We start from the raw sequence: 72,089 nt of genomic DNA on the forward strand, positions 1-72,089 counted from the left end.
TGTCATGTAAACAAATAGACATCCTTTCTTAAGAACTAAAGGGCAGGTAAACAAGAATTAAAAATAATGTGTATGTGTTAATAAAACCATAATCAATTACAGGGCTAATAGTGTATTATGTTTGCCTTAAAGTTTTTAACTGAGGGGCTTGAAGAGATGGTTCAGTAGTTAAGAGTACTGCTGCTTTTCCAGAGGACCAGGGTTTAATTCCTAGTACCCACGTGACAGCTCTCAACTGTCTGTAGCTCCAGTTCCAGGGAATCTGACATACCTCACAGAAAAACATGAAGGTAAAACACCAATGTACATTAAAAAAAAAAGAAAAAGGTCTTTAAAAAACTGTACCTGAAGTTAGAGTTGAGCACTATGTTAGCCTGTGTAAAGCCCTGGAGTCAATCCCAGGCAATGGGAAAAAGAGGAACTTTAAAATAGGAAAATATTTGAGAATGTTGAATAACATTCTGATTGAACATTATGAACATCACATACTATAAAATTACTACACATTAGTATGGAAAAGCAAAGTGAATTATCTGCAAAATCAAGTAATTCTGAAATTTATGAAAGAGTCTAGCATGACATCTCAATCCAAACATATATAACTATAAGTTGGCTAATGACTACACAGGAGGCAAAGGAAATTTCTACTTTGGTCCTTTGTGAGTTATTAGGAGGAGACAGATCATTTGAAGCACCATGTAACTCTATCTTTAAATTTATTACAAAGGGGAGCAAGGAGGTCCTAAGATTAAGGACTGTTCAATGATGAAATTCTTCATATAGTTGAATTCTGAATTGAGTGGGGAAAAACTTCTGTTACTCAAGTACACTCTTGAACAAATAACTCATTGACCATTTCTTATTCACCCATCAAATGAACCAATACATTTTCATTAGGTTGAGTTTTTTCTTAAAAAATATGAAAAAGGCAATTAATCATTCAATTGTCGAAATAAGAATATAAATTTTTCCAGTCCCTAGATTTTTAGAAATCAAACCAATTTGATTATTTTTAAGGTAAAATCTTACTCCTCAAAATGATGAAGTACAAAATATCAACAAGATCTTTACATAAGCCACCAAATTTGTTTTTTAAAAAAATGTTCTTACTGTAATGAGGTCATTCCCTTTAACCATTCTTCCTTGGTAAAAAATCCCATGCTTTCAGCCTCCAACTTCCACGCTAAAACTAACATAATAATCTGGAAAGAACAGAACATAAGGGACAGGAAAAGTCATCAGAGATAATCATGGCTACATTCATCATGGAGAACGATTTCAAACAATTATTTCTAACCATCCACTATACATTAAATGTATTGTTAACTACAGAACAACTGTCTTAAGGTAGTGTTTATGAAGATAGACTCTTACTCTATTATAAACTGAATTTCTACCAAGAAATACCTTGACCAACTTAGGCTGATTTAAAAAAAAAAAACAGATGTGAAGAAAAAACTTCATATATTAAAGCCTCAATTTGTAGAATTAATGAAATATTATAATCCATTTATGTTTCATTCTACTTAGAAATAAAACATACATTTTCAGGTTCAACACCAATGTCTTCACAAAATTTTTCCATTCCTTCTGGCCCTACAACTTCATCAGGACCTTCAAAGACAAAAAATAATTTATATATTTTATTACAACTTATTATGAACATGAAATAAACTATTATACTAAAGGCATCCATGCAAATATCATACTTTTACAAATAAGTGAATTTAAATTTTAGGAAAGCTTTGAAAAGTATAACTACTTGCCAAAAATTTAAAAATTTTTACTCCTTAAATGGTACATTACAATATAATTTAATTTTTTTTCCTTTTTTAAATGTAAGGTCTTACTATATAGCCCTTGCTGGCCTGAAATTTACAGAAATTCATCTGCTTCTGTTTTTGAGTGCTTGGGTTAAAGGTGTGAGCTACCACAGCCACTATATTAAGGGAATTTTTTTAAAAGAATCACTAAAGAACTATCCCACTGGTATAATTCAGTAGTTTGCAAAAAGAACAAAACCAAGCCAACATGAACTTACTCATTAACAAAACATAACAGAAACCTACTAAGAACTTATTCTGAATAAAGTTTTTGACAATTAAGGCTATAAGCATATGATGGTTGAAATATCGTTCTTCTTTAAACCAGATCACTAAAAGTCAGTGCAATTCCTAAACTTTTGTTATCAGATTCCAAAATTAGAGTAATTGTACTGCTTCTAATTTTTCTGTGCTTAGAAATCACCTAAAACAAATGTTATAATTTGAAATATGACATAAATTTATCACTATAAAAATGTCTTGAAACAATGTTCCAATTCCAATATTGTCCAAAAGACAAAGATGTTTCTATTCTCCAAAAAAACCCACCCAACCTAACTTTATTATTATAACTTTACTTTAACTTTATTTTTTTTTTAAAAAAAAGGTTAAAAAACACCCTTGAAAATAAAAGACATCAGACACTGAAATTAACCAGACCCAATGTCCACACGCCTGAATGAACTTTTCAGTTGTAAAGGCACCTGAAGGCTTTGCTTTGAAAAGCCTTTCACTACTGGGTTTATTTTTATGTACTTACCCACCATTGAAAATGAAAAGCCCAGGACAAGCGTCAGAGTCAGGCAAACAACTAGCTTTGTTTCTATCCTCTATCAATAACTCAAGTCAGTTTCTTTCATTCCATCTTCCTCATCTTCCTGATAGTTTAGCCTTTCTTCTCCTTTTAAACATCTTTCACTGTCCCTACATGTACATTTGTTTACAAATACACATCATCTAGATTCTGAATGTGAGGGAGATCATGTAGTGTTCCTGAGACTGTGTCCTCCTTTAATGGTGTATATATTTTTTTTTTACTTTCCTTTCTTCAACAAGTAATATTCAAGTTTTAACTGTCAAGGTGACATGAGTTTATAATAGCAGCACTTGGGAAGTAAAGGCAGGAAGATCAGGTATTCAAGGACAGCCTAATCTATACAGGACCCTGGATCAAAACAAAACTAAACCCTACAGACTTAAACCATAGACTATGATCATAAACTAATATGATCAATACATTCTTACAGTCTGAAATGAATGTAAGGTGATGTTAACACATGTTTAGAAATCAAGTAGGTTTTATACAAAATACACATATGCTTTTAGTGAGACAAGATCTGTACATGTTAAGTGACTTTCCAAAGCAATGGAAATAATAGATATAAGTATAAAGTGAAGCCTATACCAAAAAAGTTCACTCCCTGATTGTCATTTATACTTTGAAACTGGAGCCTTCTCATAAAATTACAACCTTGGTAAGATGTGTGTAATTGAATTAATTCTTACAAGCTTTTAGATTTCCACTCAGTTTAGTCAGTCATGGAAATGATTTAGCTCACTTTATACTGCACTAAGACTAAGTAATTCTAATCTTATTTCTATTCTTTATACCAGATTTAAAATTGTTCTTTTCCACTTTCTATGTTTTCCCATCTATTCACAACAAGTAGCTCACTAAAAATATCTGGAAGATAATCAGGCATGGTGGCATATATCTTTAGTCACAGCAAAGTCAATGTGAGCTTTGTGGTGGGGTGGGGTATACACCTTTAATTCCAGTACTCTGGAGGCAGAGTCAGGAAGATTTCCGAGTTTGAGGCTAGCCTGGTCTACAGGAAAGCCAGGGCTGCACATGTTCAGGGTTTAATACAATGGCATAACAAATACTCAGAAAAACAGATAAACAAACAAAGTGCTTAGTGACAGTAGCTTCAAAATGAGCTATACAAGAGACTGATTTTGGAAAACATACACATGCACTTATAAGCAGTATATCTGAAGATATTCGAAGACTATTAATAGTAATACCGAACATTATTGAGTTCTAACCCCATCCCGTATCATGCATTATGCTAATTCTTTGCATGCATCATCCACTGAGTAGGCCTAGCTTTTTGTCTCCATTACAAAAGATATCCTCATTTGGTGAGAAAGAACATTTATTGTTCATTCAGCAATGACTGATCCCTTATCAAGGAGATTCCTGCTGAAATAGTCCCTGTAGATACTTCCTGTGTCTAAATTTCTAGCACTTCCACATCTTACCCATATGAACCTTCATAAGCTATAATTTCTATGCCTATACACATGCTGTTTACATTATAGTCTCCCTCACAGAAGCCACATTTGAAGGCAGGGATCATGTCCTGATTTTTGTTATTATATCCCATGTACTAGCACAGTGTTGGAGTCACAGAAAAGTATTCCATAAATATTCATCAAATGATTCACTGAATGACAGACGACAACTTCAAGTGTACTTTACTAGCATTTTTCAGTAGAAGTGACAATCAGTTAACATTTTCATAGTCAACTGCATCATTACTCTAGTGTTAATCTAAGCTTCAGTTTTCACTCATAAAATGAGGATGACATCTCTTGATAGATGGCTACAAGGATATACTTATCATAACCCATGGAACAATGATAGCAATTATCATGTTGACTGTTAAAAATGTCAAGAGTAGAAAAGAAATATTTAATTCAATCTTAAAATACCCAGGGAAGTTCTAATAAAAGCTAATAGAATCAAGCATTCAAGGAAAAATATTAAGTATATTTGTAAAGTGAAATAAGATGAAAACCTTTTGACTCTATATAGTGTATCTGTAAAACTGGCATTTTTAATAATGGGTCAACATTTTAAATAGAGGTCAGAAGAAAAAAAATTCTCTATATTTAATTTGGGTTAGTGGTTGTCTTGGGATACCAGTAATAGCATTTATTTCTCCTGATCTAGAAAGATCACTCTGCTAATCCCAATAGCAAAGTTGCTGCCCTCTTTTCAACCTAGTCTAGCCTTCCATACCAAGTTAGCTGAAACTTGACGAGTTAAGATGCCACCACTTCAAACCATACCAGGCTAGTACAAATATAAGGCAATAACGACTATGTGTCTTAGCTTTAAGCAAATACTTCTGAGAATAATAATGATAAAAGAAGAAACACACACACACACAATTAAAGTAGGAAAGCGGGTAAGAGATTAGCTTAAGTATCAAAAGACTAGAACTGTTCTAAGGAAGAAAAGTTGTCAGACATGTTCATGGCACTAAATTCTAACCCAATCCATAATCCTTTAGCCTTGACCCTAAAATCCCAGTACATATAACACGACAGCAATAAACAATAAAACACAGCTTTTAAACCCACACAACTGGTATCTTGTTCCATGAATTTCATTACCTGCATACTCATAAAACCAAGCCAGGCACTTCTTTCTTGAAAAATCTTCCTCTCCACTGATGAGTCTAGCAGGAGGCTGGGATCTGCAATAGCTTAGAAAACACACAAATGTCTGAGACTCACTAAGCCTAAACTCTTAGAGAAAAAGTAGCCTCAACAAGAATTGCTTCCATGTAAATGAAACAAAGTGGGTTTTAAGTTAGCATTATGGGGAAAGGAGTTATGTATTAGCAATAAGGACCTGTACTCTATGTGTAAGAATTTATAACTAATGAAATCCAAATGCTATTTTTCTTGCTACCGGATTCCAAAAATAGTAACTAACATTATTTCCTTAGATTTCCAGATAATAAAGAAGTGTAGTCTACGTCTCAACCCAAGACTAGACAAGAAAAGATATACCTTTCTCCCTAAACCACTCACGCTTGCTCTCCACCAAGCTATATACACACCTTATCGAATGCCTAGCCTTACTTCCATTCTGCTACTGATTCGTATGAAAATCCCTGTTATAATTTAGGCTGAATCACCTGAAGTCTAATGATACTGCCCAGTCAGATGTTTTAACTGGCTTCATTTAAATATCTCAGATATGATTCTCCAAGGGCTAATAAATAATAAAAGTCAAGCAAAATGTTAATCACCAAAGGGCAAAATGAAATACTAGCTAGACTCTTTGGCTAAAACACACGGGGGGGGGGGGGGGGGGGGGGGGGGGGAGAAAGAAAGTACTCGATTACAAAAAGATTAGGATGAAACAAGTCGCCTCCTTCACATTTTAGGCAGTGCATCTCTCCTTAAAGGGAGATCTCCTTTGTGTAGTGCTGGCTGTCTTGTTTTAATGGTAGCATCTTAATTTGTCACTTTAAGTATCAACCATTAACACAAAAACAACCCAAAGTGTATGGGAGGAAGCCCACTTCTCAAAGCTAAATTGCAATGATTTTCCGAGTAATAATGATTCTGTGATGATTGAATGTATGCCACAAAGGGAGTAAAGGGCTCTAACTACCGTTCTGCTTTGTTTTCTTTTCCCCTAAGAGAACACTAGAGCACAATAGCCTGCTAAAAGGGATTGCGAGCAACCCGAGTCTTAATGCTAGAAAACAAAAACCACAAGGACCTTTTCCAACTCTGTGTAAGGAATTGGTACAGGTGAAGTGGAGGCATAGTGCTTCTAGAAGCCAAGGCTCCAGCGATTTAAAAGGCCTCCTGCTGGGATCGTCCAGGTTGCTAACTCAGGAAACCAATTATAGCATAGGCTTCCTTTCTACCATTCCCAAGGCAGCTGTCAAAACTCTTCAAGCTCTGCTCCTTTCTTCACACTCTGACATTTAACAATGTGTGGGCCAAGCCAATTCTGCTTGATTTACTGAGACATAGGGACGCCGTGAATCTTGGCAAATCCGCACTCACTTCTCGGTTGGGAAATAGCATGGAGAAGGCATACGTATGGTCGTCAGTTTCCTACCCTCTGGGCACGCAGACAACAAAGTGGGACGAATCTCAGAGCTTGTCCAAGTACACCAGAGCACACAGGCGAACACGAGGGTCGGTCCCGCGCGGAGCGGAGACTGGGTGCCTCACCGACCGCCTCGCCCGAAAGGGTTCGCCCTTCTCGTCACGGCTAGCGGCCGGCGGCCTGTCCCGCACCGGGGGAAGGAGAGAGCCTGCGGGGTGGGGGCAAGCGGTACCTGGAGATTTTACACTTTTTGAGGCCCGCGTCTTCCGCGACTGCCGCTGCCACTCCGGGAGCTTTTCTCTTCTTCTTCACTGGCATCTTCCGCCTTCCCCGGCAAGGTGGACAGGGCGGCCGGGGAGGGGTATCGCGCTCCGCCGCAGGCCCCGCAGCGCCGGCTCCCGCCTGTCAGGGACCGCTGCGGAGTCCCGAGGCTCGACCCCGCCCCGGGTCTCCTCTTTAGCGGCGGTTCGGGGCAGCGCAGTGCTAAGCCCGGCGGTATCGCAGCTCGGGCTTTTCCAGGGGCAGCGAACGCCGACAGCGCGGCACCTACAGTACTCGAGAAGAGCAGGCGGCTCAGCCTGACCCGGAAGCGGATGGCTCTCGACCGGAAGTGACGCAGCAAGGAAGCTTGACGGGCCAGAGCGGGCTCCCTGCCTTCGGGACTTTAGGATTTGCTCTGCAGGTGGAGCCTGAGTCTCCCGAGTTTTTCGGGCGGGTTTCCAGCGGGAAGTCCTTTATAAAAATCATGAACACGCCACAGCTGGCTAGCGAAGTAATATGGTGAGCAGCCACGCGTGAGTGTGCCCACTCCTGACGTGAGCACACTCCAGGCCTTCGGGTGTTCTTGGTGGACCTGAGATCAGCTTCTCGTGCTCCTTGTCCTTTTCTCCCTCATGCTCAGTTCCAGCTTCCTCCTGTGCTGAGGCAAGGCCTCCATGAAAACTTCTGTGGAACTCTCCTCTTGGATAAGAGACTGGAAAACTGACTGACTTGCTGCAGAGGGTTTGGGGAACCGTTCTAATGGGCTGCTCTCAAGACACAGTAATCATGTGACTTCTAATGGACATATTGTTTATGAGAAGGGTATGGCATGTATAGTTATCTCCTAGAAGATTCTTAGTGAATGAAGTTCGTGTCTGTAAGCCAACTGTGACAGAAGACTAAGTTTCTTTAAATTCTGTCCCTGTAGTTCTGTGACACCATCGTGGGACCCTAATCTAGTCAGAGTCAAGACAGAAAAAACGGTTGTTGTAATGAGTCTCAGATACACAAGATGCCCTGGAATTCACAGGTTTTGTCAGTGAGGACATTCAGTGTTTGGTGCATATAGTTAATTTTTTTATCAGTGAAAATAATGTTCAAACCTATAATCCATTCAACTCTATTATAAACAATGCATTGAAGCATTGTTTTTATATGAAAATTACAAAATCTAAGATCTAAAACAACTCTCTACAGAAAGTAGACAACTGTAAGATGAAGGCTTTAAAATATATATATTGTGGGGGCACTTGTGTGCCAGTGCTGGGTGACAACTTGAAAGTTCGTTTTTTCCATATTTTCTGCTGCTTGTGATAGTTCTTGATTTTCACCGAACAGTATAATGAGAAGCCTTGACAGTGCTGCAGTTCTTTGTGATGTGGTCTAATTTTCTTTTATTAAGTAACAAGAAGGAAACGAAGTAGTATTAAAGTAGAAGGGTATTCTGGTTTAGATCCTAAGATACTCAGCAACTTTGTGAAAAAACTCAAAGATGCATTATAGTTAGTACAGTGGCATAACATATATACAGATTAAGCACAAAAGGCAGAAACAGGTCTGCCATTCATTTGACAGTTTGATGATTTGCTTATTTCTTAGGTTTAGGGATTGTAGAATGAAGAAATGGAAAAAAGAACTTTTAATATAGTTATATCTGAATTAATGTAGCCGGAAATAGTGCCAGAGATGTGCTAATTATATGTATATAGTATATATATTAAATATAACATATATTCAATAATATACATATTTTCCTTACAGCTTTAAAAATAGGACTTTTTCACACTTGTCAAAAACAAGTAAGCACTGCAGGCACAAAAAGATTTACGGGTTGCCCATGTGATTGTGGAACTGAATCCATACCTTTGTTCTCCTTTCCAAAAGTTACTGTTGTTTTTTCGAACACCATAAGTCAAAAATTTATGAGATATTTCCATAACCATAAACCCAGAGAATGAGATGTCAAATCAGGACTTTGTTTTTGACATTTCAAGGAAGCACTCAAGAACTAATGTTGAAGAGTGATGCAGAGATACACACTAGGTAGCACACGCTCCTTGCTCTACTCATCTTGTAGCAGTGTGCTGGACCACGTCCATTGGTGGCCTTGTGACTGGATTTTTGTGAGGCCCAGAATGACATTGATTATCATCATCACAGTGATACCTATGAAATGATAACATGAATCCCATGCTGGTGGTTAAAGGTTTTTTCCTGAATTGATATCATTCCTGTTCAAGTCCAAAAACTACCTGAGGTCCCTAGAGAGGAAATGTATTATATAGAACCAGGCAGAGAGGGGCACTGCTGCAATATCATATTTTACTGAATTTTACTCAAGGTGTTGAGAAATATTTGTTCATAGAACAGGTCTAGCTGGGCAGTGGTGGCGCATGCCTTTAGTCCCAGCACTTGGGAGGCAGAGGCAGGCAGATTTCTGAGTTCGAGGCCAGCCTGGTCTACAGAGTGAGTTTCAGGACAGCCAGGGCTACACAGAGAAACCCTAAACAAACAAACAAACAAACAAAATAAGAACAGGTCTAATGAGACAGTAAGGAAAAAACTCAGGAGTGGTGGTATGTGACTTCCTTGGAAGCCATAGGCAATCATCTTTTCACCCCAGATGGGACACAAATGACAGATCAAAGACACAATTCCACCCAAGTCTAGCTTAATGAGCTGAAGGGTTTATTGGAGTCACTTACAGAACATAGGTGACTGAAAGGCCTCTGCACCACAGCTGCTTTCCCTGCAGACAGCTCTGCAAGAGCCACTTCCCCCCAGCAGCTGTGGACTTCCTACCTAGCCTGGGAGAAGCTTGTGAGTCTGGTAACTTTCCTGGGCTTCCTGGGACTTGTAAGTCTCATTCTTCCTCAGTTGAGGAAGTGTTTCAATTCATAGGACATAGTAACTGCTTGCTTCTTAAACCGGCTCTCTGCCAGATAGAAATTTCCAAGGTCAGTTGTAGTTTCTCACAAGTCTTCATGTTAAAGAACCTCACCTTTTCCTCTCAATGGCTTCTAAAACAGCTGTGGTGGTCCACATCTATGATCCCGGTTCTTGGGAAATGGAGAAGGGAGACTGAAGCTTAAAGCCAGCCAGTGATACTTTGTGAGACCCTGTTGTATAAGCTGTTTTTTTTTCCCCAAGGAGGGAGGGGGGGAAAGCGAATGAGAAACTTAGAAGATCAGAAGACTTCCAGGGACTGTGCAAGTTGTTCAGGAGCTCCAAGGATACAGCTTTTGGAAGCCATCACCAATGCCATTGAGTCACCTTTGTTTCTGCAAGTGACTCATCATCCATTATTGGTTCACCAAGATGGATTTGGTTCTTCAGTCTGTTAATCAGTGCCTTACTCAGGTTTATGGACTTTTGTTCATATCTCCCCAGGAAAAGTCACCCATTAGACTGACTCAAATATCAAAACAAAACAGGAGTCTTTTTACCACTACCACTACTACCACCAAACCCATATTGGCTCACTAATTCCATGAATAAACTATACTAATGTAATGGAGTAATAATCAGAGAAATGGTTTGGGAATGATGATTTTAATTATTATAGTTTTTCTCAAAACATAAATTTTTACTTCATTTAAAAACTTATACATTATTTATTTGTGTGCCATGGCATGTGTGTGGAGATCAGAAGGCAGTGTGGGGGAGTTGGTTCTTTCCAGCTTTCCTACCATGTGAGTTCTAGGAATTTAACACAGGTTGGCAGTCTTGGTGGCAAGCACCTTTACCTGCTGAGCTATCTCACTGGCCAATGAAAAATCTAATGTCATTTTTAAAGATCTTGTGAACATTAGAAAAAATGAAATTTATAAAACAGTGAAGCACAGGAAGAAAGTGGCAAGAATTGTATATTTTTGGAAAGTTTATAGCTCCTAAGATTCTGAATTTGAGACCTTGGTTAGAAAGGTAGGTCTTGCACATCAGTCAACCATTGGGTCAGCACATTCAGCATGAAACCAAGAGGAGCAGAGCCAGATTGCTTACAGGAACGCTAAATGTGTTGCAGTAGGTTCAGTGAACATATTTCCTAACATTGTAAAATCTCAAATTTGCGACTAGATTAAGCATTTCAGTAATGAAAGATGCCAAGCTGATGGCTGAGAAGTGATGATTGAAATAGCCTCTTTTCCTTTAAATATATTCTTAGCTACCTGAATGAGTAAGTTGACACAGACAATATTTTGATGTTCTATTTTCATAGCAATAGGGTGTGATGTCAGACAGTTATTTTATCACATAATTTTCCCAAAAAAGATGCTAGCTATGAAGCAGAGTGCTCTAATTTGGTTGGGTGTTATTCAATGGTAATTATGCATAAATAAAAATGAAACTAGAAATACCCAAAATAACCACTTTGTGAATATTTTTATTAATATTTGGTACAGTATAAAGAAGATTTGGCACTTTACATTGATGACTATAAACTATACCATGCATGTAGTTAAAAGTAACTACTGTTGAGGTCTCCCAAAGTATATTTAGCAGCATCGGAGAAGGAAACTGACTTATATATTTTGAAATCTTCAGCTAAAAGCACAATATATGTTGTGGTTGTGTGTGTGTATGTAAAGGCATGGAAAAAAGAATGTGTAGGGGTTAATTCTCCCTTTCCACTGTGAGTTCCCGGGACTCTGGTAGGAGCACCAAAACATCTTACTAGCCCAACAGTATTTCCGCCAGCATACTTCATTATCTTAAAAAGCACAATTAAAATCAAGCCTTTATCTAGAAAAGTGTTTTGCAGAAAGTTGGTGTATGTTCAAGAATTCTTTAAGGCAGCACTGTGGAACTTTACACCCACGTCACTAGAGCCTGATAATTCACATGAGTTAGTGAAATGGTGTTGTGGTATTTAAAACGGCCTCAGGCTTAGCCTAGCTCAGCTGCCAAGTTTCCCGGCTGAAGGCCATGTGTGCGCAGTAGCTAGAACCAGCCCACCAAAAACACCAGCCCTGCCACCCATCAGACACCAGCGTGAGAGATGGCTCTGCCAATCTTCCACGCTGTCTCTGCAAGGCAGGGGAGTGCCCAGACCATTCCACCATCCATGCGGGCCCAGTAAGAGAATGAGACTCTAATTCTTATAGATTAATCAAAGGCTTTATATGTTTGGTAAAGCTCAATAACAATATGCCCATACAGAGAGTTGTTTCCCAATTAGCTAACCTAAATAAAAGTAGTTACCCGCACCGCTCTCCATACCTGTGTGGCTTTCTATCTGCCTACGTCTCTGCAGTCCCCAGCTCCTCCTCTTCCTTTTTCTCTTCCTCTCCTAACTCCTCCCATCTTAGCTCCTCCTACAAAATGGCTTTAGGCAAAAGGCATTGTGCTGGGTGGGTACTCTGGCTGAATAAGTGGCAGCAGTTTATACCAGAGCAGCAAAGCAGCTAAAAGTTGAGTAGCCTAAGAAAACACTTTTCTTGCTCCCAGTGACTGTCAGAGGACTTCTGGGGGCTCTTTCCTTTCAGAGAAGCTACTGTCTGGAATATCCGTGGTTCTGTGGCAGAAAAACAGAGGGCTTCATTTGCCCACTCCATGAAGACCTTTCCTCTTTAATCTGAAAGACATCAGAAGGTGTAGCAGTTATTAGGATGCCTCACATGAGCTATAGCTTTCCTCATTTCATAAACAAAGTGTGATTCCCTGTCCATTTACAAGTGGACATGGTCATGTGACATGCCTGATCAATAAAACATGGGAAAGGGGTATGCAGACCTGTGGGGAGAAGCATAGTCAGCTTTTTAAAAAAATCTTTTTTTGTTATTTTGTTTCTCATTTTGAGACATGGCCTCACTCTGTGCAAGTTGCTCTGGAACTTAATGTTTAACTTAGGCCAGCCTCAAACAAATTCAGTTATCCTAATTAAACCTCCTAAGTACTAAGATTACTGCGGTCAGCCACCACCACACCCAGCTCAGTAACAACATGGAGTCCTGTTTGGATCATCCTTAACCTAGTGGGCTGCCCATTCAATGGCCAGAACCCTGTCTAACATTTTCTGGATGCTTTGCAAGCATTTGCATTTATTTACTTTTATAATTGAGAACAGTTGAACTTCCTCTTTTCCTACTCTCAGATCTTAAGGTTCTCAGAGACAAAAGGGTTGTTTTTCCAATTCTGAAAGACTATAGTTTAGGAGACACTATGATTATTGAGTGAAAATGTAGAAACAACACATACAAAACCAAAAACAACAAAAAGCCCAAAACTATTATTTTAATGTATTTTAGAATGGCAGCTTAAATCAGTGCAGAGGCTAAACATGCTACTTGACTGTCGTTTGCACATGCAGAGGAAACACGAGCTCAGCATCAGAAGGAAAGCTGCACAATAGAAGCTCCCAGTACATCCAATCGATGAGCGCAGGAATCCTCAGCCTTGCTTCGGGCCAGGGTGGGTGGTGGGTGGGGAGGTAGGCAGATATCTTACTTCCGGTGTGCGCTCAGTCGGTGTGAAGTGGTCACCATTTTTTGCATGAGACTTACTGAGTTGATTCTTTGATGGATTTTGGGAGTAGCGATCAGTTTAGTAGTTTCCAATGAGGCAAACGATGAAGCCTGTTGTCCTCATCTTGGTTTTGCTCGGTGTCTTTACTTACTATTAAACGAATCCATCATATTGTTTATTTTGGCTTTTTAGAAATTTGCAGGGGCTAGAGAGTTGACTCAGCAGTTAAGACCACTGACTGCTCTTCTAGACAACCCAGATTTGATTCTCAGCACCTACATGGCAGCTCACAGCTCTCTGTACCTCCAGTTTCAGGGGCTCTGACAAACTTACATAGTCATGCACACAGGCAAAACACCAATGCACACGAAATATAAGTAAGTCATTAAAAATATTGCTGTGATAGGGTAGTTGAGGCAAACACAAGAAATAGTTTAGTATCCCTGCACTTGGAATGTATTATACATCTTCATCCCCTATTCTCCCCAATAACGAAGTTGACAGCTCAGTTCCTTTACCAGCATGTACCGTGCATGCCCATACCCCAGTCTCTAATAATGCTCCTAGCAACCTCAGACTTGCGCCTGCATCTGGCTACACATACACCCCTCCCTGGAAAAAGGTAAGTTTGTGCTCTTCTAAAATATCATACAGGCAGTTTCCATTCAAACAGACTCCCAATATATCCAGGTACAAAGAATAGAGGGCCTAACTAGCTTGAGCCGGTTTTGGTATGTCCAGTAATGTTTAGGAAGAATCTCCTATTTACATTCCTCTGCCTATGCAATTGGGCATGCATATGATTAGAATCTGATGCATTGTAGGAAGGGAGATGCCTTGGAAAATAACGATGACTGAATATACTAATCAAAATAGAAATCAAGCCAAAACATGTACCTTAATAAATAAACTCCTTCTATTAAACCCCATACAAAGAAGCCCTAAAGAACAATCTATGAGTGTCCTCAGAATTGTGGCCCAGTGGCAGTGTTAATAGTGTTATCAGTCTTATACTTTGCTGCTTTTGTGGATCTTTCTTTGGGCATTCTTATTTTAACTTCTTTGGATAAAAAAACCAAGAACCTAGAAACATCTGACAAATGGTAACATATGACTGTTAAAGTTTTACTAAAATTACTAAAACCAACAAAGACAAAACCCAACAGTGTAAATTAAGCTACTCTGGGAGGAGCAGATAGAGTTGGAAAGAGTAAAGTAATACAGAACTTTCTAACAAGTATTTGCCTGCTTGTTTTTGATTTATTTACTTTATATGTATTTATTTTATGTGTATGAGTGTTTTGCCTGCTTGTGTGTATGGACAGAGTTCAGAAGAGGGCGAAGCGTTCAGAGAGGAAACCATGTATATGCCAGAAACTAAAGAGAGCAAAAAGCACCCTTAATTGCTGATGTACCTCTCCAGCCCCATTGACTGTGAGACAAGGTGTCCTTATGTACCCAAGGTTGCCCTCCAACTCCCAGGATTCTTCTGTTTCGGTATCCTGGATACTCTGGCTACAGTCGTAGACCATCATGCATGGATAAATGATGATTTTTTAAAATAGTAATAATCTTTTTTTAAAGCCTCACTGCAACTTAGTTGTGAACTCTTAACTCCCCATTTCACAGATGTTGACCCTGCTACTTGATTGTGGTTTGCACATGCAGTGGAAACACTAGCTCAGCATTAGAAGGAAAGATGCACGGATAGAAGGAACTCGCAGCACATTCAATCGATGAGCGCAGGAATCCTCAGCCTTGCTAGCCGGCCCCAGGCGTCCTACTTCCGGTGCGCAATCAGTCAGCGTGAAGTGGTCGCCATAGCGACAAGCGGCTGCAACGGACCGAGTGCATTGGTGAGGCCACTGAGCCTCTCCAGGTCCCTCTCAGTCTCTGCGGCCATGGCGGGAAACCTCGGGGATGTCCGCAAACTCTTTCTTTTTACGACCACCCAGAATTACTTCGGGCTGAGACCGGAGCTCTGGGACCAGGCCCCGCTGAGCAACTGCCCGGAGGTGAACAACTTCTTGGACGACGGGAACCAGATGCTACTTCGGGTGCAGCGGTCCGACGCTGGGCTGGCCTTTTCCAACACGGTGAGGCGATGGCGGCGGCCTCCCCTGCCCCGCATGCCCAGATCCAGCCTTGTCTCCCTTCCCTCAGGCCCCAGGTCCTCATGTTAGGCTTAAAGACATCACAGCCTTGCTCAGGAAGCCCTTGGGCTCAACCTGTTCCTGACTTGGTGGTGGAGTGCCCACCAGATAGTAGGAGTTTCCCTGTCCACACATCTGAATAGGAAAGGTAGGCACCTCAGCTCTTTTCAGACAGTCTGGCTCTTCCAGGCTGGCCTTCAACTCTGAGCCTTTAGCGATTTGACTGCATAACTGTTTACTTTAAGGCATCTTTATTCTCCGCTTTCTTTGAACAGCTTGGCCAGTGTAGTGTGAACACAACTAATATGCTACATAACTGAGTATACTTGTGTTTTTAAACTTGATAAACCCTAGTCCTTGAATTCCACATAATTTTCATCCCCTTAAAAGTTGACAATTTAACAGTAAAATGTCTGCCTCTTTCTGGTGACAAATTATTTTAAAAATTAGGATAAAAGTGGCATAAAACATCTGTAAGGAGAGTAAAGTTCATAAGCCTTTATTGTCTTTCTGGAAAAAGGAAAAAATCTTTTGAACATTATACTTTTTGGCTAATAAATTGATTTCTATTAGTTGACATCCTTAGCTTTGATTTAGTAGTACGTTCCTGTGAGATCAGCTTATTTTACCTTTTGGTTAATTATTTATGTTTGGAACAGTTTAGCTTCTTAGTCCAGATTGTTGTTGACCATGTCATCCTTTGGTCTTATCCTCCCCAGTGCTGAGATAACAGGCATGTACAGCAAATCCAGGATGTGTACTATTTCAAATACTAAGTTGATGTTCAAACTCTACAAACAATTTTGGATACAGGAAAGGTAATCTTAGGAGATAGGCTCATTCATTTTGGCAGTTTTAAATACATGTGAAAATTTAAAGGCACGTTTAAAAATTTAAAATGCTTTTTTCCCCCCATAGGTGACAAGGTTTGTATGTATGTATGTATGTATACACACATACACACACACACCCCTTGGGGCAGTAGGGAAGTACATACCATCGTGTATGAGGGGAATTCAGCCTTGATCTGTAGTATTGACTCAGTAGAAAAGTTAGCATGGAGTGTCAACAATACATAGCCTTACTAGTGGAGCTTTATGATAATCACATGTTAAGCAGGAATTAGTTTTTAACCAGGCAGTCATTGAGAAGCAGAAGTGATTGGTTTGAATATGTTATCTTTAACTAGTTTTGTCCAAGCAGGTATGACTGTAGTAATACAACATGTCAATGCAACATTTCTTTCTTTCAAATTTTAAGTTTTATGAAGAAGACATAAGATCTTTTGTTTTATCACTTTAGATTGATTTTGATGACACAAAAGACAAAGTGCTGGTGTTTTTCAAGCTCCGACCAGAAGTAATTACAGATGGCAATTTGCATAACAACATTCTTGTTTCTTCTATGCTGGAATCGCCTATCAACTCCCTTTACCAAGCTGTACGGCATGTGTTTGCACCCATGTTGCTAAAGGTGAGTGCAATGCTTGTGGATTTATATGTGTATTTAGTCAATAAAGAAACAGATATACATATTATTGTATTTACTGTTTAATGTATTTTAGTTTATTTATTGAAAAAAATTATGATGTTGGTGGTAGTGTCAAGCTTCTAATGTTACTTTAAGCTTTGTTGAAGAATTATGGATAAAGCTATGAAATGCAACTTATATCAGCTCTCAAAGAGCTGTACTAAATGACTTCTAGAAAGTGTTAACTGTTGAAATGGAAGTTGAAGCAGACTTTCAATGAAGTAGAGATTTGTGGATTTAGTTTCTAGACTGAAGCAAGCTTGACTGGCAATGCTTTGACCAATGGCCACTCTTACCTGTTTCTTATTTAGGACCAGGAATGGAGTAGAAACTTTGATCCTAAACTTCAGAATCTTCTGAGTGAACTAGAAGCTGGATTGGGTGTAGTCCTACGAAAATCAGATACTAACTTACCGAAGCTGAAACTTAAGGAAGACGATACGAGAGGTACATGGCCATACATGATAGTTTACTTCCAGAGCTCAGCATGTGCGTGTGTGTGCATGCCATAGCACACTTGTAGAGGTCAAAGGACAATTTGTGAGAGTCATGATTCTCCTTGCAGCTTTTGAAATCCTGGGATCAAACTCAGGTTGTCAAAAATGACAAGCACCTTTTTACCATTGGACCCATATTTGTGGCTCTCAAAATAATTTTTTAATCAATCCGAGAGTAGGAACCCTCAATTGAGAAAATTCCTCCATAAGATTAGGCTGTAGCCAAGCCATTTTAGTTAGTAACTGATGGGGGAGGGGGAGGGCCCAGCCCATCATTGATAGTGCCATCCCTGAGGTGGTGGTCTTGGGTTCTTTAAGGAAGCAGGTTGAACACCCATGGGGAGTAGACCAGTAAAACAGCACTCCTCCATGGCCTCTGCATCAGCTCCTGTCCTGTTCCAGTTCCTATCCTGATTTCATAATGAACCAAAGAAACCCTTTCATTCTCAAGTTGCTTTGGTCATGGTGTTTCATTTACAGTAGTAGTAATCTTAACTAGGACACCTTCTGCAGTGAACTCAAAGCGATCATTTCACTAATACATTAGCAAATAGCTATATTTCTTTGCAAATTTTTTCTGTGTTTTTGGGTTTTCTATGAATATAAGCTTTTAAAGAATGAATAGATTTTATGGGTTTCGAGAAGAAAATTTTCCTTTTGGCACTGGATCATTTATAGAAATTGAAAGTACAGTAGTTATCCTCTAACCGGTGCCTTGAATGACTCACCTGACCAGCACTTTCTCTGTGACGAGCATCAAGCTGTCTTGTGCTTGTATTCTTGGCACTGTGCTTTAAAACTAGTTTAAAGTGTAAGCATGGAAAAACTATGGCACCAAACGGAGCACAGAAAGGATATTGTTTACAACACAAGAAAGGAAACTAGTGAGTAAAGAGTGGCTTTGACTTCACCTTGGAACACATGTTCAGATGTCTTGGATCTTAATGCCTTCCCACAGAATGTGGGAATAATGAAGATGGGTTGCCTGGAATAATAGCCTATGTATATCTTATAATTCATATGATGATAATAGGAAATATATTTTATTTGATACTATTTATAATTATATTGTGGGAATAGATAAATTCCTACTAAAATGAAATGTATAACATGCAAATAATATTTAAAAATCTTGGAAGTACAAATGGCATTTTGCTCAATCAAGTAGATGCTTTTTAAAACTTAACTCTAAGAAATAGTACTCAGTATATGACTAAGCACAGAAATTATCTAGTTCATTAGGATATTTAAAAGAGAATTTAACAATAAAACTCTTTTGCTTATACTTTCAAATTAAGTTGAAAACACTCATTGATTATAATTCTTTTCATTTGATGGAATTTACAAGCAAGGATGATATTAGTGTCAGATTTAGGGGTCATTGTGTTGGACCAAATTTACAGACTGAATGACAGTCCATTAAGAATGCTTTACAAAAGGAGGTAGGAATCACCCAACTTCAGACTCAGCAAGTTGGACCTGAACTGCAAATTAGGGGCAGTTAGTGTTTCTAACAGACTTAAGTGAGAATTTACTGCTCATAGGAGTTCTAAGGTCTTTTTCTGTCCATCTGCTGGAACAAACCCAACTCAAATGAACCAAGCAGTGTTACTCCCTTTCTCTTTCCATTATTAGCTGACTTTTTTTTTCTTAACTTTTTTTAGGTATTCTCACACCAAGTGATGAGTTCCAGTTTTGGATAGAACAAGCTCATCGTGGAAGCAAACAGATTAGTAAAGAGAGAGCCAGTTACTTTAAGGAATTATTTGAAACGATTGCAAGGGTATGTGACTCTCATAGTTTTGTATATTCAGCTTCTTGTAAATAGGCCTTAGAGTTCCCTTTCAGTGTATTTTTTAAAACCTACTTGACAATTGCAAGCAAGATACATAGTTTAATAAACTCTAGATTTCACCTAAGGTTTATGTTTAAAATATTTAAATATGAAAATGAAAACAGTAAATTCCAATCTTTAGGATATAACTTTCCTCAAAACCAAGTACAGTTTTCTGTAAATACTGGAAGAAAAGCAAAATCCACGGGCTGTCAGATGACCCCTGGGTAGAGTACTTTTTATGCGACTGAGGCTCTTGAGTTCAGATCTTTTTTGTCTCCATGACTCTAATGCTAGTGTTGGTGACAGGATTGTGTCCTTGCCAGCCAGCCACCTAGTCTAATGGAGAGCTGGAGATTCTTTGAGAGACCCAGTCTCAAAAGAAAGAAACCAAGATGGAGTGGAATAAAGAAATTTGCACAGCGTTGACCTTTGGTCTCCACACTTACACCACAAACAAGTGCTCCCTTCCACACATCCACAAACACACACATACAATACGTGCATTTACCACAGAACAGAAACCCAGTACACTAACAGATTAATTTATATAGAAATATACATTCTTTTGATGAAATGACTTAAATTAGTATTTTAAAATAATTTAAAATGTGATGTCTTACCTTCTGCTTGTTTGATTATCCCTTGATGTATGCTTAGGGGTTTAGTAAGTGATTATTTTAAGTATGATTGTATTCTATTCAGAATGAACCAATTTTCTATTTATTTCCACTATTACTTCATCAACAGTATTGTTTTTATTTTTTAATGTTATTTCAGTGTTTACTATTGTGGGATGTGTGTGCATGATGTGTGTATGTGTATGGGAAAGTGTGCTTTGGCATGCCTGGAGTCAGATGAGGACAACTTCTTGGGGCCAGCTCTTTCTGTGTACCTTTCTTGAGTCCTAGGGATCAAACTTGATCCAGGAAACTTGTGTGGCAGATCCCTTTACTACTGTACCTTCTTGATAGTCACAGTGTTATCATGGCAGTGGTGTGTTTGAAGTATATTAAAGCTTGTTTTGATGACATTGAATAAATACAGAATAACGAATTTGTGTTGCTCTTATTGTTAGTCAGCACATTACACAGCACACAACACGTGACTGCATAAAGGACATGTGAATTATAGTGGGCAGTGTGTATGTGGAGCTAAAGCGGCTTCTGCTGGGAAAGTAGATAAGCCCAACTTAAAGAAAACTCAGCTAAGGGCATGGATAAGTGAACTGTCTTTTTAGTATTCTTTGTCAGCCTTTTGTGATATTTATGTTTATGCAGGACATTTGCAAAAACAAGTCAGAAAAAGGGAGAGGAAAATAGATTTATAGCAGTTGAAGAAGTGGGAACATTTTGAGTGTTACATGAATGCCTTTTCCTTTCAGGAATTTTATAACTTGGACAGTCTGTCCTTGCTAGAAGTTGTTGACTTAGTGGAGACAACTCGGGATGTTGTGGATGATGTGTGGCGACAGACAGAGCATGATCATTACCCCGAGTCACGCATGCTGCATCTCCTGGATGTCATAGGTATAGGAGGAGTGAGCTCTGGGAACCGTGCAAACCTGCTTCTTTCCTTCCTTCTCTCTTCCCTCCCTCCTTCCCTCCCTCCCTCCCTCCCTCCCTCCCTCCCTCCCTCCCTCCCTTCTTCCCTTCCTCCCTTCTTCCCTTCCTTCCCTCTTCTTTCCCTCTTTTTCCCGAAGTTCTTTCTTAAAATACTTAATAATACAATACTTGCTATTTAAAGTAACTTTTTTTTTGTTTTGTTTTTGAGACAGGGTTTCTCTGTATAGCTCTGGCTGTCCTGGAACTCACGCTGTAGACCAGGCTGGCCTAGAATTCAGAAATCCACCTACCTCTGCCTCCCAAGTGCTGGGATTAAAGGCGTGCGCCACCACTGCCCGGCTTAAAGTAATTCTTAATAAATCACATAGATTTATCTACATGCTTTTTTGTTTGTAGTTGGTTTAGTTCATAGATATGAAATACCTTGATCACTAATAGAACCAAGTGTATATTTTTCACGCTTATGCATTAAAGATTTCCTTATGTGCATATGTAGTACCTTTGGAGACCAGAAGAAGGTTTCTGATCCCTTTGACTAGCATTACAGACACTTGGGAGTCACCTGACTTGGGTGCTGGGATCTGAACTTAGGTCCTTTGATAGAGTAGGGACCATTCTTAACTGCCAAGACATTTCTCCAGCCCACCTCATATGTTCATTTTACAATATTTTCAGATGAACTAAAGAATTTTGAAAAGCACACTGGTTAATATCACAGTGTTAATATATTTGACTCAAAGTATCCTTTTTATGATTCTCCTTAGAACATGAGATAAGCTCTTAGAACATGAGACAAGCTCATGACAGGTGTGTATTGCAGTACTTTTTGTTGTAAGTCCAGTCAGATAGCAATTTGGAACTGCTTCTGTTTGCTTCTTCCATGCAGTAGGCTCTGTGGCCATCAAAGAAGTATGTGTTTTGGTGCAATATGTTGACTAAAGAAGAATGCAAGCTAGTGTCTGTATGTACATATGTATTTGTAAAGACAATTACTGATAATGGTAATCTAAGGGTGGGTAGGTGGTATTTTGTGATTGTTAATGTACATGTTAAATTTTTCCTAAGAATATATTTTATAATTCTGTAAAAAACCATTCCATACAATCTTGCTTTATGTTTTATTAGGTGGTTCGTTTGGAAGGTTTGTTCAGAAAAAGCTTGGAAGCTTGAAACTGTGGGAAGATCCTTATTATCTTGTGAAAGAAAACCTTAAAGCTGGCATTTCAATTTGTGAACAGTGGGTGATAGTCTGCAGTCACCTCACAGGTCAGGTGTGGCAGCGCTATGTCCCTCATCCATGGAAAAGTGAAAAGTATTTCCCAGAAACTCTTGACAGACTGGGCAAACGGCTAGAGGAGGTACAAGTTTGATTGTCTATCTCTTTGTCTTTAAGTGGAAATGGGCTTTCACTGGTCTATGAAGGCATTTTACAATTGATGGCCATGTGTAAAAGAAATGATTTATGGTTTGGGTGAACATAGGAATTAATGTCATATGAGACAAGTCCTGGCGTGCTCTGGCGTAGTGCGAGGTGCATAGTGGGTGCTAAGTCCTAGTTCCTGTTTTACTTAGATATGTGAGTGCTTAACATGCCAGTTGTGAAATTCTGTTTTGTTCTTTGTTTTAAAGGGCATAACATAGTTTTCTCTGTGTGGGACCTCTCAGGCTTTCTCTTGGCTACTGACATTGCTTCAAAGCTTGGCTCTCCTTGAAAGTGTACTCAGTGGAAATATTTCAAAAAGTTTCTCATTTACTTGAGCTATGAGCTTTCTTAAGAATTACATAGTTAGCTTCAAAGGACAGACAAAGTCAGAGATGGCAGAGATAATCTCACCCCTTGCTTAGGAAAAAACCCAATTAAAATTTTTTTGGTATGAAATATTTCAAACATACATAAAAGAGTGAGATTCTTTCAGTTTTGTTCATTTTTCAGAAGCTACTGTAAAGAAATGTGTATAAACTCTTTAGACTTTAGTCCAACTTACAGAGTTATTTTAGCTTAATACGTTTTATGTTTTAATCTATTCCATTTTAGGTCTTGGCTATTCGAACGATTCATGAGAAGCTCTTGTATTTTTTACCTGCCAGTGAAGAGAGAATTGTATGCCTGTCTCGAGTCTTTGAGCCTTTTACTGGCATGAACCCCGTGCAGTACAATCCTTATACGGAGGTTGAGACGATATGTGTTTATGTCTTTAAGTTCCTTCTGTGTTCTTGACTTTTAAAGGTCACTTTGTAAAATTTTACAGTCTAACAGTATTATTACTTTGTTTAGCCTTTATGGAAAGCTGCAGTGTCTCAGTATGAAAAGATCATTGCACCCGCAGAACAGAAAATAGCAGGGAAATTAAAGAATTATATTTCAGAAATTCAAGATAGTCCACAGCAGGTAAAATATTGAAAGATTTTACTGTCAATTTTCTTTCATAAGCTATTTTAATGTATGTGGTTGAATTGAGAAAAACATGTACTTTGTCTTACGTTAGCTTCTCCAAGCATTTCTAAAATACAAAGAATTGGTGAAACGTCCCACTATAAGCAAAGAGCTGATATTAGAGAGAGAGACTTTACTAGCAAGACTTGGGGATTCAGCTAAAGGTAAAGTTCATCAGAAATAACAATGTTTTCTTGAGAAATGTTTTTATAGGTGGATATTTCTTTCATGCTATGGATTAAGATTAAAAACTTGATTAAAACATCTTTATGACAAGCAGATTTATTTATGATATAAATGATAGATTTAAAAAAATTTTATTTTATGTTTAAAAAATTATTTATGTTCATGTCTTCACTGCATGCATGTTTGTACATTATGCGTATCCTTGAAGACCAGAAGACGGTGTCACACCCCCTAGAAATGTAACATGCAGTTTTGTACTGCTGACAACTGAAATCAGCTAGTGCTTTTAATTGCTGACCCATCTTGCAAGCCCCTAGATATGTTTTAAATTGACAGATTACATAGTGAGTTGTATTAGTTTCTTTTCCTTTTTCTATGATCAAGTGACCTGACTAAAGCAAGTTAAGGAAGGAAAGAATTATTGTCACGGACAGTTCAAGTTAGTCCATCTCTGTGGGGCGGTCAGGAGCAGGCGTTTAAAGCGACTGCTCCTGTCCCCTCCACAGTCAGAAGGAGACTGATGTGTGCATGCTCATGCTCAGCCCACATTTCTAGCCTACACAGTTCAGCATCCTCTTCCCCTACAACATGGTCCTTCCCACCTCAGTTAGTGTAAGGCAGTCACCTGAGCCTGCATTCCTGTGGATTCTGACTTGTGTCATGGTGACAGCAGTGATCATCATATATATTCCAAGGTTCTGGTGGTGCAATGAGCACCAAGAGCCACAGCGTTTCCAATAAGGCTTGAAATACACTGCTTCTGTGTTATTTGATTTGAATGATACAGATTTTCGATTGGACTTTGAGAATCGGTGCCGAGGAATTCCTGGTGACGCATCTGGACCACTTTCTGGCAAAAATCTTTCAGAAGTTGTGAATAATATTGTTTGGGTTCGTCAGTTGGAATTGAAGGTACTTGTTTTAATATGGAAAAACAGTGAACATTCAAAATGTACTAAATTAAGGTATATGACAGGGATCCTAAAGCTATTGTGACAATACTGTTTTCCCTCCATGCAGTACAGTTAATTTCTCATTGTTGTGACCAGATGCTAGAGAAGCAACTGTAGGGAAGAGGCATTTACTTTGACTCACAGTGACTTTCATGATGAGCTGTCTGGTTGCTTGAGGCTCCATGTTTGGTGACTGGAACTTATGACATGATACCTTGGCAGATCAGGAATTAGAGAGCTGGGTGCAAAACCTTGCTAAGTTGTGACCTTTATTCCTACCCCATGGTTTTACACACTTGGCTAAGTTCCATGTCAAAAGGATACTATAGTTTCCAAAATCAGTGCCTTCAGCTGGGTATCATGTGCTTAAATACCTAATTCAGTAGGATGAAGTTTACCTTCATGCCATAACATTTCATTTTCACTGAAATGTAAAGAAGTCTAAGAACACATGCGTGGAGAAAGTTCTGGTTCTATTCATTTTTAATATAAAGGAGTTTCTTACAACGTGTCACTCGGAGCTTTTGAAAGCATCTGTGAGGACTGCATCTTTGATACTAGATTTAAACACATAGTTGGGATGTCACAGTGGTTTGAAAGTCTAACTGCAAGTTTTTTTATATCACTAAAATCACATCAGAAGTTAAAGGAAAAGTAAAAGGTAATTATATATAATGTTATTAACTTTGACAAAGTCAAAGTCTTTTAGACTTACTATTAATATGTATAGGTTTTGTATTGACTTGTATAATAAACATTAAAGGCCATGGGATATTTTAAAAGCTACTTCTCAAAGTTGTACCTTTGAATTATATTCTGAAATATTTTTGCCTTATATTTTCCATTGGTCATTTCTTGAGAGTACCAGAATTGGCAGCTATGGAGGAAGACAAATTTTTTGTCTTAGCTGATATTCACATCTGTCTATTTCTTGTTTGAACTATTACAAAAGTCTTTAGCAAATGATCAGTATTATTCTGAATATGTTAGGAGTAATGTGATGCTCTGAACAGGAGTGGAGTCCAGCTCTTGCTTGGTTTGCCTTCCCTTCCTTTAATTCTTTGTATGCAACTTTGGGCTGTCCTCTTGCGATTCGTTAGTCTGACTTTGTATGATTCAGAAGACAATTAGCAGATGATACGCTTATTCCTTATGGAAAAGCTGTTTTCCCTTGCTTATAAATGAAAGAAAAAGAATTTTTGAGTCTCACGTCAGAGAAAGGACCTCCTTATTTTAAAACTGAAGGTTTGCTCGCGTGAGTGCTTATCTTTGTCATTTGGCTTTTTCAAGGTAGACGATACTATCAAGATTGCAGAAGCTCTTTTGTCCGACCTGTCAGGATTTCGATCTTTTCATCGGAGTGCTGAAGATCTCTTGGACCAGTTCAAGCTCTATGAACAAGAACAGTTTGATGATTGGTCAAGAGAAGTCCAGTCAGGGTTGTCTGACTCCAGGTCAGGTTTGTGGTAAGTGCTAGTCCTCTGCAGTGTAAGCACAAACCCACGTGTTAGTAATCTGTGCAGGAAGATGGAAAGAGCCCTTCTCTATAGACATGCTGCTGCTTATTTATGAGTTGTTGCATTTAAAACGTTTTTACTCTTTTTATTTTAAAGATTGTTTTTATTAATTTTATGTGTGTATGTGGGAATATCACATGTATGTTCTGTTGCCCTCAGAGGCAAGAAGGGTACCAGATCACTACAGTTAGGGGAACCTGTGGGCTTTGACTTCATTGTGGGGAACTGAACTTGGATCTTCTAGGAGAGCAGGACCATCTATCTCATTGGCCCTGAGGATACTGTAAGGCCCTGAAGTTGGAAACTTTGACTCTATAACTGGAGTTGCCTGCCTGCCCCCTCTTAGTCACATGTCTAGTCCTGAGAACTGCAGATTCTTTTTTTGAGAATTAGATATTCCTTCTCTCATAATTTTTTATGAAAATATCTCATATATTTTTTCTACCTTTTTTACATTACAATTGAATGCATAAGCACTTTAAATTGCAATTATTTTTAAGCCCTTTAAGAGAGAGGTATTTTCTCGTGACACTCAAATCCTAAGTAAGCCTTTGGCAAGTATTTACTAAATTTTATTTAATATTTTATTAGTTATCATTGTTTTAGTAACAATTTATTCGATATAACTAGGAAAAAAAAATCCATATTCCTTTGTACCTGCAGTCAGTTTTCCACAGTATGTTGTTATCTGTACTCTAGACACTTTCATGTCTCCTCTCACTGGGACTCACTTGTGCATGCACTTCACATTTCAGCTATACCTTCAGCCCTCTTGTTTTCCTCCAACAGATAGGATATCCTTATGTTGCCCTGGGTGATTAATTTCAATTTCTTGTGTATGCAACCACAATGTCTTTTTAAAAAGAAACTGTTCATAGCATGAAGTTCTTTAACCCTCTCCTACTCTCAGTAGTAGGAGAGTCAGTCCAGCTTACTGGGTAAATAATGCAATTCCCTGAGTACAGTTATGGTTCACGAGGAAGATTAGAGGGACCCAGGAGTTCTGTGGTACAGTTACTGTACTTTTGTGCAATTTAACTCTTTTCTTCCTACATGGAGTAAAGAATAAAAGAGATGGTCTAGCCCCCATCTTCCAGAACTGTACCTAGCTAGATTTGAAACCCAGTCCACCTTGTCATGCAGAGCCTGCTGTGGTTTGCTCTGTAAGGTGGCGAGTGGGTCAGAGATCTGCTAATGAGCCTGCTGAACCTTTTCCAACCCTTATTGTCTCCTATCTTTTTTTTTTTTTGGGGGGGGGGGCTTTTCTAGTCTTTGCAATAACCAGAGTACCTCTGAAGATATCCTTTGAAATCCTGGTATATGCAAACGTTTTTAAAGAAGGTGAAAGAATTCCAGTTGTTGTTATGCTTAGGAGTGCGCACAGGGATGCTGGATCTTCTTTTTAAGCCATTTGGCATCTTCTTTTGTCATAGTTTATTGGAGGTGATAGTAAGTAAGCAGAATGTATTTGCTCCTAGCTTTCCTGATTACTTTTTAACACTTGTGAATTTTCTTAATTTTGAAAGTGATTTGAAAGAAAGAACATAATATAAACCATAATAAATCAAAATCATGTCGACTTTATGGTAAGTGTTTTTTATAGTCCATGCTGATTCGAAAACCCCAAAGCGGTTTTATTATTAAAGTCTTAACACGAGAAAGGGCAAATTGAAAGAGTAAAGGATTAAAACGTGTGAGTACTTTTGCTTTTACGATTTGATTTAGTTGTTGATTCTTTAACTAAAATTATGCAGAATGCAAGCAGCCCACAGCCATCCTGGGCCCCATTAGGAGTCAAGTCAGACCTTTCTGGTGTGTCAGTCTTGATTCTTAGCTAACAGTTCAAGGGTGGATTTTTCTGATTTATAAAGTGCTCATTTATGTAGTGACATTTTTGAATACTGCAGTTTGTTATCGATGTCTAGATGGTAAGAAAACATGGGAAGAACTTCCTTTTTTAACACTGTCCCAGCTTTAAAGCTGTCTTTTAAATTTAAAGACAGCTTCACAGTAGAATTTGTTAACTTCAGTTTCTAGGGAGAAGCTCTTGAGGCAGTTAGTACACTGCATCCACACCATCACACAAAGAACACCATAACAGGACCCTAAATCTCTGCAGGCTGTACAACCAGCCCTTACCTGTTTACACGAAAGCATCACTGCACAAAGTTAAATAAGTCTTACAAGTTCTCTGTAGGCTCTGTGTTTTCAAACCAAGTAACTCTCATTTGATTACACAAGAAATGATTGCTAGCAATACAAATGTATAATTTTCTTTTGAAGAAAGGAGGAGGAACAGAGTTAGAAAGCCTGGCTTAGTAAGCTTGTTTGTTTTAACTGTTAGGTTTGTGTAAAAGTTGAACAAAATGTATTTTTTATCAGTTTCATCACACCAAAGCATAAGAACAATGAAGCCTCAAAGATTCCTCCTCTCCTCCCCCCCCACCCCCACCCCCGTCTCAGTATTGAGGCTAACAGCCGAATAATGGAATTGGACCCTAATGACGGAGCGTTAAAAGTGCATTATTCTGATCGCCTGGTGATTCTTCTGAGAGAAGTCCGTCAGCTTTCTGCCCTGGGCTTTGTCATTCCTGCCAAAATACAACAGGTTGCAAATGTTGCTCAGAAGTTCTGCAAGCAAGCCATTATTCTTAAGCAAGTATGAGTGACACACCTTTGTTTTTGTTTTTTTTTTGTTTGTTTTGTTTTTCGAGACAGGGAGTGACACCTTTGAAGATGCTTTTGTTCTTGGTTATTATGCTAAATTAGATTATGTTAGGGCGTTAGTTTTTGCTTTTAATTTTTATGCTACTGTAAAAGGTTATTAACTTGTGAATTTACAGTTTGATAAATGACTAAACTAAAATCTGTTTTGAATCTATTGGATTTTTTAAACTTATTATTATTATTAATTTTCATTCTGAAATCATTAGGAAAAATAACTTACTACTCCTTCTCCTCTTCCTTTCCTAAGTCCTCCACTCTTTTCCTTTTCTTTTTCTTATTACATTGTAAAGGTCTCAAAAGCACTTTTAATGAGAGTCCTCTGCCTACCTCGCAGATATTTATAGAGGATTCCCGGGTTTGTTGGTGTCAGTTTATGTATTTGTACCATTGCTGTTGTTTGCCTGTTTTTACCTACTTGTCCACCTCCTGGATCAGGTTCCAGAGCAGTTAATGGCTTTGGCTTCCTTCTCTGCCGACACTCTTTGACATGCCTGACCACTGTTCTAAACACTTCAGAGAATCAACTTAGAAAGAGGAAGTCTATTTTAGCTCACAGATTTGGAAGTTTCAGCCCATGATCTTGCTTTTGGGCCAATACCAAGGCAGCACGTTGTGGGAACATGGGTGGTTAAAGCCACACACAGCTAGGAAGCAAACAGGAGGACAGGGTGTGAGAGGCTCTGCATTTAAGAGTATCTATTGCCATTGCTCTAAAGACCTTCCACTAAGCCCCACCTCTTTTTAATTAATTACTTGAGACAGGGTCTTACTGTGTAGCCCTGGCTGGCCTGGAACTAGCTATGTAGGCCAGGCTGGCTTCATATTAGCTTGCCTGTACCTCCTCAGTTAACAGTGTATGACACCACTTCCAGACCAACTTTGTTTTTGAAAAAATAATTTTTATTTTTTCTTTGACAGCTTTATCCATGTATATAGTGTATCTTGACCATACCTGCTACCGTTACCCTCTCCCTCTCCACCTGGATCCCCCAAAACATCCCCCTCCACCCTTCATTCCCTCTTAACTCATTGAATTCTATTAGTGCTGCTCATATGTGCATGGGCGTGGGGTCTTCCACTTAGTATGGGTGACTTACCAGAGGCCACAGCCCTAAAAAGTGACTCTCATTACCACAGAAGCCTTCAACTGCCAGCAATTTCTCTGGTTGGGTGAGGTCCTGTGAGCTCCTCTCCCATTAATGTTGGAACGATACCTTGATCTTGTATAGTAATACAGCTGCTGAGAGCCTATGAGGGCCACGTCCTGCCCTGTCCAGAAGGCAGCATTACACAGCATCCTCTACCTCCCTCAGTGTCTCTAGCTCTTCATCCACCAGGTCCCTTAGCCTTGGTTGAAAGAAACACTTCAATGAGGGTTGAGCACCCCATAGTCACTGTTCTCAGCTTTTTGAGTACTTATGACTTTTCACATGAACTGCTGCCTACTACAAAAGGAGGCTTTTCTGACCAAGGTTGAGAGCTACACTATATTGTGGTTATCAAGGTAAAGATTTAGAACGCAGTTGAAAATTAACATTTAGTTCATCATTAACTGTAGACTTTCTCTCACTGCTTGGGCCTATGGTTTTCCCAGCCATTTTTACAGGCTTATAGTATCAGACATGCATTCCTTTCTGTGGAGCAAGCCTTAACTCCAATCAGAAAGTGGTTGGTTACCCATAACAGTCATACAACTATTGTTCCAGTGGGTACATTTTGCCTGGCAGGTTGCTATTGTAGTTGGAAGGGTCTAGTGGACAGTAAGACCATGTCTTAGTTACAGTCCTATTGCTTGATAAGATACGATGACCAAATAAACTCTTACAAAAGAACACATTTTTAAAACTTTTTATTGAGTCTTTGTGAATTTCACATCATCTATCCCAATGCCAGTCATCTCCCTGTCCCTCCATATCCGCCTTGCAACAAAAGAGAGGATTTAATTGGGGCTTATAGTTTCAGAGGGTTAGTCCATGATCATCATGGCAGGAAGCAGACAGCCATGGCACTGGAGCAGTAGCTAAGAGCTCTCCTTCCTGATCCACAGGCTACAGGTAGAGCCAGAGACTGGGCCTGGTGGGGGCTTTCTAAGTCTTTAAAGCCCACCCCCAGTGACACAGTCCTCCAACAAAGCCACACCTACTCTAACAAGGCCACATCTCCTAATCCTTCCAAGTAGTTCATCAAGTGTGGAATAAGCATGCAACACGTGAGCCTATGGGGTCATTTCCTTCAAACCATCACAGACCATTAATGTTATTTCTTCCCCTCTAGCCTGTATATCACACACGGATATGTCATTGGGGCAGAGGATTCTTGGCCATTTCTATTTTGATTTCTGAGTGTACTGCAATCAAAATGTGTGTATCCTATGTTCTAATTAAGTTGGACAACCAGGAGTGTTCACAATAGCCTGTTGTGTCATAGAGGCCTTTGGGGCCTCTCTGGTCAGTATTCTGTAGGAGAGGTGTACCGTACTTGGTATTGAGATTTTCATATAATAACCATTTCTTTTGCATTGTCAAGTCATGCAGGATACCATTGTTTCAATTCCTTTTTTTAAAAAATCAGTTTTATTGCTTTCAAAGTAGTGTGTTTCCATAGGATTTAAAAAATTGTTTTATTTTTTGTATATGGGTATTTTTCCTACATGTATGTCTGTACCAGGTACCTGCAGAGGCCAGAAGAGGGCATTGTGTCCTGTAGAACTAGAATTACAAATGGGCTTGCCATGTAGGTGCTGGGGGTTGAACCCAGGTCCTCTGAAATAACTGCCTGTGCTCTTAACCACTGAACCATCATCCTAGCTCCTCCATAAGGATTTTTCATACATCTCTAGTTTTGGTCTTTTCATTCCCCACATCCTTCTCTCTTATTTGTCTACCATATATCTCTAGTTAAACCTTTAACCCCCTGTTCCCCTCTTCTACTACTATCTCCCTCTGCCAATAAGCCCTCAACCTCCACCTCAGTCTCCTTCTGCTTTCCTGACTTCTTTGCATATTCTCAAGTTAAACACATAGATCTAACACTTTAAAGTTAGGGTTTGTATATGAGAGAAAACATGTGATGTTTGTCTTTCTGGATCTAAGTTCTTCACTTGGTATGATATTTTTGGTTCCATCTATTTTTTATAGCTGAATAGAATCCCGTTGTATATACATAGCACATTTTCATTATCATTCATCAGTTGACGGACACCTAGGCTGATTGCAGTTCTAGCTCTTGTGGCTACAACAGCAATGAACACAGTGTATTTTTGTACTAAGGTGTGCAGATGTCTGGGTATATGCACAGAAGTGGTATATTTGGGTCTTATGGTAGGTCTATTTTCAGCCTTTTGAGGAACTTTCATACTCTAAAGTACTTCCTTTAAGAGGAAGCATGAAAGACGTCCAGGAAAGAATTACGTACTAAGGTTGGTAAGATGTGTCATGGTGAGAATGTGCCTTCTGAGTAGGAATTGTGCTAGTTTTGCTGTCAGTCAGAAAAGTACAAAAGAGACGGTATTGAATTACAACATCCAGGCTCCCCTTATTCACTGGGCATGTAGGAACGAACATCTGCTGCCCTGAGGAGCAAGAGGAACAGTGGTTTCAGTGAATCCTCCATTTCTCCAGAGTAACTAGGAGCATGTGTGTGGAGAGCATAGCCAATATAACGTGTATGATCACATAGCCAATAACGTAAGAAGCTAGGATTTGAAGCAGGGAGACTAGTTAGATCACAGACTGTTGCCCTGGTTTTACCAAGAAGTTATCACATGCATTAGAGGAGGGGCTAGAGCAGGAAAATGTGGTTGGAATGAAGGCATATTTTGAATGTATAGGTTTTAGTTGATGTGGAATTTGAGAGAAAAGATCAAGAGAAGTCCATTTTTTGATGTGAACCATGTACAGGGAATTGTGTTATGTACTGCAGAGGTGTTGAATGCTTTCTTGAGAGGTGCAGAAGAAGGAAATTTATTCCTTTAGCACTAAGCCTCTTCTTAGCACTGAGTTCCTTTTGTCCTGATGGGGTGAACTTGATCCCAGAGAATAAATTTTATTGTCTGTTTGACGAGTTTAGGACAATCCATGATAAATTGTAGGACCTCAAAATATGTGTTGATTGGGAATATTGATTTATAAATTCTGATATGGAGATGAAAAACTATTTCTGTTTGATTTTAAGGTTGAGAAAAAGTATTAGTACTTGAACAAAAATAAAGGAAATATGCTAAACGCACAATGTATTGTTGCTGGCTGCTAATTGGGCTTGTATGTTGTAGGTGGCACATTTTTACAATTCCATTGATCAACAGATGATTCAGAGTCAGAGGCCGATGATGCTGCAGTCTGCCTTAGCATTTGAGCAGATAATTAAAGTAAGTGGGAGCCCCATGCTTTATGACACACATGGAGAGGGTGTGGGCTGGTTCTTAGTTCATCCTTCAGTTTCACAGCCACAGTATGAGCACGGGCAACTTCATCTTGTCTCCCGTGATTCCCTTCGTTCTTGGCAAGTACGTCCTAACCATAGACAAGTAATTCAAGTGCTTCCTATTATTTTGGTTGTGGGTTTGATGAGCTGCATACCTGTGTCATGTACAGCTCACATGCTATTGCATTCTTTCTTCTGAGTTGGAGATCCTGGTACACAAAGTGCTTGAGGTGTGAGTGTTGTTTTTCTTTAAACCATCTCCAGATTTTGTAACTCATGACTTTGCTTTTTTGTTTGTTTAAACCTCTATAGGAAATTGGAAAAATTCACATTAGGTTTTAGACTACATGGTACTCTGTGACTGGAAATTTTTTGAAATGTATACTTTTAATCTTCATAGAGATTACTGTTAAGAATAATTGGGCTTTGAACATAAAATTAAGCCTTTTTGGAAAAAGGATTGTATCTGAATACTATTGTTTATTATTCTGTAGAATTCAAAGGCCGGTAGTGGAGGCAAGTCACAGATTACTTGGGACAACCCTAAAGAACTAGAAGGCTACATCCAGAAACTCCAAAATGCTGCTGAGCGACTTGCCACGGAGAATAGAAGGCTGAGAAAGTGGCACACTACATTTTGTGAAAAGGTATATTTTGTTTATAGAATTTATTATACTATGAATGGAACTGAACAAAAATAATTAGTATTAGTCTATAATTACAGCTTTTTTGCGAAGTAATTAGAGATTTGAAGTGGCGAAAATAAAATTTATGTTTTCCCTTTACCTAACTTCTCTGCTGTTTACAACTAACCTAGCTGGAATACAGATGTCAATAGCAGCAAACTGACAGGATTTGAGGCTTGTCCCTTGGCCAGCAGAGTCTCTGTTCTTACCCAGGACAGAGCCCTTCTTTTCTTTCTGCATTTTGTATTTGAGTGTGTGTGTGTGTGTGTATCCCTCCTTCCTTCCCTCCCAGTCCTTATCGGCTTAAAGCAGTGTTGGCTGAAATGGAGCTGATGTGAGGCTTTGCCCTTGTCAGTGCATGAGGGGATGACAGGTCGCATGGGATGAGTGGTCCGTTGTTCCTTGATTAAGGTGGCTGCAACACTGGAAAGCTGCCATGTTCCTAACAGGCTCTGAACAATTACAGGCTCTGTAGAATACAAAGTTAAGTTCAAACTGAAGTTTACTAATTGAACTGTTAAATTGAACAGGCTCTATTGCACATTATTTGAACAGGTGGTCACTCTTATGAATATTGACCTGCTTCGGCAGCAGCAGCGCTGGAAGGATGGGCTACAGGAACTGAGAACTGGCTTGGCGAGTGTGGCAGCGCAGGTGCGTGGGCTGCGCTGTGTGTCTTGGGAATCTGGATGCATGACTCAGTGAGAAGTTCATGCAAAGTCGTAAATACCTCTTGATATCCCTAATGAATATACAGTCCTCTGACTGACACACATACAAATGCTGTAAATTGCAGTGAATTCATGTGAACTACATAAAAATAAGCTGCTGTGTGCCTTACGGAGGCCCATGTCCCTGTTTAGTTTGTAGTTTTCCTGACTTGGCGCTTATGAATTTATCGTTTGCTCTTCTCTTACAAGAGACCGTAACCTCTGTAGAATACAAAGTTAAGTTCAAACTGAAGTTTACTAATTGAACTGTCAGGATTCTTTTTCTTCTTAGAGGCACATTTTCATATATATATAGGCTCTGAGTTGAATTTAAGTTAGCTGTTTTATATTTCTTCCAATTCTCAGAATTTGGGGGAAAAAAAAAGGAAAAGAAAAGTCCAAAGTACTAGAAAGGATGTCTTAATGCTTGTGTGGAAGCAAACAGCAATATTAAAATGCAACTGTTTTTAGCTATCTACTTTAAATTTCTTATTTTTAAAATATTCAGTGAATTATTTCAGAAGTAGGAAATGAAGAGTAGTACTTTTTTGAGAACATTGAAAAAATACAAAAGAATTCATGAAGTAGACTGTTATAAAACCAGCTTCAAATAAAAAATTTGAGTTTTTCATTTGGTGAGCCTTTTGTGTAATATTTTAGCTGTGATATTTTCATATCAAATATTTCATAAAGCTCTTTTACTACAAATGGCTGTTAGAGTTTTGTATTTTAAGATATTTAGTACGAGCCCTAAGTTGGTAAATGCACTTTACATAGCTTGAAAAGCAAAAGTAAAAAAGTCATTTAGCACTAGTTTTCAGATTGAAGAGGTGAATGATGTTTCAGGGCTTCCAGCCCAGCGACATGCGTCCGTGGCGGCAGCACTGGAACCACCAGCTTTACAAGGCCCTGGAGCATCAGTATCAGATGGGTCTGGAGGCGCTGAATGAGAACTTGCCAGAAATAAACGTAGACTTAACCTACAAGTAAGAGGCTCTGAAATCCCTAGTTCATTTTCAGTTAAACCTTTCTAATAATTTATGTTCTAAGTAATATAATTTAAGATGATTTAGAGTGCCGTTCACTCTGTTTTACAGACAAGGAAGGTTACAGTTTAGGCCCCCTTTCGAAGAAATCCGGGCTAAGTATTACCGAGAAATGAAGAGGTTCATCGCAATTCCCAATCAGTTTAAAGGCGTGGGTGAGGCTGGAGATGAATCAATATTTTCTGTCATGATTGATAGAAATGCAAGTGGATTTCTGACTATTTACAGCAAAGCAGAAGATCTGTTTAGAAGACTGTCAGCTGTTTTACATCAACATAAGGTACAGAGCCTGCAAATTTCTACTCTTGTCAGAAATGTACTCATTTAGTAAGTATAAAATGAGAATTTTCTCTATGATGAAATAAACTCAAAATGTAGCAAAACCAGGAGGCAGCTTGCTAGGCTCTTAGCCTATGGCTAGGCTTGCTAGGCTCATACTCTAGGTTCATGTTGCAAAGGGAGAGAGGTAATGGACAATTTTGCCTTTAGCTTATGAAGTTTGAAAAACTAGGTTTTTTTCTTTTAAATGCTTATATCAGCTTGGAATGTAATATGACATTTGCATCAATTGTAATTCTGAAGAAAATATATTTTGAGGGAGAATGCTCAAATGCTAATTTAATTCAGGTGATTTAAAGATGTGCTAAAACCTTGTATACATTCTGAGAAATCTGACACTAGGTAGTATAGTTTTTGTAGGAAGCTAGAGTGTGCTTGCACAGCCTAGGTGGAGTACACCTGTGCTGTATAGTTTAGACAGCACAGTGTATGCCACCCGTTCCTGTTTAAAACATCACTATGATATGATGTCTTATTGTGACTATTTCTGAGTAAACATCTAAAACTAAGCAGATTCAGGTACAGGCTTTCATCTTAGTGCTCATTTGTGCTGGATAAGGGTCATAGGCCAGGAATTTGCTCTGTTCCTCGGCTGTCCTTGCACCTCAGATGTCTGTAATTTTGATTGGCAAGTGGTCTGGACACTTGGAGGCTGTCCTTTGTAGAAATGCTTCTACACTTGAATTTGTATACATTGAATCTGAAAAGAGATTCTAAAATGGCTTATTTTCCTCACTTTGTTGATCTTAATCAGTAGAGCCTCTCTTTTCAATGTCAGCCTCTGAGGTAGTTCCCATTCCTTAATCCAATTTTTCTTCTTTAGGAATGGGTTGTGATTGGACAAGTTGACATGGAAGCTCTGGTCGAAAAGAACCTTTCTACTGTGCATGATTGGGAGAAAAATTTTAAAGCATTGAAAATAAAGGGGAAAGAAGTTGACCGGCTTCCCAGGTATGAGAGTTGGTGTGCTTGTGTATGTAGCACAGTAGTTTGGTATGGCTGGTAAGAATACCTCTTTAAAGCAGGGGGATCTCTGTGAGTTTGAGGACAGCCTATTTATATAGTGAGATCCAGGACAACCAGAGCTACATAGTGAGATACTATCTCAAAAACAAAACAAAAACAACAAATAAAATATTTAATACAGTCAAGCTGTACTTAGAGCTGCTGCTGAGAGCTTTCCAGAGAACATAAATAAAAGGTCACGCGCAACTTGGACAGATCACAGCAGACTAGATGGTTCCACGAGGGGAGGTTTATTAAGAGAGTGGGAGAGTGAGAGGAGAGAGAGAAGAGTAGAGAGGGTAGAGAAGAGGAGGCCGGCCATGACCACGTGGAGAGAGGGGGAAGGGAAGGGGAAAGGGTGAGGAGAAGCTAGAGGCAAGAGAGTAAGAGAGTAAGAGAGAGAGAGGAGGAGGCAAGGAGCCCCTTTTATAGTGGGCACGCCTACCTGGCTGTTGCCAGGTAACTGTGGGGAGGAGCATATCTGGGTGTTGTCAGATAACTGTGGAGGTGGAGTTTAGACAGAATACTAAAAATAAAGCTCATGGTATTTATCGCTATTCTTTGACTCTGCTGCTTCCCTTCAGAATGGCCTGAGACACATGTGGCATAGAGATACATCTAGGCACTGCTGTAAATGTGGACATAAGCCTCTGAGAGGAAGTTCCTAACCCAGCTTTGGGAAGGTAGACCCCTGCTACCTGAAGTTTCAACTGCCTGGAGCTCTCTTGACAATGAATTCCATGAGAATGAATGCGCACTTTATGGAAGACAGCATCCCCTTTTATTAACTTAGTCTTCCTTTTAGTAAGATGTGCTGAGCATTTATAACACAAAGAACTTTACATAAATACAAGCAAGATGAAGAGATAGCTGAGATCAAGGAGCTTCCTCTTGTAGTGCAGCAAGTGTGGTTGAGGAGAAAGCTCAGTCTACTGAGGGCTTAGTGAGTGAGTTCTGTAGTCTGCTGGCTCAACAGCTGCTCAACTGTGGCATAAATTTAAATTATGAACCTCAATTTCTTCTACTTTAAAGATATTTACAAAGAAATTAATACATTTAAGGATTATATGGAGTAATTTGCCTATACATTACTGGTACAGACTGTTTTCAAAAGTTGTTAATAGTTTTTCATTGTTGTTAATGCTGAATGGAATATATTCTGCACTATGCACTGAACTAAGTGTAGGGATTCAGAAAGTATTGACTCCTGTCCTGATTTGGGACAAAGTCAGGGGAAGTTTTATTAGGATGTAGCAAGCCTGAGATTTTGAGATATAGAAATAGTTATCATGTCTGTTTACCTGCTTACCTACCTGTTTATTCTTATTATACAGAGGACTAAACCCAGCACCTTATACATGCTAGGTAATTTGCTCTACCTCTGAGTTACTTCTCAGTCAGTTTTACTTTTTATTTTAAGACATGTTCTCATTAAACTATACAGTCTGCCTTGGAATTAGCTGTCTTCCTGTGTCATGCTCTTGAGTACCTGGGTCTCTACATGTGCCACCAGCACCAATGAGTTAATGTACTTGGCTTGTTTCCAAGTTTTTACAGTTAATACTTTGATTGTATTGGCATCTGGCTTAAATGTTTCCTTAGGACTGGGTGTAGTGGCATAGGTCTGTAATCTCAGCAGTTAGGAGGGAGAGGCAAAGGAGGATCAAGAATTCAGTGCTGTTCTTGGCTGTTAAGAGAATTTGAGGCCGGGCGATGGTGGCGCACACCTTTAATCCCAGCACTTGGGAGGCAGAGGCAGGCAGATTTCTGAGTTCGAGACCAGCCTGGTCTACAGAGTGAGTTCCAGGACAGCCAGAACTACACAGAGAAACCCTGTCTCGGGGCGGGGGCGGGGGGAAGAAAGAGATTTTGAAGCCAGTCTGGCTATATGAAACTAAAAAGAAATTTTGTTAAACTTTTATTTTCATTTTTAAAATTATTTTATGTTTTGAGATTATAAAATAATTACATAATTTCCCCCACTTTCTTTTCTCCTAACCTTCCCATATAACCCTTGTTGCTCTCCTTGAAATTCAAGTCTCTTTTCTTTAGTTATTGTTGGTGTTGTGATTGTTGTTGGTGGTGTGTGTGTATTCCTAAGTATGTAAGTACAACCTTCTCAGTCTGTATAATGTTACTTGTGTGTGTGCTTTCAGAGCTGAGCAATTGGTATCAGATGACAGTTTGACATGCTCTTCCCTGGACAAGACTATTTCTCCCACTCTCAGTGTTTCTTAGTTGCCTGTAGTTCTTTGTGTGGAGTTAAGGCCTCATGTGCTCTCCCTGTCCACTTTGTCATGTCTATTGCTGCTGTCCTTGTTCAGCTCATGTTAGGCACCCATGTTGGTGAATTTTTATAGGTGTAGTTTCTGACTTTGCTAGAAGACAAAATCTCATAGGAAACTCCCTAGACCTCTGGCTCTTACAATCTTGCCACCCACTTCTGCGATGATCCATGAACTTTGGCTGTGGGAGTTATATTGTAGATGCATCTATTGGGTTTTGCAACTCTGCATTTTGACTGGTTGTGTGTGGTTTTCTGTATTTCTCATTCTGTTGCAAAGAGAATGTTCCTTGATGAGGTGTGAAGGTTATGCTTACTGTGGGTATGAGGATAAATTCAGAAGATAGTTGAGGACTATGCTGGTTTAGTAAAGAGGTAGTTGTAGGTTCTTCTACAAGATCCACATTAGGATAAACTCAAAGGATAAGAAGTGATGGCCCCCCAGCACTTGGGAGGCAGAGGCAGAGGCAGGCGGATTTCTGCGTTTGAGGCTGGCCTGCTCTACAGAGTGGGTTCCAGGACAGCCAGGGCTACACAGAAAAACCCTTTCTCAAAAAAAGCAAACAAAACAAAACAAAAAAGAAGTGATGGCCCATACCCCTAATCCCTAATCCTAGCACAGGCAGTAGAGATGGGAGGGTCAGGGCCAGCACCACGGAAAGATCCCAAGGCCAGCAACAGATGAGGATACCGTGTCTCAAATCAAAACACCCAAATGAACAAAAATATCCAAACTGAAAAGATAATTTTTTTGAGACAAAATATGTCTATCTATTTTGTTTTGTTTTGTTTTGTTTTGTTTTTTGTTGAAGGTTTCTTTGGGAAGCTCTGGCTGTCCTGGAGTTGACTTTGGAAGCCAGGCTGGGGTCAGACTCGGATATCCCCCTGCCTCTGCCTTCTGAGTGCTGCAGTTGAAGATGTGCATCACCACTGCCCAGCAAATACATCTTTTCATAAAGACTAAATTGCTTTTCATAAAATTTGACTTTTGTTTTGAGATTGTATATGCTGGACTGCCCTTGAGTTCACTCTGTAGTAAGGATGATCGCAAACTCTTGTTCCTCACCCCTCCACTTTGCAAGGGCTGCTATGCCTCCTGTAGTGTGGGAGTCTATACTCTCACCAACATTTCTGAAATTTCTCTTTGCCTCAAATTGAAGGTTAATTTAAAATTAATTTCTATTTTTGTCAATTTTAAAGGTGTAAAATAACATTGTCTGGCTTTCTTGTTTAGTATCTCAATCTATATTCATTCTGTATTCAGTCTATGTTTGTTTTCTTACCCTCATATGTATGTTGGCTACACAATAATTAATTCATAAATGTGAAATAGATATATACTGAAACAATTAGAACTTATAAATATTTAAATATATTATATTGCTGATGTTTCAGTCATGCATAATTTTTAAAGATGAATATATTCCATGATTAAAAATTGTTGCTTTAAGCTAGGTGTGGGAATACATTCCTAGAATTCTAGCATTCAGAAGGATGAGGCAGAAGGATTATAAATTTGAGGCCAGACTGGGAGACCTTGTCAAAAAAGGAAGAAAAAAAAGAGAAAAGAAAAAAAGGCAGACAAAATCAGTGCTAAATGGACTTACTGGAAACTTAACTGGTGTATAGAAGGCTTTTTTTACTCTACTGTGTATGCTCTTAAAGATTATGGTGACACATTGATGCACTTGTTGAATCCTGTTCTACATTCATAAATAATCACAAGAGAATCCCTCCCATGTTCATTGGTGTGCTCAGTGTGGTCAAGGTGGACTGTCTCAACATCAACTGCAGCCCTGTGAAGACCGTGATCGATGACCTCATCCAGAAGTTATTCGATCTGCTTGTCCTTTCTCTGAAGAAGTCCATCCAGAGTAAAGCCCTTTCCAGTTTCACTCTTACTGTGTTTTGTTTGTAGAGCCATGGCTTCTATAGTTGCAAAATATAAATCTCAATTACAGCTTAAACTATCTTGAAAAATTTACTGAAAATAATAATTTTAAGAAAGTAGGAAAATTCATATTTATTTTTAAAAGTTTTAAAAATTTCAGATAGTTTTATTATTTGAAGTTGAGATAGTATTAGTTTGTTGCATATAATTGAGGACAATAATAATACTGACATCATATTTATCCTTATTTCCTCAAATGGTAAGCTGAGGTATTGCAACATTATTTAGAAGACTGGAAATATTTCTGATTCTTAATAACAATAGCTAGGAATGAACTCATTTTAGTTTGTCTATTTTTCCTTAAAGTTTTACTAGTTTTTTTAGATGTGTAGAGTGCTTTGCCTGTATGTGTATCGTATGTGTGCCTATTGCTCACAGAGATCAGAAAAGTGAGTTGCTCCTTGGAACTGGAGTTATGGATAGTTGGGACCCTCCATGTGGGTACTAGGACCTGAAACCTGATCTTCTGTAAGAGCAGTCAGTGCTTTTAACTGATGAGCTATTTCTTCTGTTCCCTTTCAAAAAATTTTAAGTACAATATAAAACAACTATACTCTCTTGGGAAAATTTTTGTGTTATTCTGCATTTTAAATGTTTGTTACCTGAAGGCAAGTAATAGACTGTAACATACTTTACATCATAATTTTACTTCTGAGGCTGCTTAGTCATCATGTAACAGTATTTTTTTGGTAATGTAATAATAACAATAATAATAATGTATCATTTCTTTCAGCGCATATACATGAAATTGATACATTTGTTACTGAGGCTTTGAAGGTCTTAACAGTTATACCTCAGTCTGTGGAAGAAATAGGTGATACAAATTTACAGTATAGTAACCTGCAGGATCGGAGGCCGGAGGTGAGAATGCAAAATAAAGCAATTATTTTCACCTTCACTTTGTAGAGATGTATAAATTAGGTATTTTGTGTGATTATTTAGACCATGTAATCTCAACATTATGAAGAAGTTCTTATAATGTAGTCTAACTGGGCAGCTATGATTGGACTCATGGTGTAGTAGTAAAGTAGGCCTAATAGTACTTTGTCTTCCTTTTAGAGGTATTTGTAGCCTTTGAAAGATCTCAGAAATCCATACCTGTCTTCAGAATTGGAACCTTAGTGTGAAATGCAAAGTTAGAGCAGAGTTAGGAGAGACATACAGTGGGAGAGTTCAGTTAGGGATGGGAGGCGGGCAAAGGCAGAAGGAGCCAGGCAGCATTTGCAGGACATTTCAGGGCTAAAGCTTTGTTTAGAGCAAGAAGGAAGAAGACTCAGTCAGTTTGTAAAATTCTCAGAAAAGGTGAAAAAGTCACCTTAGTGAGTGTTTACATTTCCCTTTTAGTATAGTGTGCATTATTTCCCATATCTATGGGACCACTGTTCTGAAGACCTTCTTTCTGTCCTGCCTTCAGGGCTTTGATCATGTAGGATGCTGAATTTTGCCAAAGGCTTCTCCTGCATCCATGGAACTGTCCACTGACCATGTGATTTCTATCCCTGAGTCTGTTTATGTCCTCGCTTGGCTGGCCTTGGTGTCAGCTTGACACACCTGGGGAGAGGGAAACCTGAGTATTTTCATGTGTACGTTCAACAGAAGAATTAGTCTGTATGTTTTCTGTCTGTACCTGGTTTGGTGTGAGACACATCTTTATTTAAAGACATGAGTGATCTATTGCCCACAGTGGTCTTGAGTTCACTATTAGTGGAGTATGACCTTAAACTTCTGATTCTCTTGCCTTTACCTCACAGTTGCAATTTTTTCATTAATTTCTTTTTTTCCTTTTTTTTTTTTTTTTGTTTTGTTTTTTCGAGACAGGGTTTCTCTGTGTAGCCCTGGCTGTCCTGGAACTCACTCTGTAGACCAGGCTGGCCTCGAACTCAGAAATCCGCCTGCCTCTGCCTCCCAAGTGCTGGGATTAAAGGCATACGCCACCACCGCCTGGCCTTAATTTCTGAGATTATAGTGCGTTAATAGTAAGCACCAGGAACGTTATAGCTAGAACTTTAACAAATTATTTCAGAACAATTTTTTTAAATTTGATTTCATTTTGAAATAAAAATATGTAATACACATTTTATAACAATAAGTTATATATTATATATAAATAATGTAATATTTTATGTATTTATAGTACATATATAAAATAAGCAAATAATAAAATCATGAGAGACTGATAAAATGATTGTTTCATTTGACCCTCAGATTTTGCCCTTGTTTCAAGAAGCCGAAGACAAGAACAGGCTTTTGCGGACCGTGGCAGGTGGAGGGGTAGAGACAGTTAGCAATCTGAGAGCCAAGTGGGACAAATTCGAGCTGATGATGGAAAGTCACCAACTCATGATTAAAGATCAGGTAAGATCCTTTCAGTTCTTGTTGCCCGCATAATTTCAATATAGCCCAGTGTTATGTGTTCATTATTGCTATTTAAATTGGTCTCCCCAGTTCCTTTTATAATGTTTTCGTGCTTTATGAAAGTGACAGTTTCACTTGGAACCTTCTCTTGATAGCATTTATCCACAAACTAGAATGATGTCTCTAGTGCTGTAATTATGTCTGAGCCCAAACTTGTTGAATTCAGTTCCTGCCATCTATGAGGTGTTGCCTAGACTGTTTTACTCTCTTCTCCACTTGCTCCTTTGTGGAAAAGAGGCCAAAGGAAAGGGCACCATCTGGCTTCTAAGGTGTGACCTGAGGTTGCACACATCTGCCTGGGGTTGCACACATATACCTGGGGTTGCACACATGTAACTGGGGTTGCACACATATACCTGGGGTTGCACACATATACCTGGGATTGCACACATGTAACTAGGGTTGCACACATATACCTAGGGTTGCACACATCTGCCTGGGATTGCACACATCTGCCTGTGGTTACACACGTCTACCTGGTGTTGCATACATTTGTCTGTGCTCCATATCTTATTGACTAATTAATAAGATTAATTGCTCACAGCTGCAAAAGATACTGAGAAATCGTTTCCTTAGTTAAAAATACAGTTAGGCAGAACAACAGCAGTCTTTGAAAACTTTTCAATTTCAATTTTAGTTTTTATTTTATGTGTATAGATGCTTTGCCTGTATGCATGTCTGTGCCTGCTGCTCCTAGAGGCCCAGAGAGGATGTTGGATCTAATGGAACTGAAGTTATAGACCATTGTGAGCTACCATGTCGGGGCTGGGATTCCCAAGTTCTCAGGAAGAGCAGCCATCCCTTCAGTTTTTAAAATGGCAAAACTTTTGTTGATAATTGTAGGTGTGCTGTGAACTACAAGAGTTGTTTAATGTTTACAGTTGACACTTATTCCTCATTATTGTAAAGTTCTATTATAATTTTTCATTACTAGATTAGATAAAAAAGTCTTTCGGTGTTGACATTTTTCTCACTTTTCAACAAAAATGCTGAAAATGTTGTGAAACCCATGAGCTTGCTCTGTGCTAAATGCTTTGTCCCTGGCTTACAGATCGAAGTGATGAAGGGAAATGTGAAGTCTCGCCTTCAGATCTATTACCAAGAGCTGGACAAGTTCAAGGCTCGCTGGGACCAGCTGAAACCTGGGGATGATATTATTGAAACTGGCCAACAAAATACCATGGACCAAAGTGCAAAGTCTATAAAGGAGAAAAAAATTGAGTTTGATGATCTGGAAGTCATAAGAAAAAAGCTAGTGTGAGTTTGCATTTCATGATGTTTATTTTGAAAAAACATTTAATGCCATTGTACTAGGTTTCTTAGCTATGATAATAACTGTTGTCTAATACCTGTCTTTATAAACTTTCAAAAAATGAAGACTACATGCAACCCATTATACCACTGCATTCTTAGGAGCTGTGGTGGAGCTATGTAAGGACATATAGATACACTCCAAAAAAGGACTCCAGAGAGATTAGAACATTAAATTAGTTTATAGGTTAAATTAAGAGGTTGTAGTATTTATTGTTTTTAATTCATCCTATTTAGAAATGGAATATTTAATTTTAAGAAAAATACTGTTAATGCCTCTTTCAAAAATGAATTTGGGTGTTGGGAAAATGAACACTTGTTGTGCAAGCATGGGAATATGTTTGAATCTTTAGCTTCTTCCACAGAGATGAGGTGTGACCTCTGCATTTGTAGCCTCAATGCTTGAATCACATAAATGGGATGATGCTTAGATTGGCTGACTGGCTAGCCTGTCCAAAAAACATCAGCTCCAGGTTCAGTGAGAAGCCCTTTCTCAGAAGAATAGAGAGTGGTAGAAGAGGATGTTTAGCATCCCATTCAGGGGCACGTGCACACATACACACATACATACACACACACACACACACACACCACACCATGCACATGTGTTTGCACAACACATTCATAACACAATGTAAACACACACATAACACACACACACACACACACACACAAACACACACACAGATACACGCACGTATAAACACATAAGCATCTAGTAAAACAAATAATAAGACATATAGGAAAAATGTTTCTGACTTATCTTAATGGTCACCACAAGTGTTAGATTTGTGCAGTGCTTTTATGTGGGGTCTGTGTGGGCTAGTGTAGCCTAAGGTGAATGAGTAGACCTTTTCTATCAACCCTTTAAGTGGTACTATAGCAACGAGGTTAAGATAAGATGCTTTGTCAGATCAGTCCATAGATGTACAAAGCAAACTTTTACAAAGACATTATAAACATACAGATATCTTGACATGCACTGTATTTACATGATACCTTTAAAGAAGTGCTCATAGCATGAGTGAAGGAAAATTCTCACATAAAGTCAGTATTGCCTCTGCATATTTCAGCTGCAGAATATGGCTAAGTAAATAGATAACTGACAGTTTTTCTTTTTAATCCAGTATTTTGATTTTTATCTTTGTAGTGACGACTGCCATCATTTTGGACTAGAAGAGCCTAACTTCTCTCTGGCATATAGCATCTCTAAGGACATTGAGAGCTGTGCACAGATTTGGGCTCTTTATGAGGAGTTCCAGCAAGGACTCCAGGAGATGGCCAAAGAAGATTGGATTACTTACCGGTTTGATTCTAAAGCAATATTTGTGTTCTTATAATTTGCTCATTTTTGGATGGAGCATGAACTCTAATTAAAGTTTTCATGTTCTTTTACAGGACTAAAATCTATCTGTTTGAGGAATTTTTGATTAATTGGCATGAGAGATTAAGGAAGGTTGAAGAACATTCAGTCATGACAGTGAAGTTGCAGTCAGAAGTTGACAGATACAAAGTAAGGTTGCTTTCTTTATTCTGTTGCAGTGTTTATGTATCCCAGAAAGCAGGGCTGTGTTCTGTCATGTTTTAAAATGCATTAAACTACAAATGAAATATGTAGGTATTTACAGTAATATTTAATAAATAACTTTATTTAATTGACTTTGATTGCAAGATTATTAAATAATAATTAAAATTTTATGGATTAAGATAAAAGTAAATAACATGTATTTTGCAAGGAAATGAACATAAATGTAAGTCTGTTTTTTACTTTCTTTTTCTTTTTAAAAGATTATTATTCCTATCCTGAAATACGTGAGAGGGGAGCATCTTTCTCCAGACCACTGGCTTGACCTTTTTCGTCTACTTGGCCTTCCTCGAGGGACTAGTCTAGAGAAACTGGTTTTTGGTGACCTACTCAGAGTCGCTGATACAATTGTGGAGAAAGCATCAGACCTTAAAGTGAGGATTGTGCTCGGCTAATCTGTTCTTTAGCACCTGTTCTTTCTTCCTGTAAAGTAGCAACCATGTTCTGTTGTTCCATTATTTATAGTTGGTAATGCATCATTTCTGTTTGGACTTGTTAGATGAGGCGATAGAGACACTGGCAGAGGCTGCTCCCTAGAGAAGGAAAAATGTGAACTGCTAATTCTTCTTTAGAGAAGTAAGTCAGCTGCACGAGAAGTATTAGCAGATAAGAGTCATTTCACATGCAGTGCATTAATAGTTGTATGGAACTCTGTGAGCAGAAGGTAGAGGACAGGAGGCCCCTCAGGGAAACTAGTGACCAGCTGGTTATCAACCAGGCTGGAAAGCATCTCATGGAAAACAAAACTGCACAGTTCTCTCAGGAACTGTGTGTTATGTTTTGACCATTCATGATAAAATAGGAAGCTTTTGATGCTTCATTATTTCCTATAAAAGTATAGAGTTTTATGTTTGTTAATAATCCTAGAATATGCTTGTTAATCTGCATGGTTAAACATAATTCCTACACAAAGTAACTATAGTTGTTAACTACATAGAAACAAAAGAATTTCTATTAAGGGTTCCATAATATTCTGATTGTTCTATTCTACCAAATATTGGCCTTTTAAAAGAACCATGGATATATATTTATATGTATGTATATAGTTTGTTGTGTTTTGTTACAGTATAGATTGAGATAGCCTCGTACAATTCAGGCTAGCCTTACACTGTGCTGTTGAAGAAGACATGCCCCTACTTCCCAAGGGCAAGGGTTATAAGCATGTGTGGACCACCACACTCCTAAAGTATATTTCTTACCATTTCTTTATGGGATAATTAATTTTGAAATAACAAGTATAAATCTTTTGTGTTAATAGGATTTAAATAGTCGGGCACAAGGGGAAGTCACCATTAGAGAGGCTTTGCGTGAGCTTGATCTATGGGGAGTTGGAGCAGAGTTCTCGCTGATTGATTATGAAGACAGCCAGAACCGAACTATCAAGCTGATTAAAGACTGGAAAGATATAGTGAACCAGGTTGGAGATAATAGATGCCTCCTTCAGTCCTTAAAAGATTCTCCGTATTACAAAGGATTTGAAGATAAAGTATCAATTTGGGAAAGAAAACTTGCACAGTTAGATGAGTACCTGCAGAATTTGAACCACATCCAGAGAAAATGGGTATATTTGGAGCCCATTTTTGGGCGTGGAGCTTTGCCTAAAGAACAGACACGCTTCAATAAAGTTGACGAAGATTTCAGGTCAGTACAGCTAATTAGACCATAGTCATATGGAGACATTTTACTCACATTGTAAAGTTCTTACTACAAGTGATCACCTTCTCATCCTTGGGGTCCTCAGTGTGTCCTCAGTGAGCCCTTCTCAGTGCTCTTGTCCTCTTCCAGTGCTTCTTTATGAAGCACTTTGGTCTGGTCTGTGTCTTTCCCCATCCATCATATATGTACTTACGTGGCTCTTCCCCTGTTCCTGTATAGCAGGACTGAGAAAGGCCTCTGTCGTTTTCACTAGTGGAGACTCGTTTCTTTGTGTTTGTTGGTATCTTGTTTGCTTGTATAGCCCATGTTTTTCTTCTAAGCTTTAAAACTCTAAACATGCTTAGGCAATAGGCAAACCGATTCTGCAGCTCACACCCAGCCTTGTTCACCAATGTCCCGCTCTTCCTGCCTCAGTGAGTTCTGCCAGCCAGCTGTTGCTTGCAGGACATAACACGCATCTTGGTGTCTTTCATTTCCTCCAATTTCAAATTTAGTTAATGTTTCTATTGCTGCGATGAAACACCAGGACCAAAAACAAGTTGGAGAGGAAAGAATTTATTTCGCTTACACTTTCACACTTAAAGGAAGTCAGAACAGGAACTCAAACATGTCAGGGACCTGGAGGCGGGAGCTGATGTCTACATCAGCTATGGAGGATGCTGCTTATTGGCTTGGTCTTCACACAGCCTGCTCAACCTGCTTTTTAATAGAACTAAGGGCCACCAGCTTAGGGATGACAGCACCCACCATGCACTGGGCCCTCACACATTGATCACTAATGCAGAAAATGCTTTATAGCTGGATCTCATGGGGGCTTGTTCTCAACTGAGACTCCTTCCTCTGTGATGACTCTACCATGCATCAAGTTGACACAGAACCAGCCAGTAAGCTATTTAAATTTTGTCCTGTAGTTAAACTTTTGTATGTTTGGTGTCCCATTGCATTAAGGAGAAGTTAGATGTGTCCCTTGCCATTTCTCCAGTCTGCTGCTCTTCTTCAGTGTCCTGGGTGAATGTAGCTGTTTCCCAGGATCTCAGCTAGAAACCCTTTCCCTGTACTTACTTTCTCTGTTCATTCATCATGCCTAGTAGCTTGGATTACTTCCCCAGAAGTAAGGTTAAGTTATAGCTTGTCCTGTTAGTCACTGTGCCAACATATTTTAGTTTTTCTTTCTGGCATTTATTTTACTTAATTTTAAGTCATTACTCAATGTCCTTCTGTGCCACTGGACCATTAGTTCTAGGTCATAGGACTTAATATTTACGGAATGAGTGAAAAGAAAAATTGCAATGACATTAAGATTAATATGGTTTATTAGAAACATAATAAATTATTAACTATAAGTGTTACTCTTTATTTGAAGCAAGTGAAAATTATTTTCATCTAGCCAGAAACCTTAATATAAATGTAAAAATGACTTTTATTTTGTAGATCAATAATGATGGACATCAGGAAAGATAGTAGAGTCACCACATTGACTACTCATGCAGGAATCAGAAACACTCTGCTGACGATACTTGATCAGCTTCAAAGATGCCAGAAATCCCTAAATGAATTTTTGGAGGCATGTTTGCTTGTTTTAAATTTTAATAGATTGTAAGATACTTAGTATCATAATTACTGAAAAAGAGAAAGCTTTTATTTTCTTTTTTTGTTTTGTTTGTTTGTTTGTTTTCCCTTTCCTTAGGAAAAACGGTCTGCATTCCCAAGATTTTATTTTATTGGTGATGATGACTTGTTAGAAATACTGGGCCAGTCTACTAACCCGTCAGTGATTCAGTCCCATCTGAAGAAGCTCTTTGCTGGTACGAATCAAGATTTTTTAACAGATAGTTTTAAATGAAGCTAGTGAGTTAACACGTTCAGTCTTTGTGTGTGTGTGTGTGTGTGTGTGTGTGTGTGCATGTGCGTGTGTAGTGCAGTAATGGTGTCTCTGAGAGGATTCAGCTTAGTTTTGGGATGCCATGCACAAAATGATGGCATGTCAAAGTTAGAGGTTAGAGGTGTTAGTTAAGAGAATGGTGAAGGGGAAGAGGGAAGAGGCAGTGCAGGGCCTAGAAATGGAGGAGAATGTCGGGGGTGATGTGTTAGCAATGAATGACCATTACGTTGAGAGACCAGCAGGTTATCATTGTCTGCAGAGAGACCAATGAGACGTGGAGAACAGGGAGTCCAGGGAGTCATAGTCATCTGTGCAGCGCAGTTAAGCCCTGGGAATAGGAATGGTCACTCAATGAAAACATGAGGCTGTCTATCTTCTTGCTCTTGGATCACTTTGCTTGGATATCTTTTGACAAATTAATGATCTTCCTTAGAAAGTAATGACTGACTTCTCTTAGGTATAATATTTGGAAAGGAGCTGTATTTTTAAATTAACTTTAAAAATAGTTGTTTAAATTTTTTTTATTTATAGTAAGATCAGCAAACTACAGCCCATGAGCCTAGGCTATCTTAACTGCCTTTTTAAAAGGAAGGTTTTATTCAAACCTAGTCAAGCAGATGGCTTTTTGTATTGACTGTAGTTTCCTTTGTGTTCTGAATTCTGACTTGTCATTGACAGAAACTGGCTCATGAAACCTCAAATACTCTACATACTCCTTACAGATACGTTTTCCAGTACTTGTTGGCCTGAAGCTGTAGGTGTCTCTCTATTCCCACCACACTTGTGTAGCTACTACTTTAAGATACAGATGTTTCCAGTATCTCAGAGAATGCCCACAGGTTGGCATGTTGGCAGTCTTCTCCCCGGGCCACTGCCCAGGCAGTCATTGTTTCATTTGTGCAGATTAGTCTCTGATATTTTTAGAGTAAGTAGAATCATGTAGTTGTCTTTTTTTCTTTAGGGTCACATTTACATGTGTAATGCCAGATAATAGCCAGAAAAAGGATCAGGTCCTGAATACCTATTGGTGATGTGCATCTTGGGTGTTCATTTGTAGTGGCATTTGTGGCTTAGAGTGGTGGCTTTACCATACCTGGAGCTGCTACACGTGGTTTAGTTGGGCTGATGCCACAGGTTGTCTATGCACTGTCACAGTGACGTGTTTATCTACTTTGTGGGTGGCTTTGCAATCATTTCTAGTTTGCTCCCTCAGGACCCGTTGAGTTATTTCTGCTGTTGACTCACATTACTGAAGCTATTTCCTGCTAATGAATATATTTATTTACTGTTTGGGCTTTTGTATTATTTCAGTCTTGGGTTAAGATAAAACTTTTTTGTGTGTGTATATTTTTTCAATGGATAAGTATTTAGTTAAGGTAAGTGCTTATTTAGGCTTTATGTGAAACTTCCAAGAGTTATTAAGAGATTGTGACTTTCTAACTCACTGCCTAGACTATATGAGAGTTAAAGTCCTGATGGATTGCCATGTCTTGGTTGACCAGACTGCCTAAAACATTCTTCCTGGAAAAGATAAGATTGGATGAGTAAACATACATTCAAGCCAGGTGTCTGTATGAATAGTAGACAATCAGGACATGGGGTTACGGTTAGATGTTAATAAAATATTTTATTACCCAGTGACAGTATTTTTCCTTTATTAAGACATTTAAATCCAAAGGTTGCTACTATACATGCTATATCATGTACATTATAATCCTGTTGTATTAATTTGTATATAATGTGTGCATGTGTGTGCATGTGTAGTGTATTCATCCTCATCTGTTATCCTTTTGGGTTTCTATTGCTGTTTTCAGTTAGGTTATTGTGTGTGCAGTGCTTGGGATGTGATCCAGAGCCTTGTGATTGATGGTAGAAGGCTGAATACCAAACCACCCTCAGCGCAAGTGTTGCTTTTGTATTGTAGGTATTAACAGTGTGTGCTTTGATGAAGAATCAAAACATATAACTGCAATGAAGTCACTAGAAGGAGAAGTTGTTCCTTTTAAAAGTAAAGTTCTCCTATCAAATAATGTAGAGGTAAGCAGTTATATCAATTAATTAGTCAATTTGTAAGGTAGAATTGGTTAGTTTAGATCTTTTTGGAAACTCATACCTTATCTTTAAAAATGTTTGGTCTTGTTAGTACCAAAAAGTTGTGATAGTAAAAAGTATGGAGTTTTGGTTTTTTAAATACAGCAATTAATTCTGTAAGGAACTTTAGCTGTGGACTGAAAAAGACTTGAATATTAATCTTAGCTACATATTGTATCAGTTTTATGACTGAGAGTCTATTTTCTTAGAGGGAAATGGGACTCTTAACTTGTATTGCAAAGATATTCTTTTGAAAATTAAATGGTATTCTTTGCCTTATATGCACTAGGAAGTTTGTGAAACTAATAAGTCTTAGTTGCTTTTTTTTTTAAATATTAGTTTTAAGAGATCATAAGTTAACAACAACAATAGTTTGTATCTCTTTGATTTGTAGTCTTCAGTCTGAGAACTGATTACTGGTTAGGCCTCACCATTCTATTGTATTTCAAGTAAATCAGGTGATCAAAAGCACTGATGTTTGCTAAGGAACTGCCATCTTTGTTTATGAGTTTTGTGTTTTTCTTTTCTCATAGTTTTGTTGGCACAGTGGGAGGAGGAGCTTAGGTTCTAGAATCTGAACTAGATCAGTTATGGTAGCAAAGTGAAAGTTGAAGTTCTGAGAGTAAAAGTAGGGAGGGGCTTTCCTACCCCAGTTCTTGCTTCTGAATAGTGAGACACACACACACACACACACACACACACACACACACACACACACACACACATATATATATATATATATATATATATATATATATATATATATATTCATTCTGGCACTATAGCTGGGCAGATATATATATATATATATTCATTCTGGCACTATAGCTGGGCAGACACTGAGCTATTCTACCTTGACAATGTTGGCCTGGCCTACTTCCTGCCATCTTAGTTACCTTCCATCTTAGTCTCTGCCTGGCACCTCCTTCATTCATGTCTGAATGGAGACTCTCTGAGTCCTACCTGAGACCCTCTTGAATCCCACCATTTCCTCTCCTGCCGGGCCATAGGCTGCTCAGTCCTTTATTTTAACCAATCTGAAGGTAATGGACTATAATATTTTACAAAACACTGAGTCATACCAAAGTCTGGACTGCAGCCAGATTTGGGTATAAAAATCAGCATTTGAAGACACAGAGCTCAAAAACATCCTCCAACATTACACTGAGAGATTCTCTCTTTACAGACTTCATTACTTCTTAAGTTTACCTACAATTGTAGCATTTGTACATATATTTTTACATATGACAAACTATTAAGTAGTGATTGATAGTTGCTGTTATTTTTTTTTACTCTCATTATGTAACTCTGTATGTGTGGGGGATGGTGGTGGCAGTGCTGAAAATCAACCCTAGGGACTCCTACATGCTAGGCTCTCTTCCCTCACAGAGCTACAGTCCCGATACATTTTAACATAAATGTTTTATGTTACCTATAAGCAAGTATGTAGATAAATGTGTTATTGAGACATTGAAACAAGGTCAACTTATAGGACATCCTGATCCCTCCTGAAGTATTTTCATCCTGATGAGGCAGCCCCTTCTGTGGTTACACTTTTCCAATGACTTTTTCACCAGGAGACTCAGGTAACCCATGACTTTACTAGGTTACCTATTCAGTTGGATAGTAATGAAATGCTCATAGAGATTTTATGTCGTACCAGTCAGGGATCATGAGACCCGGCTCCAAGGTGTGGCTGTTCACACTCAGCGTTGTCTCAAAAAGGGAAAGGAAGCAACAAAAACAAAACTTCTTTTTTCAAATTTTTACCTAATAAGGCATGATACAGCACTCAGTGCAATTGAAGGGTTCACATGTCCTTTCTGCATTAAAAGACTGTGTTCAGGCATAGACTGTGGGTTTATGCATGACTCCTGCATATTATATTCTCCATTCACTTTCAGGCATGGTTGAATGATCTGGCTTTGGAAATGAAGCAAACTCTTAAACAGTTGTTAAAAGAATGTGTTACTGCTGGGCGAAGTTCACAAGGTGCAATTGACCCATCTCTGTTCCCTTCCCAGGTGAGGGACGTGTCTGGGATATGGTTGATGTGGGTCAGCTGGCTCAGATAACTGCCATCTCTGTTCTTTGTCTAGTACTTGGCAACAGTATTTATTCCTTTAAAAACCTAGGTCATCTTCCCTGCCCCATGAAGGGAGGGTGAACTGTACAGCAGCCATGTTCTTTGTAGGCTTTATCACGTCCCCAGGGGAGACAAAAAATGAGGTGGAGGGAACTGGACAGAAGCTAACTTCCTACCTCAGGTGATGAGTCCATCCTCACTGAAGAGGAGGGGTGTATCACTGCTGCCCCTACCCCTCTCTCCTCTTATGGCATCATCTCAGAGGCTGGAGCTGAACCAGAGGAGGACCTTAGCTGAAATAGCAGTGAGCTGGAGTACTGGCTAGTACTGAAGGCTAGGCTACATGATAGGTTATAGAGACAGCTACATGTTAGTGTTAGCAGCAGTGTATCCCTGCAACACTGTCCTAGGCTGAGAAGGACGGAGCACTAGTCATGATTGTGTACTGGATGCTGCTGTGTAAAGGATTTGGCCACACTCGTGTTAACAGGAGTAGGTCATTCAAGGGTTAGCTCTTAGATAAGCGTTGGAATGGTATAAGCTCTCACAATGTGCTCAACAACTTGCCACCAAGGCTGATGGCTTGGGCTTGATTCCTGGAGCCCATGGTGCAAGAAGAGTAGAATCAGAAGATATGGGAATTATCTTCTGAACTCGACATGTGGGCTATGAGGCCCACACATGTATGGGCACACACATATTGTCTTGCATCAACTGATGGAGTTGTAGCAGAGGCTCTGTCTCTAGGCCCTGGGTCCCAACAGTGCTCAGTTGTTTTTCCCTGAGAAGGTGGCAACAGTGATACAGGGAACCATGATGTGTGCATCTCAAGCCATTCTTTCAGTAGATCTTTTAGTCTTTGTCTTTTATTGTTCATAATTCTGCAACTGGTACTAAGTTTAAAAACTAGGTTTAAGTTTAAAGGTTTTTAGAATAGTTTAAACAAAAACAAGTAGGTATATGTAAAGGCTAGCAATTGTAATACTGGGGCACTGGAAATCATAAGGAAGCATGAATACAAAATGACTCTTCAAATGTGAACTTCTTGAGCTTATCCAAAACATCCAGTGAAACCAGACACCATTTCACATGGAAAGCCTTTTTGTTGGTAAGTTTTAGTAAATCTCTGTCTCTGTCTCTGTCTCTATCTCTATAGCCAGTTCATGCTCTTAATTTTTAATCATCTTGGGTTTTGTTTAGTAATATAGGTATATGTTTGTATGCCAAAGAAGCATTTGCAGGACTTTATCCTTATGAATTATAATTTTTCTTACTCTTTAACAGATACTGTGTTTGGCAGAGCAGATCAAGTTTACTGAAGATGTAGAAAATGCCATCAAAGACCACAGTCTCCACCAGATTGAAGCACAGCTGGTGGCTAAGTTAGAGCGCTACACCAGTGTTGACACAAGCTCCGAGGACCCAGGGAACTCGGGTATGTTGCCTGTGAGCAGTCTGGTGTTACCCACCCACCCATGCTGCACTAGCTTTGACTCAGGAAAATAGTCTGCTTGAGCCTGCCTGCCTGCCTGCCTTCCTCCCGCCTTTCTTTCTTCTCTCCCTCTTTCCCTCCCTCCCCCCTCTTTCCCTCCCTCCCCCCTCTTTCCCTCCCTCCCCTCTCTTTCCCTCCCTCCCCCCTCCCTCCCTCCCTCCCTCCTCTTTCCCTCCCTCTCCCCTCCCTCCCTCCCCCTCTCCTCCCTCCCTCTCTCTCTCCCTCCCTCCCTCCTTTTCTCCTTTCCTTCCTTCTTTCTTTACTTCCTTTTGTTGTTGTTTTTCTTTTTTGTTTGTTTGTTTTTTGTTTTGAGACAGGGCTTCTTTCCTAGATCTTGCACTGTAGACCAGGGTAGCCTCTGCCTCCCAAGTGCTGGGATTAAAGGTGTGCCATCATGCCTGGCTTACATTTAACTTTTTATCCTATTCTCAGAATTAGTATATATGACTTGAAGTGGAATGTCAAAACCTTACCCACATAAGTTTCTTCATCCTTGGCTCATGTTATATTTATAGACTCTGACACTCCATGAGAGTATAATTTTGCCTTTTAAAGAGTTGAGGGGGAAAAGCTGACTGACTCCATGTACCTCAACGCATACCCTTTCTGTGCCACTTCCCTTGGTCTTGGTATTAGTCTTCTGTCTGGTAGCGTTCATTTCCATCTTGATAACTTTTAAGTCTGTGTTATTGTAGGGTCGTCAGTCGTTAGTGTATGTGCTTTTGAAGGTGTCTCTGTTTCTTCCAACACTTCGAAATATCATTATTCCACTTTGTTTTTGCTTTGTTCTCTGACTAGTGATGGACAGTTTGTCTATAAACAATGTTCTTACATATGTAATATATATGTTAAAGCAACTGTCATTTTTATAAGAGGCATGAGTTGGGAGATAGGGTTGGAAAGGGGGATGAACCTGCAGGGAGTTGGGGGAGCAGTGAAGGCAGTGAATATAATCGAACATTCAATTCTTAGATAGTTAATGAAAGTATTATATATATATTTTAATTGAAGCTAGCAAAACCTCTGGTTTGCAGTTGCCAGCTATAAAATTTGTATTCGTTCATGTCTTTTTTTACCTCTTTGCTGATATTGTTCCATTCATTCCAGTAGTACCTGTTAACTTCTGGTGTATGGGCTGTTGTCTGAGGCAAGGCCTCACAGAAGCAGGCTAACCTGATAAGCAACAGACCTTCAAGTGTAGTGTCCTCACTCTCAGCTTTAGGGGACACTATTTGAATTGTGCTTAAAGAGTCTTTCCTAGTTCTTTCTCTTCTTTGGTATTGATGACTGTCTCTTCTTATGTATGTTCAGATGGTTTTCATTCTTTGAATGTTAAAATAATTATAAATTGTATCCTGGACATACATACATTTATTTATTTATTTATTTATTTATTTATTTAATTTATTTACTATTCTCTCATATATCCCATATATATATACATGGGATATATATCCCAATTGTGGTTTCCCCTCAATTCACTCTTCCCAGCCTGCCTTGCCCCACAAAACATCTTCTTTCCCCCAGGTCCTCCCTTGTTTTCCTTCAGAAAAAAGTAGATCTCTCAGGGATATCAACTGAACAAGATCAAGGCTAGAGGAGACAACCCAGGAGGAAAAAAGAGTCCCAACAGCAAGCTAAAGAGTCAGAGACACCCCCATTACCACTGTTAGGAGACCTATAAAAGCACCACGCTACACAGTTAGAGCATACAGAAGCCAATCTCAGACCCATACACACCCTCTGATTGTCAGTTCAGTCTCTGTGAGCTCCTATGATCTCTGCTGAGTTGATTCTGTGGGCCATGTTTTCATGGTGTCCTCAACCCCTCTGGGTTCTGCCATCTCTGCCTAATGTTTGGCTGTGGTTCTCTACATCTGCTCCTGTCTGTCACTGGATGAAGTCTCTTTGATGCTGAAATTTATTCCTTTTGCAGGTTTTCTTATTTCTTGCTGACTTTCTGTTTTGCATGATTTGCTTTATCCAAGTATTGCAGTATATCTTAAAGTTGCCATTTAGAATCTTTTACATAGCACATGTGTGCACATGGTGCGACTCACATATTAACATTATATCTTATTTTTTGTGTGTGTGTAGAATCAGGAATTCTGGAGCTTAAGTTGAAAGCACTAATTCTTGATATTATTCATAATATTGATATTGTGAAGCAATTAAACCAAGTTCAAGTTCATACAACTGACGACTGGGCTTGGAAGAAACAAGTTAGGTTCTACATGAAGAGTGACCATACATGCTATGTTCAAATGGTGGACTCCGAACTGCAATATACATATGAGTACCAGGTAGGACTTTTGGTAGAAGCATTTGATTTTCCTGGGTAGAAACTATTTAAAAGAAATTCTTATTGGAAAACAATTAGAAATAATGGCTTTAAACAGAAATGTTTTAGTTTTTTTTTTTTGTCTTTTGTTTCAGAATTTGGAAGGCTGTATATAAGGAAAAAAACCCATTATTCTACTTACAAAAGTGTTGACATCACTGAATTCTCTAAAATGTATCTTTCCCATGAGGAACATTCATGCTTAATTTCATATTATCTTTAATTCAAGAGAGTTGTATGTATGCAGCCCCAGGAGAGTGGCAGGGCTTGTGCATCTTTCCCATTCACTGTGATTGTAAATGTGCTAGAATGTGTTTGCTGATTGTTTCAGTTTGAAAGGAAAAGAATTTTCAGATAAAAGATCTAATTCATATAATTTATAAAAATATCCAGTTGTATCCTTCCTGCCTTTTTTATTATAATGAATCAATCATTAGAATAATCATGTTAGGGTTACAGCTAATTGACCTTATTAAAGCACCTGGTGTATGTTCTTATATATAGCATAGAAAAGTTGACAATGATTTTCTAAATTAAACATTTTAATAAGGATTTTAAAGATTATTTTACTTTGTGACCTTAGGAAATATATTATGTGAATTAACAATTATGAAGTGGCATGTTTTCTATGTAATATATATTTGGGTCTGTTTGTCTTAGCATTATCTTTGTGCCTTCCTTAAGAATGAAAGAGACTGGAAACTTGACCCGGTTAAGCCTTTCTGGCTTAATGAAATGTACGATTGAGAAATGCTGAAGCTTTTTTCCAGGTTCTGCTTTTCAGAGTTACTTCTATGGAAACTTTAAACCTGTGTGCTATGCATGAGGCTTTTGACTTGGAGGGAGTAGACATGTGTGAGCTAACAACATGCTTCCCTTATGTAGGGTAATGCGGCTAAGCTGGTTTATACTCCACTGACAGACAAGTGCTACCTAACTCTCACTCAAGCCATGAAGATGGGGCTCGGAGGGAATCCCTATGGACCCGCTGGCACTGGAAAAACTGAGTCAGTAAAGGCGCTAGGTGGACTTCTTGGGAGACAAGTTTTGGTTTTTAACTGTGATGAGGTAAGAAAACAAATAAGTATGAAAACATACTGTGTTATATGTCTGGGTTATTTTCTTGTACATACATATGAAGATTTTGTTTTCAAATCATTGACTGACTGACTGACTAGTGGGGATGCCTTGCTCTGTTGTCTATGAAGACCACACACTCCTAGGCCTGTGTAGTCCTCTCCGTGGTATCTCAAGTCACCAGTGGTGTAAACATAACCACCACGTTCAGTTTCAGATCATTCTAGCTATAAATCAGTTAACCGAAAGTCCTGTTTGAATTGAGGAGATGTAGAGAGTTTGTATACTTTTCAAACTTAATAAGGAGAATTATTGTGAAGAAACTTTTAAAAATGTGTAATGATTGTTTCTGTTACACTGGAGAAAATCATTTTAGCAAGGATAATACTGAATTAGAAAGGAAAAAGAACCTTAAATATATCTTAGTGCTTTTAACATTTAATGTAGACATTTTATTGACAAAAAAAATACCTGAAATGAAGCCTTCTCTCTATTTAGTTCTGTTTTCTTTTGAGGAAGTTTTTTGAAACTGCCCTGATTTCTGAAGGAGTAACTTCTTTACTTCGCCCACCCCCCATTCTAAGCCTTTGTTGACACAGGATCTCTCTTTGTGGCCTGGGTGGGACTGGCATTCCCCATTATGTTGTCCCAGGCCCCAAGGACTAGGATTACAGGCGTTCACCACTATTCTTGCCTAAATTTTCATTTTAAAAACAAAACCAAAGCAAAACAAAGGCAATGCTTGTAGGTGAATGATTTGTAGGTGAACGATTATCTGTTTATTTGCACAAAATAACAAATTATTTCTAGAGCTAGAGAATTTCATCTTTTTTTTTTTTTCGAACTCAGAAGTTTGCCTGCCTCTGCCTCCCAAGTGCTAGGATTAAAGTCGTGCGCCACAACTGCCTGGCGAATTTCATCTTTTTAAATGAAAATTGTTTTTATTTCTTCAGGGCATTGATGTGAAATCAATGGGGCGGATATTTGTTGGTTTGGTGAAGTGTGGGGCCTGGGGCTGCTTTGATGAGTTCAATCGCCTGGAAGAAGCTGTTCTGTCAGCTGTTTCCATGCAGATCCAGACCATTCAGGATGCTTTGAAGAACCACAGAACAGTATGTGAGCTGCTTGGCAAAGAGGTAGGGGACAGCTCCTGTGACTGGCTTTACTCCAGCTCAGGTACTGATTTCTGGTCACTGCTGCCTCTAATCTGTGACCTATGTGACTAGCTGCTTTATCTGTGAAGTGGCTTTCAGGTTTCTGAACTGACATGGTGCATAGAGAGCTTTACTATCTGGTTGAATACTCAGTCCAGTCCAGCAAATGCTACTGTTCTGCATTGTGGATGAATAAACCAAGACTTGACAGCAAAAAGTATAGGAGTCTTTGATATGAATTGTTTGTCTGCTTTTCAGAGGTTATAGTTTTAATCACTATTTGACACAAAGTGAGTTACCTATTTATTCTTGAAAACTTGTTAAGAAAAATTCATTATAATGCAGGGGGTTACTGAGCTGTACATTATGTATTACATAAGGATGTACTTATGGAGACTACTTTTGGAATTATGTGTAGAAATTGTATTACAATAAAATTTCTCATTTTAAAGTCTTTGATGCCTATATTCTAAATTAATATTTCAGGTAGAAATAAATGCCAATTCTGGAATTTTTATTACCATGAATCCTGCTGGGAAAGGTTATGGAGGAAGACAAAAGCTTCCAGATAACCTTAAACAGCTTTTCAGACCAGTGGCGATGTCGCGCCCAGACAATGATCTCATAGCAGAAGTGATTCTGTATTCAGAGGGCTTCAAAGATGCTAAAGAATTAGGCAGAAAGTTGGTCGCCATTTTCAACCTATCTAGGTGAGTTCTTCCATTTTAATGTTCATATTTGTGTTTCTAGTATATGTTCATTTTTTCCATATTTTTCTAGTTTATGAAATGAGCTTGTTGGTCTTTTTATTATAGTATGAATATGATATATTTTATTTCAAATAACAATAAAAACATCTGTAATTAAACTATTCTTTTTCTTAATTGTCATTAACTTGATAATATTTCTCTTCACAATGTTTGTATTGGACTGATGTAACTATATGGTTATTTCACAAGTTTCTCAGCTGACCACTCAGAAGCTGCAGCTCTTTCGAGGGATGGTTTCATGTTTTAGTTCTAGTAGTCGAGATTGATTTTTAGCATCCTAGACCTCCTACAATTCTGATTCTTATTATTTACCAGATACTAGGGAACTGGGATAGTGTTAAAGGTGGGAGAGTCAACTGGGTTATCAAAGAGTTTATGAATAGCAGTGATAGCTACTTGTCATTTGATGGTTTCATTAAGATAATGATCTATTCATGATGAGTTTATTTTGTTTATTGTGATATTTTCTTCAGTTGCTATCTTGAGTGATTATTTGTGTAATTGGTTTTCTTGTGTAAATTAATGAAATTCTAACATTAATTTCTATGTCTCAATCTGTATTTCTTTGCATGTGATGCTCAAAGTAATTTCTTGGAAAATTAACCTTTTCTTTATTGTTACTTCAGGGAACTTTTGACACCTCAACAGCATTATGATTGGGGATTGAGAGCACTGAAGACAGTTCTGAGAGGAAGTGGCAATCTTCTGAGACAGTTGAAGAAAAATAGCACAAAACAAGATGGTATTGTTGATTATTCTAATTAAAATACCTGGTTTTAGAAATATGCTTTAATTTTAATTCAGTAATAGTTTGTATTACTGAAAGGTTATAGATACAATGTAGACAATTTCTATAAACCTTGCAGATGCGTTAGTCTATTTTTAACATCTTAGTGTGGTGTACTTGTATCAGTTAATTGAGTGATTTGTTGTGATTTCTTTTTAATGAGAGTTTATATATTATTCTGATTTTTTTCTACTTTTAACCTGACAGGAAAAATTATTGCATATGAAGTAGTAGTGATGCATAAAAGAATAGTCAAATCCACTGGCTTTTAAAATTAATGTTCATTAGAATTACAGGCTGTGACATACGCCTTTAATCCAGAATTGAGGAGGCTGAAACAGGAAGACTAGGTTCTAGTCCAACCTGGGAAACATGAGATCCTGCATCCACACACTGTAGCGATCTACCCTCAACGTTTCTGATTATAGGTGTTCAATGGCGCATGAGACTTTGTTAACAGAGATGTTGGAGACACACCACTGTGTTTTCCCTTCCAATAGATGGAGGCAGTATACTGTGATCAGATTAGGTTCCTAGTGGAGAGGAGGCAGAAGCACATGATCAGTTTACCGTGCTCTGCTGCTGGTGCATTGCACGATATCACCTGAGATGTTGCTGCTTTCTTTCCTTGGTGAAGCTGGTGCTGGCTAGTCTTCCTTACTGTAAAACTGATTTTCCCTGATCCTTACCTAGGTTTTGTCTATAAACATGTCACTCAGTCTATCTCACCTTCAAATTGAGGTGGTAAGACTAAGGTCTGCCTCTCAGCCTGGGCAATAGCTGCTTACATTCTTGCTGATTTTATAAAGATTTTCCCTTTCCTTATTTGTGCATAACTTGAACTATTAACATCAGCATGTACTGAGACTATACTTGGCTCATAGAAAGCAAATGCTTTTCTCCCATTTTATAGAAGAAATGACCTCTGTGTTCATTCAGAAATGCTGAGTTTTCATCTTCTTCAAGTTGCTATTAAAAATTAAGTGACAACACTATCACTCACAATCTAAGGAGAAGAAAGAAAGATTCACAATAAAAAAAAAAAGTGAAGCAATTTCTGTTCTGGTCCATCTCCACCGAAAGTACTAGAAGGAAAACTTCAGTCAGAAGAAAGACTGAAAATCCAAACACAGGAAAAGGGTGACAGGAAATTCCTTGCTTGGGCTTTAAATGCTAAAGGTTCACATCTTCAAGAGAAAGTTTCTTACGCCCCGCTCCTGGGTTGGCATATGGAAAGGTGGACAGCTGTTTTGTGAAAGGCTTAAGTAACTTTTCTATTTTTGATGGTTTTCAAGAAATATTCAAAATTCTTGTTTAGTAAATAGAGACGGCTATGGATTTAGTACTTAAATCAACTTGGGAGCTGTCATCCTTCTTTATATCTACTTATAATTCAGCAATTTTGGGGAAATGCCAGGAAATAAAACAAATACAGTGTCTTTGCCTTGTGTATTTCTATTGCTTGGCCTGGAATCCACTTAATAAGAATCTGATAGTGATATGAGTATTTACACTTAGTCTAAGAATGGGTTTTGGAGCTTTTTAGATCACGATGAATCCAAGATTACCATTTAAAGCAGTGGTTTTCAGCCTTCTTAATGCTACATCTCTTTAATACCCCTTCCTATGCTGTGGTGACCTCCAATCATAACATTATTTTGGTTGCTGCTTCATAGTTCTGATTTTGCTACTGTTATAAAAAGTAATGTAAACATGTGTGTTTTATGATGGTCTTTGGTGATCCCTAAGGGTTGTTCAACCCTCAAAAGGGTCGCAACTCTTATGTTGAGAACTGCTTAGAGTGTTATTTTAGGAAGGAAATTCTTTTTAATAAGAATGGAATTTGGAAATATTTGAATCTAGAGTAGGGTTACGTGATTCCTATGTAACATTTGCTGCTGTGTCATGTCTTAATATGTATCTCACTGCTGTGTCATAACTTAATATGTATATAAAACTGAAATAGTAATAGTAATTATTTGTAAACTACAAAATGTTAGAGGATTATATGACATAAAAGGTAAAAGTATTGCACAAATAGAAATGATACCAATGAAAATGATGATTTTTAGTGTGAAACTAGGTACATTGGGATTCAAATTCCATGGAAAGAGTTTATTTCTCAGCAATCAAAACATGCAAAAGGAAGTATAGCAGTTATGACTTACTGTTTATAAGTGTGTCTAGCATGCTGCTTAATAATTAGTAGTGAATAGTAAGGCTATAGCTTACTCAAAATGTTTTGTTACTCAATTGATAAAAGTAATTTTAAAATGAAACTTTTTTTGTAGTTAATGAAAATCACATTGTGGTGCAAGCATTGAGACTTAATACAATGTCAAAATTCACATTTGCTGATTGCACGCGGTTTGATGCACTGATTAAAGATGTCTTTCCTGGCATTGACTTTAAAGAAGTAGAATATGATGAACTAAGTTCTGCATTAAAGCAAGTCTTTGAGGAGGCCAATTATGAAGTCATACCCAATCAGGTAACTGTCAGGGATATTTTGGAGTAGATTAATGCCTTTCCCTAGTCGATCGTTACAGTCATTATCAATCATCTTTTAAGTCATTGTTCATCTGTCAACTTTACTATTATCTAGGATGCTTCTTGCATCTTCAGGTTCTGACTAGGGCTCTTGTTGTGCTGTCCTCACTTCTGTCATTCATACGTGTTTAATGTCACTTATGTCCTTGATTAGTATTAACTCTTAACCAGATAGTAATCATTACAAAAGTTAGCATTTATATATGTTTTTGCTCAACATTTTATTTTGGTGCTTGCCCACAGCATCTTATGTGTGATAGATAGGTTATATAGACTTTTGCTTATTGATAACATGTAATTTAATTGTACCTTGATACTTTATTAGTAGGAATTCTTCTAACAGTGCTTCTTTATATTGCACAGATGATTATTTAAAATTAACATTTCCCTTTAACTTTTATTGAGAAGTAAAATATAAATTAGTAACTGAGTAAAATCATGTGTTTGAATGTATAATTAAACATAATAAAGCATTTATGTTTTCAACTTTATGTAAAGCAGCCTCTTTAAAAGACAAATGTTGAGCTTAAAGATCACATTGTAAATGTGTTCTCATTTATTTAACTAGTGGTCTGTTTGAGGTTTTATTTTGCAGTGAAGAAATTTATATTTGTAGAAGAAAGGTGTTTGCAGAATGGTAAGTCTGGTGAATCACACATGAACATATTTCTTTTCTCCTAGATGAAGAAGGCTCTAGAATTATATGAACAGTTGCGCCAGAGGACAGGCGTTGTTATTGTTGGACCAAGTGGTGCTGGCAAGTCTACCCTTTGGAGAATGTTAAGGGCTGCACTTTGTAAAATTGGCAAAGTAGTAAAACAATACACTATGAATCCCAAAGCTATGCCCAGGCATCAGTTATTAGGACATATTGACATGGATACAAGAGAGTGGTCTGATGGTGTTTTGACAAATAGTGCTCGCCAAGTAGTTCGTGAGCCTCAAGGTTGGTCCCTATCTAATTTATTCATCTTAAAGAGCAATATAACCTGTTTATAATGTTTGCACTGATGGGTACGTGGGACTTAAAACACTTTATAAGGATTTTTTTGATGTTTTAGTAGATATTGCTATTTTTACTGTTTTGTTGAGACAAGAGTTTTATGCTGTCATTTTATTATTTTATGTCATTACTCAATAGCAAATTTAATAAAATCAAAAATCAATGTAACTATTAAAATATAATTTATAACTAATTTACTGAAAGCATATAAAATCTTGGATTAATTTGTTAACATATGCCTTCTTAATATAACTAATATATTTGAACATCATTACATTGTCAGTACGACTATTTCCTTCTGAGTTATTTTGAAAATTGAAATGGTAAAATAGTTTATTTCTTGGTCTAAGTTTTCTCAATTTACTTGTGTTGTTTTGTTTTTTGTTTTCACTTTTTATTTTTGAGCCAGGATGTCTCTATGTAGCTTTAGCATAGAACTTGCTGTGTAGACTAGACTGACTTTGAACTCAATGAGATCTGCCTACCTCTGCCTCCAGAGTGCTGCTATTAAAGGCTCGTGCCACCATGCCTCTCTTGATTTTAAAGAGAATTTTTGCCCAACATCTCAGTTGACTACTTTGCCAACTCATAGTTTAATGAGTAGCTTTCAAGTAAGAGACTTCAGAAATTGATGCCATTAGAGGGCTTTTCAATGAGTTTCTTCATTTTTCTTGTAATACTACATTAAATAAAGGCCACATACTACCCATACTGTTCCCCACACTGTTGGTGACATTTCCCACTTTGAGTTGCTTTTTAGTACAAATTGAATGACTTTGATTTGAAGAAGGAGGTGAAATGTCTTTGCTGTTGAAAAGACTGCAAGCGTTGCGTGTATATAGCCTGGTTACTGCTCTTCCCATTTCAGGGCACCCTTGCAATACTAAAATCAGTGGCAGCACACAGTCTCTTATTTCTAATGAAAATCAGTTTCCTATATTTTCTAAAAGAGATGTTATGCAACATATACTCATATATTCTTATGACATGCCAAACACATAGACCAGCAGATTGTTTTAGGTATCTCATTGAAACAGAAATATTCGTCTTATATACCATTAAGGGACATTGTGAGTTCAATCTGCATGGTTAGAGATAACTACAATAATCATGTGTTGGTTGTAGCTTATCTTTGGGCAGTAGGAGCAGGATTATCCACAGCTTGTCTAGCATATGTGTAGCTCTGTTTCCTATGGCATGTCATCATGCTCAACTCTGCTTGCTCTTTATATTAAGATGGAAATAGTTATAAGTAATGAAAGTTACTTTACTTCTTAACAGCATGTGCAACCCCCCACCCCGTGTGTGTGTGTGTGTGTGTGTGTGTGTGTGTGTGTGCGTGCGTGCGATTTTTTAAAGTCCTTGTTCTTGTGTCTTGGAAATAGATGTCAGCTCATGGATAATCTGTGATGGTGACATTGACCCTGAATGGATAGAATCTCTGAATTCTGTTCTGGATGATAATCGGCTGCTCACCATGCCCAGTGGGGAAAGGATTCAATTTGGTCCAAATGTTAACTTTGTATTTGAAACTCATGATTTAAGTTGTGCTTCACCAGCCACAATATCTAGAATGGGAATGATATTTCTTAGGTAAGCCACAGATCATTTCTGTACTATGTATTAGTATATTCTTTATTTATCATTTTCATTTCATAACTAACTTAATTAAGAATAGAATGAATAGCCTGGTGGTAGTAGTGCACATTGTTTATTCCAGCACTTGGGAGGCAGAGACTGGTATCCACTAGTTCAAGACCATCCTGGTGTACAGAGCGAGTTCCAATACACCCAGGGCTACAAAGAGAAACCTTGTCTTTAAAATACCAACAAACAAACAAACAAAGGAATGAGTTTATTATATGAGTTATATATTCATACTGATTGTGTCTATGATTAGTTTTTTTGAATTTTAATTAATTCAGAGTTTATTATATGTAACTTATTTTAGCAATTTGGTCATTCTAAGTATTATTTTCTTTAAGAGAAATAACAACTATTTAATTTTCTTTAAAAATTTAAAATACTTTGAATTCATAGATGTAAGCATACTAAATAAGCACTAGTACACAGTGCTTAAATTCCAGTAGCATATCTTAGTTACAGAGTTTTAAATTCATAAGACATTAAGACTAATTCAGGATTAGGTCCCATAGCCTAAATTTGGCATCTTACACCTTGACAACCTCTTTCCTGAGTAATTTTTTTACTTTTCCAGTGAACTGAGAAAAGGCTTAAGCAGCAAAAATGAGTATTAACTAGTCTTAGATTTCACATACTCAGTGTTGTGTCCTATTTAGTTTTAGACGTCACATCCACAGTTACAAGTACTAACTAGCTTTAGGTGTCACATACTCATTCACATACCAGAGCAGGGACATTTGGATCAGATTTATCTTCTCAAATGAGTAATAGTTTGGCACAAATGTTTAGAATCATCATGAAACCTGTATTTCAGCAGAGTTTGAGGCTGTCCTATGTTGTGGCTGATGCACTGCTGTTACCACTGAGTTTTAGATTATGTCTTGAAATTATTTAACTGCTTGTTTCACTGAAAGTATTATCAGAAGCATTTGTATTAAACTAATCATGAACTTCAATTGATATTCGGGTTAATCACTAATTTCGGTTTTATTGTATTATCATGTATTTAATGTTATAATCTTGTGAGAATGTTATAGTAAAAGGTGAGCTTACAGGTAAACTTAAAATTTTTATTCAATATTTATCATATATTTTGCATTGATAACATAGTAGAAAGACTTCACAAAAGAAATGAGATTGATGTTTATGAGGGATAAAAAGGTACATACCTCATAAATAGGTGCTGTGAATATTTTGCAGAAACAGTAACATCTGCTACAGAGGATGGTAAGTTGTTGGTGGTACAGGTATTAATTGTATGAGGCACAATGAATATGTATGATTTCATGTAAAATAAAACTATCTGTTAACTTTTAGGTTGCTGTGTATTCTAGCTTGGACCTTGTGCATTTCCTTTATTTCTCCTAATGTTTGCTAAGCATGTATCTGTGGAGAGGCCCAGTGAAAACTTTTAAGTAGGGTCTTAACTACTGCTAATTTGTATAGCACACACATGGAAGTCACTGAAGCTAACTTTCTGTGCTAATGGCTGACATACTTGATGGAATAAGGTCCATAGGACTTAAGTTGGCGTTAAGTTTCTTCTGAAAGTAGCTTGCATGTTTCTGTTAATCTCCTGTAGTGATGAAGAGACAGATCTTAACTCTCTCATAAAATCTTGGTTGAGGAATCAGCCTGTTGAATACAGAAGTAATCTTGAAAACTGGATTGGAGATTATTTTTCAAAAGCTTTACAGTGGGTTTTAAAGCAGGTGAGTTGACCAAATTTCATGATAAGTGAAGTAGCATGTATAATCAGGGGCCACCCTGCTTTTGCTGCCTTGTGGTAGAGCTAGCTGGAACCTGGGTATAGAGAAGACTTCGTCATTGCTGTCCCTTTCCTGTCCATTTATACTACTTTTATTATTATTAGATACAGTCTTAGTTTTGTGTCTATAGAATCTTACCTAACTTACCTTCAGGTTGAATACATAATATCTTGAATAAACTTGAATACAGGAATATCTTTTTCTCAGTGGAAAAAACATTTTGTCTTACCTTATTGTTAATCATTACCTACATGTATATCATGTTAAATGTATTATTAAGCTATTACTAAAATTCAAAAGGTACAGTAAGTTACTTACATTAGTATTTTAAACATTTGCTTATGTAATAAAAATAGACATCTACATATGTGAAATCTAAGCTAGTGAGAACACATCTTCCTAGAGAAGGGTCTATCTTGGCAGAAGAATGCCACATAGACACATCATGACCATCACCAACTTTGGCAGGAGTACTGCTTCCTTGGAGTAATTTACCATGAGGGATGAGTAGATGTTTAGCATGAATAGGAGATTATAGTCTCTTTCCATTTATACATGATTTAAAAAAATCATGTGGATTTTCTATCATGTTATTAATTTTATGAAAAATGCAAGCATACAAAAATTAGATAGCAACTATTCCTTTGATGTCAAATGACTACTAGTCTGAACTTCATCTACAGGTCAGTTTTTTTCATATTGATTACACAAAAATTGGAAATTTGCTGTAATTTTTTTATTCTTTTGTGTTTGCTTCTCTTCTTTTGTGAGGATTAAGCCTGGAAAAATTAAGACAAGTTTTAAAATATTGCAAACCAACTAGTTTTGCCAGTCTTTAGAGAAGGAAGACTTCCCCCAGACTGACAAAGGTGTTTCTCCTACTTGCTTCCACCCTAACACTCACCAACAATATTAGTATGTTTGTATTCACATGGAAGTTCTTTGAGGACAGGGAGCAAGCCTGTCATGCCCCTGGTGAATTCCAGAGTAAGCTTGTTAAGAGAAGAGATTGAGACGGTGGTGAGATGCTATCTGTGTCTGGCATCTTTTGGCCAGATTATTATCTCATTCTAGCAGTGCTAGTCCTTGAGGTCTACTAACTTCCATGATGTTCATATGTGTGTGATTGTTGGAATAAGGGTGTGACACAAGCTATCATGTACCTAGTTATGCTATTCTCTATGAAAGGGTAAGCTGATTAAATCCTAGAGTAGACGGAGGATCGATGAAGAGGAAATAGGTCAAGTTTGTTGTTGTAGTGTAGTAGTTACTTTGTGTCACTCGTAAGGCTGGAAAGAGGTTTGGGCTCAGAGTTTCAGACCCTTTCCTCTATTATGACAGGGAAGCAGAGCAGAGCAGAGCTGATGGATCTCGTGGCAGTGTGGCGTGTGGCTGGGATTCCTTGCGTCACTGGGCCTCATGTTGTTGGCAAGGAAGTAGAGAAACAGGCCAGATCCAGGGGTGGCTGTAAAGATGAATAGGGGTTGCCTCTAGTGGATCTCGCCTGTTTGTACCTTCATGATAGTGTCACATACTGGAAACAGGCCTCAAAACATGAAACTGTGGTGGGCATTTCAGATGGAAACCACTATAGCTCTGGCCTGAAGTTTTTAATATATGTTTGTATCTTCTTCAGGATGAGGAAGTACATCATGTATCTATTTGAGAATTCTAGCATTTATAGTTAAAAATGCATAATTACTTATAAAAATTATTTTTGTATTCTCAAAGTACATAAGTAAAAAACATCCATAATTCCTATATAAATGAGAAGGGCGGATATAAAGATTTTCTGGCAATGATTTGTATCAATTTGTATGGTTTGGCATTTGCTGACTAATATCTGTCTTTCCTGCCTTGGTTCCATGTATTTTTATCAACAGAATGACTATGTGGTAGAAACAAGTTTGGTTGGGACTGTGATGAATGGTTTGTCCCACCTCCATGGATGCAAATATCATGACCAGTTTATTATTAATCTTATACGAGGACTGGGTGGGAATCTGAATATGAAATCACGTCTGGAGTTTACCAAGGAGGTAAGGAACTTTCTTCAGCCTCTTTTCAGCCAGTTGTCAGCTTTTCTTGACCTTTAACTCTCAACACACAGTGATGTAACTCTAAGGTATGCAACTTTAAGTTATGAATGTATGCAATTTGGTAGACTCAACAGGACATCTGTATCAATATAGATCTGTATGTGTATTTGTGTGTGTGTATATGTTTCTGTATATCAGACTTGGAACTTCTGATGTTCTTAAATTTTTATGGTATTTTATAATAAGCTAAGGTTTGGAACTTAAAAAATAAATGAAGCTTGAACCCATTTAGCCATATGAATATATTCCACTATTTCATTTAGCTTTAATTTCATAAGAATATGGTTTTTAAATTATTCTTTAGAATAGAATAGTGTTAGCACTTAGAAATAATAGGATATTTCTAATTATTTCTTTAATAATGTCAGATTGTATTTGAACCAGTAGGTCAGAAAGCCAATTTATATATCATAAGGGGCTTTTCTTTTCTTTTTCTGTGTATGAGTGTTTTCTTGTTTGTATGTATATGTACCATGTATGTATATGGGCCTGGGCTTGGGTAGGCCAGAATATAGGGTTGTATTATCTGCAACTAGAGCTACAGGTGACTGTGAGCTTCCATGTGGGTGGTGAGAATTGAACTGGGGTCCTTTGGAAGAGAAGCCAGTACTCTTAACCTTCTCTCAGGCCCCTCCAGTAGTGCTTACCTAAGACCACAACAGTGCTCCATTTGCTAGTTGTTAGGGCCATTGTTTGTGCTTTCTCTGACCTGTTTGCTTCTCCACGGCTGCATGTTCTCTTGCCTCTCATTGTTACGGCTCAGCACCTTCCTGTATACTGCTCTGAGACATTCCCACGTACAAACAGTAATTTCAGTGTGGAAGAGCAGAATCCTTCGTGGAATGCTGTGGGTGTAACTCAGTCAGTCCTGGGAAACGATGGAAATAAAGGGCTTTGGCATTCTTAACCCCTGTAATTTGAGAGAATACTATTAAGACTTGAATATATTTTATAATTTTTGTTACTTTATTTATAAATATCTACTAAGTTGGTATTTTCTTATGTATTTTATTGTACTTAAGATCATATTGAGGTAGAATGCTATTCTAATTTTAAAGTTTGCTTAGAAGTGAAGTGTATATAAACTATTTTTAAAAAGGCAATTTACCATTGAGATACTTA

General features: G+C 38.2%; 2 protein-coding genes across 4 annotated transcripts in view; one reads left to right on the forward strand and one right to left on the reverse strand.

Annotated features, from left to right (window-relative positions):
* The window catches only part of Dcun1d5 (defective in cullin neddylation 1 domain containing 5), a 22,392-nt gene extending 15,130 nt beyond the window's left edge, over nucleotides 1–7,262 (reverse strand). Inside the window, exons 1-4 of one of the 3 annotated variants that reach the window (XM_028763412.1) lie at nucleotides 6,923–7,262; nucleotides 5,229–5,320; nucleotides 1,544–1,614; nucleotides 1,111–1,202 (exon numbers count right to left, since the gene is read on the reverse strand). In XM_028763412.1, the coding sequence (XP_028619245.1) occupies nucleotides 1,111–1,202; nucleotides 1,544–1,614; nucleotides 5,229–5,320; nucleotides 6,923–7,008 (341 nt within the window). In that variant the 5' untranslated portion in view covers nucleotides 7,009–7,262. The remainder of the gene's footprint in view (nucleotides 1–1,110; nucleotides 1,203–1,543; nucleotides 1,615–5,228; nucleotides 5,321–6,922) is intronic. The other 2 variants (XM_028763413.1, XM_028763411.1) reach the window with 2 other exon arrangements.
* Nucleotides 7,263–15,222: 7,960 nt separating this feature from the next.
* Nucleotides 15,223–43,117, forward strand: Dync2h1 (dynein cytoplasmic 2 heavy chain 1). Its single transcript, XM_028763314.1, has 20 exons — nucleotides 15,223–15,512; nucleotides 16,872–17,042; nucleotides 17,411–17,546; nucleotides 19,261–19,379; nucleotides 20,815–20,959; nucleotides 22,121–22,353; nucleotides 23,031–23,165; nucleotides 23,271–23,384; nucleotides 23,482–23,593; nucleotides 24,403–24,527; nucleotides 25,859–26,034; nucleotides 28,549–28,744; nucleotides 33,083–33,178; nucleotides 33,729–33,881; nucleotides 34,476–34,574; nucleotides 35,477–35,616; nucleotides 35,728–35,956; nucleotides 36,839–36,966; nucleotide 37,927; nucleotides 43,070–43,117. The coding sequence occupies exons 1-20, from the start codon at nucleotides 15,318–15,320 to the stop codon at nucleotides 43,115–43,117; spliced, it is 2,751 nt and encodes a 916-aa protein (XP_028619147.1). The 5' UTR covers nucleotides 15,223–15,317.
* The last annotated feature ends 28,972 nt before the right edge of the window (nucleotides 43,118–72,089 follow it).

Source organism: Grammomys surdaster, unplaced genomic scaffold (genome assembly GCF_004785775.1).
Source record: "Grammomys surdaster isolate TR1022 unplaced genomic scaffold, NIH_TR_1.0 138, whole genome shotgun sequence".
Classification (NCBI taxonomy): Eukaryota; Metazoa; Chordata; class Mammalia; order Rodentia; family Muridae; genus Grammomys; species Grammomys surdaster.

What these genes read in the sequence shown, in the direction of transcription:
- Dync2h1 (XM_028763314.1), top strand. Translation starts at nt 15,318, where the DNA reads ATGGCGGGAAACCTCGGGGATGTCCGCAAACTCTTTCTTTTTACGACC. An exon ending in TTCAAGATAGTCCACAGCAG is followed by an intron (nt 23,385 to 23,481) that starts GTAAAATATTGA and finishes GTCTTACGTTAG; the next exon opens with CTTCTCCAAGCATTTCTAAA. An exon ending in ACACTACATTTTGTGAAAAG is followed by an intron (nt 33,882 to 34,475) that starts GTATATTTTGTT and finishes TTATTTGAACAG; the next exon opens with GTGGTCACTCTTATGAATAT.